The sequence below is a fragment of the Rutidosis leptorrhynchoides genome, chromosome 1 (genome assembly GCF_046630445.1).
Source record: "Rutidosis leptorrhynchoides isolate AG116_Rl617_1_P2 chromosome 1, CSIRO_AGI_Rlap_v1, whole genome shotgun sequence".
NCBI lineage: Eukaryota > Viridiplantae > Streptophyta > Magnoliopsida > Asterales > Asteraceae > Rutidosis > Rutidosis leptorrhynchoides.
The window spans coordinates 123311482-123383570 of NC_092333.1; the positions used below are offsets into that span (position 1 = coordinate 123311482).

The 72089-nt window shown below is 34.6% G+C and overlaps 3 protein-coding genes and 1 non-coding gene across 4 annotated transcripts; 1 reads left to right on the plus strand and 3 right to left on the minus strand.

The window, feature by feature from the left end:
• The first annotated feature begins 17828 nt into the window (after nucleotides 1-17828).
• On the plus strand, nucleotides 17829-17935 carry LOC139887186 (small nucleolar RNA R71). Its single transcript, XR_011773026.1, has one exon. It is a non-coding gene; the product is annotated as a small nucleolar RNA R71 (small nucleolar RNA).
• Nucleotides 17936-23667: 5732 nt separating this feature from the next.
• LOC139888773 (protein ALP1-like) lies at nucleotides 23668-24951 on the minus strand. Its single transcript, XM_071871762.1, has one exon. The coding sequence runs from the start codon at nucleotides 24949-24951 to the stop codon at nucleotides 23668-23670; it is 1284 nt and encodes a 427-aa protein (XP_071727863.1).
• Nucleotides 24952-26865: 1914 nt separating this feature from the next.
• LOC139888781 (protein RRP6-like 1) lies at nucleotides 26866-35700 on the minus strand. The gene is made up of 14 exons (XM_071871770.1): nucleotides 35491-35700; nucleotides 30650-30871; nucleotides 30373-30549; nucleotides 29642-29797; nucleotides 29192-29350; nucleotides 29020-29103; nucleotides 28845-28924; nucleotides 28699-28749; nucleotides 28509-28617; nucleotides 28320-28402; nucleotides 28171-28216; nucleotides 27978-28065; nucleotides 27720-27889; nucleotides 26866-27565 (listed from the first exon to the last, which is right to left on the minus strand). The coding sequence occupies exons 1-14, from the start codon at nucleotides 35698-35700 to the stop codon at nucleotides 27113-27115; spliced, it is 2088 nt and encodes a 695-aa protein (XP_071727871.1). The 3' UTR covers nucleotides 26866-27112.
• A 4172-nt stretch (nucleotides 35701-39872) lies between these two features.
• On the minus strand, nucleotides 39873-43045 carry LOC139864630 (uncharacterized). Its single transcript, XM_071853210.1, has 4 exons — nucleotides 42908-43045; nucleotides 42472-42685; nucleotides 41825-42043; nucleotides 39873-41292 (listed from the first exon to the last, which is right to left on the minus strand). Exons 1-4 carry the CDS (start codon nucleotides 42925-42927, stop codon nucleotides 40027-40029), a joined length of 1719 nt encoding a protein of 572 aa, XP_071709311.1. The 5' UTR covers nucleotides 42928-43045; the 3' UTR covers nucleotides 39873-40026.
• Nucleotides 43046-72089: the final 29044 nt, after the last annotated feature.

A 72089-nucleotide genomic window follows, 5' to 3' on the forward strand; every position in this document is an offset into this window, starting at 1 on the left:
GTGACATGAGTGTAACATTGGCAGTCTGTGCAAGAATGTGTAAGAATGGAACATTTTGGATGGGTAGTGACAGACTTAAGTCTGGAGTAACAGTTGGCTTGGTCATTACAGCTGGTTTTTGGATTTGGTTATTTGAGTCCAGGATTGGGACTTCTTCAAATAAGTCAACTGAGTGGGTTTCTTCAGTGACTGTAATGAGGGTATCCAAGTTTACTATCCTATCAGGTTTAGGTTAGGTCAAAGCACTGCCTTCACCAACCTCTAGCAGAGGTGATGAAGTAGTACTAGAAGCACCTTGCCTAGTGAATTTTTGAGGTGAATTCACAAGTGCTGTAACATCTAGGGTTTTAAGTATGGTGGTATTCTCAATATGAACTGGTGAGTTCATAAGGTTGGTTAAATGGAGATTTTGTTCAGTAGCAGCGGGAGAAGATGGGTTAGAATGAGGTGGGATTTCCTCATTCATGTCCTCAGCCTGCTCTGTATGTGTAACATCATGGGGTGGAGTATACCGTTAATTCCAATGATACCAAAAAGGCTCTCGTTATTGGTTTTAGCCCCAATAAGGCTCTAGTGTGCGGTTCATTCGCGGGTTACAAGCTTGTGTATTCAAAGTTGTTCCCTGTTTCGAAACAACCACACGTCGAGTAAAATTACCGAGCCAACTAAATCCGGTGTCGGTGTAGGGCGGAAAAGATACTCGAGAATGGTAATTTGTACAATCAATTCAATTCAATTCTGGGGTAACAACTCAGACTTCGATTGCTCAGAATCTGCAGGTTGGTCTGCACGGCCAAGATTGATCCAATGCATTATAGCAAAAAGTTATCAAAAAGATTGACACAATCATTATCAAATTAATACTCCTGACAAAAATTTTCAAAAAGTTACCATTAACTCCCTTCATTAATACCAAATTTGACCCTTTTATTTTAGGAAATAGAATAAAGAAAAAAAAATTTAACCTAAAAACGAAATTTAAAAAAAAAAACTTTATTTGACGAAAGAAGGAAACAAATTTATACACAAAAATACACTTGAGTAAACTTTCCCAGACTCTGAACAATATTACGTCACCCAGACTCTAAGAAAATAATTCAGACTCAAGAAATATCATCACTGGACAACATTTCAGTTGATGGATTTAACATTCCAAGTTGTCCAAGAAGATAAAAATGCCTTTCTTCAGGAAGTGCTTTAGTGAAAATATCTGCCAATTGATCTTTAGTACCAATATGCTTTAAAAAAACTTTGCCCTTCTCAACACAATCCCTTATAAAATGATGCCTGATTTCAATATGCTTGGTTCGGGAGTGAAACACTAGATTCTCAGTAATAGCAATTGCACTTTCATTATCACACATTATTGGAGTTTTGGTTAATGTTAACCCAAAATCCAAAAGTTGATGTTGCATCCAAAGTAATTGAGCACAACAACTTCCTGCAGCAACATATTCAGCTTCTGCTGTGGACGTGGCCACAGAATTCTGCTTTTTACTAGTCCAGCTGACCAATTTTCCACCTAGCAATTGACATCTACCAGAAGTGCTCTTTCTGTCTAATTTGCAACCTGCATAATCTGCATCTGTGTAACCAATTAGATCAAACCCTGAGTCTTTGGAGTACCAAAGACCCAGGTTAGGGGTACCTTTTAAGTACCTAAAAATTCTTTTCACAGCTTTATAATGAGACTCCCTAGGATCTGATTGGTAACGTGCACAAAGACATGTAGCAAACATTATATCAGGTCTACTAGCAGTTAAGTATAGCAAAGATCCAATCATACCTCTATAGGTTGATTGACAAGTGAGTTTTCCAGATTCATCTTTATCAAGCTTTTCAGAAACACTCATTGGAGTTCTCAAAGTAGAACAATTTTTAAAACTAAATTTAGTTAACATGTCAGAAATGTAGTTACTTTGGTTAATAAAAATGCCTTCAGAACTCTGTTTAATTTGCAACCCAAGAAAATAGTTTAAAGTACATAAATTGCTCATTCTATACTCTTCAGACATAATGTCAGAAAACCATTTTCTTAAGTGTGGATTAGTAGACCCAAAAATAATGTCATCAACATAAATTTGAACAAGTAACACATCACCTTTGTCATTTTTAATAAATAAAGTCTTGTCAATGGCTCCTCTGGAAACATTCTTTTCTAGAAAAAATGTTGACAAGGTATCATACCAGGCTCTGGGAGCTTGCTTCAGACCATACAATGCTTTCTTCAATCTGTAAACATGCTTAGGAAATTTCTTACTTACAAAACCAGGAGGTTGTTTCACATACACCTCTTCTTGCAATTTACCATTCAGAAAAGCACTCTTCACATCCATTTGAAACACCTTAAAATCTTTGTGTGCAGCATATGCCAGAAACAGTCTAATAGCTTCAATTCTAGCAACAGGAGCAAAAGTCTCATCATAATCTATTCCTTCTTCTTGTCTATACCCTTAAGCCACTAACCTTGCTTTATTTCTAATCACAATACCATCTTTATCAACCTTGTTTCTGTAAACCCATTTAGTGCCAATTGCAGTTTTACTATCAGGTTTTGGAACCAACTCCCATACATCATTCCTTTCAAATTCTGTCAACTCTTCAGTCATAGCCTCAACTCAATCATTGTCAGCCAATGCTTCATATACATCTTTAGGCTCAATTAGTGAAAGAAAACAAGAAAAGAAGCAGTAGTTTGCAATAGCAAAGTCAGACACAGGTGTCTGAGAAGAAGAGCTAGGTTCAGGCAAACTAGTAGGATCCACAACATAATCCTCAAGATGCTTTGGAGGAACTATATTTCTAGATGATTTTCTAGTAGGAACAGCAGGATCCAAGGTGGTATTTGATGACTGATCACCCTCTTGAATAACAACAGACTCATCTTCTTGTGAAACTTCTTCTGTATGAGAATTATCTGCAGAATCATTTTTCAACCCAAACAAATTAGGTTCATCTAACTCAGACTCTGAATCCAGAGTCTGAACACTGTTTCCAGAAATTAAATTTGACAATTCACCAAGTGTAGATTGCTCAGTACTGGATGACTGATCCATTTCTATAGAACTTTCATCAAAAGAAACATTAATGGATTCTTCAATCTTCATTCTCCTCTGATTATATACTCTATAAGCTTTAGATACAGAAGAATATCCCATGAACATACCTTCATCAGATTTTGGCCTCATCTTTTCAAGCTGATCTCTTTGATTTAAAATATAGCACTTACACCCAAATACATGGAAGTAATGAATAGTAGGCACCTTTTTATGGTATAACTCATAGGGAGTTTTGCCATGTTTCTTCACAATCAAGGACCTATTTTGAGTATAACATGCTGTATTAACTGCCTCTGCCCAGAACCTTAGAGCAACATTTGATTGACATAACATGGTTCTGGCTGCTTCAATAAGGGTTCTATTTCTTCTTTCAGCAACTCCATTTTGTTGTGGAGTTCTAACAGCAGAGAAATTTTGACAAATTCCAGACTCTTCACAAAAGTCAATTAATGTAACATTTTTTAACTCAGTACCATGATCACTTCTCAACTGTTTAACAAGAACACCTTTTTGAACCTGCTCTCTCTTGATCAAATTAATAATTTCTTCAGGAGCATCACTTTTTGCAGCTAAGAAAATAACCCATGTAAATCTAGAATACTCATCAACAATTACCAGAGTATATCTTTTCCCACCCAGACTACTAGTGTTCATTGGACCAAACAGATCCATGTGTAGCATGTGAAGTGGATCACTAATAGTAGCTAGGGTTTTTGAGGGAAACTTTGTTTTGGTCTGTTTACCCATAATATAAGCAGGACAAGGTTTATCTTTCTTGAAAGGCTGTTGAGGCAGACCTCTAACAAGCTTCTTTTTGGAAAGCTCATTAATGTTTTTGAAATTGAGATGAGAAAGCCTTTTGTGCCACAGCCAATTAAGTTCAGGGACAGTCTGAGAGTACAAACATGTTTCTATTTCAGCATCAACAGAATCTAAATCCAGCATATACACATTTTGAAATCTCCAGGCTACAAGTGTTGGTCTTCCTTTAGGATCATAAATAATACCAGCTTTCTTTCTTAATCTGATCTCACAATCTTCATTAGCAATTTGACTCACACTTAGCAGATTATGCTTCAACCCTTCAACTAAAGCAACTTTCTTAAATGAAACACTTCCAGCTTTAACAGTACCATAACCAATAGTCTTTGCAACTGAGTTATCACCATATCTTACAGAAGGACCTTTTTCTTCAACAAACCCTACAAGATGCTCTTTGCATCCAGTCATGTGTCTTGAGCAACCACTATCCAAATACCACATGTTACCCTGTTACACAAGACACAAACAAAAGAAAATGGTTAGTTTTTAAGGGGAACCCACTTTTCAGTGGGTTCAATTGGAGTGCTCTTCACTCTCCAAACAAAATCTTTGTTTTCAATCCAAATCAACTTGTCCTTAACAGATTTTAAGATACTTTTATTTTCACAAACTTTGGGTTTCCATATCTTTTTAATTTCCTTAGGGAAACAAGATGTTCTTTTAACCACTGTTGCAAAACACCCCGTCTCGGGCCGTCTCGACGCCCGTCTCGACAGTTTGGTGACTAGTCCGTCCCGTCTTGAAGAAAACCGTCTAATATGACAGTCAACTGTCAAAATTCGGGTCAAAGTTGAAAAAATCGGGTCAAAGTCGGTCAAAAATTAGAAAAAAAAGAAAATCGGTAAAATATATCGTATTTTAGTTTGAATTTTTTGTATTAAATTAACGATGATAGCAATTATGGGCACAAATTAAATAATTAAAGTTTTTAGCTTTCATTTTTATACTTATATATTTAAAAGTCAACTTTGGTCAACGTCCATCTCGACCCCCGTCTCGACCCCGTCTCGAACGTCTCGACCTTTTTCGGACCCGACCGTCTCGACCCCGTCTCACGTTTTTTGCAACCTTGCTTTTAACTGAAGGTTTGATGTTATGCGAGGTGTATATAAAATAGCTTTATATTTTACAAGGAAATACTATTAAATACGATACAATTTTACACAAGATATTTATTTATTTATTGAATGGATATACTTAAACCTTGCTACAACACTTATAGGCAGTGTACCTAATCGTACAGTAGTGTAGTTTTTAGTAAGTCCGGTTCGTTTCATAGGGAAAATCTTTAAACAAAGCTTAACGCTATATTAGTTTACTTTTATAAAAATACAAATATATATATAAGTAATATTATTATTATAAAGGGGGATTTTTACCGTTTAATGACCGGTTTGTCGATTTGAAAACTTTAGTCGCAGTTAAAACCAAATGTAAAATAATAAATAAATACAAGACTTAATTTAAAGCGTAAAGTAAATAACGATAATGAAATTGCTATAATTAAAAAGTACGATAATTAAAAGTGCAATTAAATACAATAACAATAAATAAAAATGTGATAATTAGAAGTGCAATTAAATATAAAATAAATGAAATTAAATATGAAATAAAAGAATTATGCTTATTTAAACTTCCGTAATCATGATGTTTGACGTGTTGATTTTAGTTTTATGCCCATGGGTTAATTGTCCTTTGTCCTGGATTATTTAATATGTCCGTCTGGTTTTTGTCCATAACAGTCCATCAGTCATAAATATAAAGTGCGAGTGTCCTCGTCAAATTATCCTTATACCCGAAGTTAAATATTCCAACTAATTGGGGACTTAAACTGTAACAAGGTTTTATTACTTTGTTTAATAATTACACCAGGATGTCGACTGAGTGTAACCCAAGGTTTTAATACTTTGTTAACAATTATGCCAAGTGTCCTTGTACATAATTTCACCCCTGTTTTAATAATTCTAGTGGCTATTAATCCATTCCCGTGTCCGGTTAAATGAACGATTATTCGTACATATAAATATCCCGCCCATCGTGTCCGATCGAGCGTAAATGGTTATTTATAGGGACGCCCAATTGTAAATCTTTATATTAACATTAACAAATATCATTTAGTTAAACAAATATAAAGCCCATTAATAGCCCATAGTCTAATTTCCACAAGTGTCGTTCTTTTGTCCAAACCCCAATTATAGTACAAAACCCAATTACCCAATTTTAATATTTTTAGCCCAACATCATGATTACTACGGATTAAATAAGCATAATAATAACTTAGCTACGAGACATTAATGTAAAAAGGTTGAACATAACTTACAATGATTAAAAATAGCGTAGCGTTACACGGACAGAATTGGGACTTACACTCTTACAACATTCGCTAACATACCCTTATTATTAGAATTATAATTAAAATTAAAATTAAAATATAAATTATAAATATAAATATTACGTATGAATAGAGAAGAGAAAAGATATCTTTATTTTGCGTTCACCAAACTGCGAATTTATAGGGGAAGTGGCCTGACTTTTCATGCCATGCGATCGCATGGACTTTCTTCTTCCTGGCCATGCGATCGCATGGCTAGCTGGGAGAGCTCACATGTTGCTTGTTTCCTTGTGCCGACGTTTTATAAATATAATATAATATATATATTAATTTTAAGAATTAATTATATATTATATTATATTCATATGCATAGTTGACTTGTAATTTTTAGTCCGTTGCGTCGAGCGTTGAGAGTTGACTCTGGTCCCGGTTCCGGATTTTTGAACGTCCTTGCGTACAATTTAATATCTTGTACTTTGCGTTTTAAATCTTGTACTCTTGTGATTTCGAGACGTTTCTTATCAATAATTGGAACCTCTTTGATTGTATTTTGTACTTTTGAGCTTTTTGGACCTTTGCGTCTTCAATTTGTAAAATCTGTCTTTTGTCTTTACCTTTTATTATTTAAACGAATATCACTTGTAAATAGAACAATTGCAACTAAAAGCTTGTCTTTCTTGAGGAATAATGCTATGAAATATATGTTCGCTTTTAGCATTATCAAATATTCCCACACTTGAGCGTTGCTTGTCCTCAAGCAATATAGTCTTGAAATACTAGAATCACTTCTTTATTCTTCACACTTTGTACATCAGTGATTTCTATACGGCGGTATAAACAATGGTAGTAACGATGTGGTTTACAGTCCCACATGACTATATAAAAATTTAGATCCATTAAGGAAATTGAATCTTTATGAAAACATTTGATCTTTGAAAATTCAATCTAGCTTTTACCCTAGATAAGTTTTCCGGAATAACCCTTCACCGGTGTTTGCAAAATATTTTTGTGGGCTTGGTGGGTTTCAGATTTGAAAATTTTAGCTCAAAACTTATGGTTTTGTGTCACCCACTTGCTAACCTTGTATTTAGGAAAGCAACACGTCCAGTTTACTTGTCCCGTATATTACCTTTCGGTAAACTATCGTCCGGTTGTAAAGGAAAGCGTTGAACAAGCAACTGTTAAGGCAATGTCTCCTGACATGCTTTTAATTATGGTCTATAACGTGTCGGACGCAATTACTATCCTTTGTAGGAGCAATAGTAAAGCTCACCCTTATAATTTGTTGGTCTGGCACAAGGTCCTGTCTTTAACCATGCTATGCAACCACCGTTCTTACGGTTGACACCCGATTTGGTTCAGATGACCTAATGAATTCTAGGTGAATTCCTAGGATTTTACGTTCAATGGTAATGAACGCATTGAAAATGGGTTTTCAGAAAACAAATCGGTTTATAATTTGATCAAAATATTTTCTCGTTCAAGCTCGAGTTTAGATATCATTGAATTCCATGAGTTTGAATTCTCAATCTTTAAGGTCAATTCTCTAGGATTGAGTAATATCAGGCTTAAAAGCTGATTTTTAATCTTTAAGGAGATTATCCTTTCTGGGGATCTGATTCATTAGTCTTATCCAGCTAATTTGCACGGTGCCCCCCCCCCCATTTTACGAGATAAATCCTTCTCATGGTTAGGATAAATCTGACCACTTGGCAACCCTGTTTAATGCTGAGGTCCGTGGATTTCCTGCTGATTTTAGTGATGACTTTTCTAGGTTTTTCGTCAACCTACAGCTGGTCTGGACGACAACTTCATGACCTAAATCAAGAAGCGCGTGTCTTTTTCGGAAGACTTTACTTCCTTTTAGTGATGGAATTGATTCATCGTGTAGATCCATCTTTCTTACAGTAAATCAGGTAAAACTTTTTAGTTTAGTCCAAAGCAAAAGTATTTTCAGTTATTTGTACAAAAATATGTGATATATGTTTTGAAAAACTTGATAAATTTTCCCACACTTGGCTTTTATTTTCCTTTTTATTGTCCTCTATTCCATTTTAAATGAATTTTTACATTTTGGTTTGTATCTCAATTTATGTCCTTTCTGAGGTAACAATAATTTCGGTGTTAACACCTAGTTTTATCGTTCATAAATATGTATAAACGTGATTTTGAGTTCATTTAATTGAAAATTTTGAAAAATTTTACTAGAATTGGGTAGTCAGTATATAAGACTAGGGCTGTTCTTTATTATCAGAGAGCACTAGATTCTAATACAACTACTACTTTACTAGTATTTCTAATGGTAACCAAGTGTATAAAGTAAAAATTTTAAAATCCGAAAGAATTTAACCCCTTTCCACACTTAAGATCTTGCAATGCCCTCATTTGCAAGAAATCAGTAACAATTTAAATTATTGAGGGTGATTAGCGTAGAAATGATTAAATTTTACCAAAGTTTCCAAACATATTGGCGTTTGTTTGCTGAATGATAAATGGTGCATATCATTTGTTCATTTCGTCTGTTGTTACATCACATTTATTTGTCATCTTGTCGTCAAAATTAGTAGCTTTTGCTGAACTTAATGCCAGTCTTTGAAAATGCGCTGTTTTACCCTGTTTTGTACAATTTACAATATACATACATACAAATATAAACATGCATGGCAATTTGAAATGGGACTTAATATCCCACTTTCAAATCCTAAATGTGAAATATTAGTACACAATAATAATAAAAATGATAAAGATTACATAAGTATATTCAATAACATAAGTTTAAACATGAATAAGTAAAAAGATAAAAACATAAAAATCATATAAATAACCAAATGGAACTAAATCAGTCTGGATATGGGTTCCAGTTCATCTCGTCAGGTGAGTTCCATTGTTGGTTATAGGTGTTTTGATAGGCTTGGTTATAGTCATACCGGTTAAAGGGTGGTCGCATATCAGGGCTGTGTGGCGGAAAATAAGCAGGTCGAGTAGGTACATAGTTATTTGGTACCTGATATGATAGCTGGCTCATGATTTGGTGCTGATGAACTAACCAGCTATCGTGTTGGCGTCCCCTATAATCCTCGTATACTCGCTCGGAGTTCCACTGCTCATACATACTATGTCTGGCCGAGTTCGTCATTGCTTCCTCATCTATACGAACGTGGACGTCAAGAATAGCATCTCGAAAGACATCCCTAATGTCTTCCGCCTCCTCCATTTCCTCGTCTGAGCCTCTCTATACCTGAGGATGAGATCCCTCATAGGGTACTGCCTGGTTACGTCTACTTCTCAATACCTTAGCACCCACATAAACTTTCAATCCTAAGGGCTCAACCTGTTCTCTACAAAGCTGTAATGGACCCCCTTGGTTCCTATCAACACCTAAATACTCTCCAATGAGAGTAACAAAAATACCTCCTCCTATTATACTCCCGTCCTGCATTCCCTCTACCATTTTAGATAAATAAAAAGCAACACATTAAGGGATATTGACAAAGCTTTTAGGATCCCGAATACACTTTAGGTAGAATAAATCATGTAAGGTAATTTTTTCTTTATTATGACCTCTCTGTGTAATCGAGTTAGCCAAAAATCTATGAATAATACGAAGTTCGGCTCTGTCAATATGTGTATAGGAGTGTCCTCCTGCTCGTGTAAAAACATCAAAATGTGACATACGCCTCCAAATGGCGTCAGCGTCAAAGTTACTATCTACCCTTTCACCATAATGAATCAAATTTGTACAATCGGGTAATAACAACTCACCAGGAGTATATATCTGTAAGGCCCTGGCCATGTCTAACATGGACATTCTGTACATCCTACCGCCAAGGATAAACCTAAGAAATCTTCTATCATCTATTCTAACTATATTTGTATCAAGTGATACAGTACTCAACAACTCAACACACCATTCCTTATATACAGGTCTACGAATGGTGAAAAGACGTTCCCAATCTGTAAAAGAAGAACTGCCATACCTTTGAACTAAAAGCTGTCTAACACGGTCAGCTAGATGGACCGTTTCCAAAGGGGCCCAATCGATTACCCTTGGCACCTCTACATTTTTTGTTACCAATTTGAATTTGTTCCTTTGATATGTCTCGTAATCTCTCCATCTTCTATCAAATCTCAGATTAGAATGTAGAGTGTGCTCAGGAATCGTTGGGAATTCTACTGGCGGCCTCATTGGGAATACTATGAATTCATCAACAAACTGTACCGGATCATAATAAGGTATGTGCTGATCAGGCTGTTGTTGTGGTTCTTGTTGTGGTTGTTGTTCGTGTTGCATTTCTGGTTCTGGTTCTGGTTCTGGTTCTGGTTCTGGTGCTGGTGCTGGTCGTCTAGATGATGATGCTCCTGAACCTCCAGTATCGGCTTTCTGCAAAACACATTAAATACAAAATTTGTGCATCCAAATATGCATTAGTGTTAGCAAAATAACAACTTAAAACAATCACTATAACATGTTAAATCAAAATTAAACTTATACACATTTTCACAATTTTTCACAATTCTACACTTTTCAAATAAGCACATATGAAAATGTATACAAAGTTCATAAGCTTTTAACTCAAATAACATGTCAAAATATTCATTACTAATAATTAAACAAGTCTCAAATGGCAATTACATCAAATTAATCAAGTTCATGAATTTTGGACTTAAAAAGTCCACTTTAATCTCCAAAAATCATGTTTAGGATCATTGTTTGGATCATTTAACTATCTAAACATGTTAAACTACTCAATTTAGCAATAATTCATGACAAAAATCGGCCATAACCTGTTTATATCAAAAAGCCCCAAATTGCTCAAGAACACAAACCCTAGATTTCTAAAAATTTTGAAGTTTTTTGCTTCAAATCATGTTAAATAGCATCAATCTAGGTTATACATGCATAAAATACTAACAATTTAACACTAATTACACTAGAAATTAACAAAAATGCATTAGGTAAAAAATTGGTAATTATCACAAAAACTAGGAATTTATAGAGTTTAGGGGTGTAATTTTTACCAATTTGCTGAAGAATGAGAATCTAGGCATGATTAGAACAAGAAATTTGATGAATTACGGTGGAAAAATGGCGAAAATTGGTGAATTTTTGGGTGAGTTTCGTGAATGTGTGTATTTTGTGGAGAAGAAACAGACCCGCTGGTCTGTATGTACCAGGCCTGTAATTGGCCTCCATGCGATCGCATGGATGGATAGGGTGATTCCCATGCGATCGCATGGGTACCCGGCTACAGTGTTTTTGGCTTTTTTTTTTTTTTTTTTTTTAAACTTTAACTTATAAAACAATTAAGTGATTAATTTTAAAATTTTGTTTCCCTTTGTTTTAGGACGAGGTCGTTTCGGATCGATGTCCTAGTCCGTCCTTCGACAAAAATTTTAAAATTTGTCTTTTTCAAGCGATTGTTTTAAAAGCTTAGATTTTTGGATTTTTTTAATTTTTTTGGCATACCTTAATTCAATAAGATTAAAAATAATGATAATAAAAGTTCTCGTCCCTCCCTCGGGTAAAGCAATTTCGGTTCAAAGACCTAGTCTTCAACTTACGACGAATTTTAAAAATCATATTTTTAACTTAGCGAAATAAAGTAAATTTTTGTTTTTAATTTCACACAACTTAAATTTAAAAATGCATAAAATTCAAAATTAATATTAAAAATTCACACCAAACTTAAATTTAAAATGCATAAAAATAAAATTCATATTTTAAAAATTAAAAATTCACACCAAACTTAATTTAAAAATTCATATTATAAATTCACACCAAACTTATATTAATTTTTCGAATATTTACAATTTTAAATATATTGATTTTACAAAGTTTACAATATTAATTTAAGATTTATATATTAATTTTAAAAACATGGTAAAAATAAAATTAAAAATCTTTTTGGCTTTTTATCCCACTTTAATCAATCAAATATTATCAAAAATATGCGCCCCTCTTTTCGGTAAAGTAATTTCGGTTCCATGACCTAATTTAACTCATGACGAATTTTTGAAATATTTTGGGTTGATTGATTAAAGATATTTATACCTTAAGAATAAACGTTAAATTTCGCAGTGATGTAATAAATTTTTGTATGATATCAACAATTTCGGTCGCCAAACCTAATTTTATTTAATACCAATTTAATACTTTATAGCGAACAAATTAGCGTTTATTATCAAAAGGTTAAAAAAAATAAAAACTGTACAGACTTACCTGTGAGATAGTATTCTTAGTTATATGATCTATCCCATTCATAAGATAGTCGGTTTAATTGGTTTTCCATAGCTACATAGGCGTAACCTCGAGCATTCAGTGTTTTTTCTTCTAAACATATGAACGGTCCGTCTCTGCATAAAGTAACAAATTCGGTATTTGAATAGGTTTGATTATTTGAACATTTACCTCCATGTGACCATTTTCCGCATTTGTGACATCTTTCAAGGTGTCGTGCTCTTCTTTTCGCTGCGGATTTTGATTTTCCTTTACCAAATTGTAACTTATTATCTTCGCATCTGGATTCTTTTCTTACTCTGTCCAATCTTTCTCTGATTACTGATACTATTTCACTCGGAAGTGTGTCATTATTACGTTTAGTGATCAAAGCGTGTAGCATTAGACCATGGTTTAGTTCACAGGCAGTCTTCATTTCGTAAAAACCTAAAAAAATAAAAATTCAGAATGGGGGGAGAAGACTAGTTCTTTAGGGTCTGCTAGGGAAAGACCATTCGGGTTCCATTTTCGAGAACTACACGAAAACAGACAATCTAACTCTAACAGAAATACATATTATCCTTTAAAGACTTGATTCTCCCCACACTTAGTTAGCTGTGGTATCGAAATTGTGATTAACTTCATTATCGAATTCCATCGGACTATCTATGTAGTGTTTAACTCTGTGACCATTAACTTTAAATTCAATCCCATTTGAATTTATCAATTCTACTGTCCCGTATGGAAAAACTCTTTTAACTATGAATGGTCCAGACCATCTTGATTTCAATTTTCCAGGAAATAGCTTGAATCGTGAATTGAAAAGAAGAACTCTGTCTCCTTCTTTAAATTCTTTTAAACTTCTAATTCTTTTATCATGCCATTTCTTCATTTTTTCTTTATAGATTAATGAATTTTCGTATGCTTCATGTCTTAACTCTTCTAATTTGTTTAGTTGACTTAATCGTAGACGTCCAGCTTCATGTATATCAAGATTACATGTCTTCAAAGCCCAAAATTCTTTGTGTTCAATTTCTACTGGAAGATGACATGCTTTTCCATAAACAAGTCTAAAAGATGTGGTTCCAATTGGAGTTTTGTAGGCTGTTCTAAATGCCCAGAGTGCATCCTCCAATTTAATGGACCATTTCTTCGGATTTGATCCTACGGTTTTCTCTAGAATACGTTTAAAGCTCGGTTGGTATTTTCAACTTGTCCACTTGTTTGTGGATGATATGCGGTGGAGATTTTATGAGTTACTCCATATCTTTTGAGAACTTTCTCAAGTTGATTATTACAGAAATGAGTTCCCCGATCACTTATTAAAGCTTTTGGTGTTCCAAACCTTGCAAAAAGACGTTTTAAAAAGTTGACTACAACTCGTGCATCGTTAGTTGGGAGAGCTTGTGCTTCCGCCCATTTAGATACATAATCAATGGCTACGAGAATATAGAGATTATTATGAGATTTTGGAAATGGACCCATAAAGTCAATACCCCAAATGTCAAATACTTCACATACTTGGATAACATTTTGTGGCATTTCATCACGTTGACTTATTTTTTCGGCCCTTTGACAAGCATCACAGGATTTGCAAAGAAGGTGTGCGTCTTTGTAAATTGTAGGCCAATAGAATCCAGCTTCATAAACTTTTCTTGCTGTTAATTGAGGCCCATAATGCCCTCCTGTTGGTCCTGTGTGACAATGGTTTAATATTTTACTGGATTCATCTCCGAATATACATCGGCGTATTATTCCATCTGGACAACTTTTAAAAAGATGTGGATCTTCCCAAAAATAGTGTTTTATATCACTGAAGAATTTCATTCGTTTTTGGTACGATAATCCTTTTTCAAGGAATCCACATACTAAATAATTTGCATAGTCTGCAAACCATGGAATTTCATTATAATCTATCTTCAATAGATATTCATCAGGAAAGTTGTCTTGTATGGCCGATTCATTTAGAACTTCTAATTCGGGATTTTCAAGACGAGAAAGATGATCAGCGGCGAGATTTTCTGCTCCTTTTTTATCTCGGATTTCAATATCGAACTCTTGTAAGAGTAAGATCCAACGGATTAATCGTGGTTTAGCATCTTGTTTCAAAAATAGGTATCTAAGAGCAGAATGGTCGGTATAGACCACCGCTTTTGCTAGAACGAGATATGATCGAAATTTGTCAAAAGCAAAGACAATAGCAAGGAGTTCTTTTTCAGTAGTTGTATAGTTCGTTTGTGCTCCTTGTAACGTCTTACTAGCATAATATATAGGTTGAAATCGTTTTTCAATCCTTTGTCCTAAAACGGCTCCCATTGCAAAATCACTTGCATCGCAAATTAATTCAAACGGTAGATTCCAATTTGGTGTTATCATGATCGGCGCATTAGTTAGTTTCTCTTTAAGAATATTAAAAGATTTGATGCATTCATCTGAAAAGATGAATGGAGCATCTTTTTCTAGGAGTTTATTCATAGGAGTGGCAATTTTAGAAAAATCTTTTATGAAACGTCGATAAAAACCGGCATGCCCTAGAAAACTCCTAACTCCTCTAACATTGGTTGGATGTGGAAGTTTAGCAATTACATCTACTTTAGCTCTATCCACTTCAATTCCTTCCTTTGAAATTTTATGTCCAAGAACAATGCCTTCTTTAACCATGAAATGGCATTTCTCCCAATTAAGTACTAGATTTGACTGTTCGCATCTAGTCAGCATTCGTTCAAGATTAACTAGACATGATTCAAATGTATCACCGAAGACTGAAAAGTCATCCATGAAAACTTCCATGCATTCTTCTATCATGTCGTGAAAAATCGCCATCATGCACCTTTGAAAGGTTGCAGGGGCGTTGCAAAGTCTAAATGGCATGCGTTTGTAAGCAAAAGTACCATAAGGGCACGTGAATGTGGTTTTCTCTTGATCTTCGGGTGCTATTGGAATTTGAAAATATCCGGAAAATCCATCTAGAAAACAATAGTAACTATTTCCGGCTAATCTTTCCAACATTTGATCAATGAAAGGTAAGGGAAAGTGATCTTTTCTGGTGGCGTCATTTAATTTTCGATAATCAATACATACACGCCATCCTGTTACAGTCCTTGTAGGAATAAGCTCATTTTTTTCATTTGTAATGACAGTCATGCCACCCTTCTTAGGTACGCATTGAACTGGGCTTACCCATGGACTATCAGAAATTGGATATATTAAACCTGTATCTAGCAGTTTAATAATCTCTTTCTTAACTACATCTTGCATATTAGGATTTAGTCTTCGTTGGCGTTGCACATACGTTTTATGACCTTCTTCCATAAGGATTTTATGTGTGCAATACGAAGGACTTATTCCTTTAATATCATGAATCTTCCATGCAATGGCTGGTTTATAAGCTTTCAACACAGAAATGAGTTGTGATTTCTCATTTTTAGTAAGAGAAGACGATATTATTACAGGTAATTCAGATTCACCATGTAAATAAGCGTATTCCAAATGGTTTGGAAGTGGCTTTAACTCTAATTTCGGAGGTTCTTCTATCGATGATTTATATCGATATCTGTCTTTTTCTTTTAGCATTTGAATTTCTTCTATTGTTGGTTCATATCCATTAGCTATTAGTGTAGCTAACATTTCAGCTTCATTAATTGGTTCATTACCTTCCTAAAGAGCATTCTCCTGTTCCTTGTAATTCTGGAAATTCTTCTAATAATTCTGCATGTGAATCTATAGTTTGAATATAATAACATGTATCATCTGCAGATTGTGGTTGTTGCATTGCTCTATCAACTGAAAAGGTAACACTCTCGTCCTCTATACTTAGGGTCAATTTCTTACCGAACACGTCTATCATTGCTTTAGCCGTGTTTAAGAATGGTCTTCCTAATATGAGAGGAACTTGAGAATCTTCTTCCATGTCCCGAACAACAAAATCTACTGGAAATACTAAAGTACCAACTTTAACTAGCATGTTCTCCATTATCCCTCTAGGATATTTTATTGATCGATCGGCTAGTTGTATGCTTATTCTTGTTGGTTTCAATTCTCCAAGGTCTAGTTTAGCGTATAGTGAATACGGCATTAGATTTATACTAGCACCTAAGTCTACTAATGCTTCTATTGAACTAAGACTACCCAGAAAACATGGAATTGTGAAACTTCCTGGATCAGATAGTTTTTCTGGTATCTTATTCAACAGCACTGCTGAACAATTAGCATTCATAGTAACAGCCGAGAGTTCTTCCATTTTCTTTCTATTGTGATCAGATCTTTCAGAAATTTAGCATATCTAGGTATTCCTGAAATCACATCAATGAAAGTAAGATTTACATTTATCTGTTTAAACATATCCAAGAATTTGGATTGCTCGGCTTCAAGTTTCTTTTTTTTCATTTTACTCAGGTAAGGAAGTGGTGGTTGGTATGGTTTAACATAAGGTTTAGCCTTAACTGTGTTATCTTCATTAACCTTCTCAACTACCGGTTCTTTTTCCTTATCTTGATCAGGTTGTGGTTCTTGTGGAGTAGGAATAGCTTCATCAGAAGTTACAGGTATTTCAGGTGGTTTAAGTGTTGTACCACTTCTTGTGGTAATGGCTTTAGCTGTTTCATTCCGGGGGTTAGCGTTTGTATCACTAGGTAAACTTCCCGGTTTTCTTTCACCTATTAACCTTGCTAGGTTACTTACTTCTTGATCCAGATTTTGAATAGAAGCTTGTTGATTTCTAAATGCTTGAGCATTTTGTTCATTAGTTTGTTTTTGAGATGTGAAAAACTGCGTTTGAGTTTCAACTAGCTTCGTCATCATATCTTCTAAATTCGGCTTTTTATCATCGGTTTGTTGTGGTGGTTTATTTTGAAAATTAGGTCTTTGCTGATTGTAAGTATTATTGGATACTTGTTGATTGCTAGGACCTTGTTGGTTGTTGTATGGAATATTTCGGTTATAATTCTGGTTTTGATTGTAAATCGGTCTTGGCGGTTGATAATTATTCTGATAATTATTTCCAGGCCTTTGGTTTAGATATGAAACATTCTCTCTTTGTTCCATTGTTAATTCAATACTGAGACAATCTTTTGTCAAATGTGGTCCTCCACACTGCTCACAACTAATTCATATTGAGTGAATATCTTTAGTCATCTTTTCCATTCGTCTCTCGACAGCATCTATCTTTGCGGAAATGGAATCTAAGTCATGGCTAGAATCGGCTCTAGCTGCTTTAGATGATCTAACGATATCTTTTTCTTGGTGCCACTCATGTGAGTGGGAAGCAGTGTTATCAATAATTTTGTAAGCATCAGTTTCTGTTTTCTTCATAATGGAACCACCAGCTGCTATATCGATGTCTTTTCTTGTAGTGATGTCGCATCCTTGGTAGAATATTTGTACTATTTGGCAGGTATCTAAACCATGTTGCGGACATCCTCTTAATAACTTTTCAAATCTTGTCCACGCCTCATATAGAGTTTCATTCGGTTTCTGTGTAAACGTAACAATTTCTCCTTGAAGTCTTACGGCTTTAGATGCAGGAAAGAATTGTTTAAGAAATTTTTCAACTAAAACGTCCCATGTATCAATCGCCCCTTCAGGTAACGATTCCAACCAATCTTTGGCTTCTCCCTTTAAAGTCCAGGGAAATAACATGAGATATATCTGTTCATCCTCAACTTCTCGGATTTTAAATAGTGTGCAGATCCTATTAAAGGTACGTAGATGTTCATTTGGATCTTCCTTCGGCGCACCACTAAATTGGCATTGATTAGTCACCATGTGTAGAATTTGTCCTTTGATTTCATAATCTGGCGCATTAATGTCTGGATGAGTAATTGCGTGACCTTGGCCAGTGCGTTTAGCTCTCATTCGGTCTTCCATACTTAAAGGTTCCAGATTCTCCATAATTGAATTTGTTGAATCGGAATCACTGGAGGATTCTGATTTAATGGTTCGTTCCTCAACAATCTCTGTTTGAATGATTGGTGGTTCTGTAGGAAAGTTTAGTGGTTCAGGATCTATGAATCGTCCCTGAATATTCTCCGGATTCTCAATTGTGAGGTCGGGTTCAAAAAATGGATTATCGGAAATTTGAACTGGAGTACTTGGTCGACTGGATGAAGATTCTAAAGAAAAATCAACGGCGGTAATATTTGCTAAATGTCTTGATCTAGTTACAGGTGGTGAACGTACAAAAGGTGGTGAACGTCTTGCTCGGTGCATTCACTAAATATCCTATTAGTTTTTAAAAGGAAAGAAAAATTATATAAGTTATCCAATTAATAGACTTTTCTGATTTTGCCCACGTTTAGAATAGCCAAAAGATGCAGCAGAGGGGCAGGATTCGTTTGGTCTCAATATAATTGAGGACTGTTTGGCTCCAATAACCCGGTCCACGTACAAATCCAACTATTACTACGAACCAGAAAATTTTGATGTCTATCAATTTAACCACTTAAAATAAATTTTCGTAATTTTAAGAAATTTAGATAAGAAGTAGAATAAAAATCTATGTCCTAAAAACTAGAATAGCGAGAAATAAGAAAGAAAAAGAGTGCGTCGGAAAAAGGTCGAAAAAGAAAAGAAAAGATGTTGAAAAATAAGAAATAAAAAGAGTGACTTATAAAACTTTAAAACATTCGCCTAACCCAACCTTATTACTACCACTAACTTAAAATTATAATCGCAAATTGAGATTACTAATTGGAATGATAATTGATACATAGGTAAAAGGCGTCGAGAAATAAGAAAATAGCGCGTCTAAACTTAAAAAGGAACTAAAAATTTAAAACTAAAAGTTGCGTCTTAAAGCTTACAAGTAAAACTATATCCCAAATGGAAATAACTTAAAAAGGTACTAAAACTTAAAAAGGCGTCGCAAAATTCTAAAGCACCTAAATCTTAATCTAAAGAAAAAGTACTTAAGGGATTTTACGGCAATGCCTAAAAATCTAGAAATAAAAATAACTATGGCAAAACTATGAATTAAAAATAAATACGAGCGAAAAATACAAATATTACGCTAAAACTATTAAAAAGGGACAAAATATAAAAATATATAAAAAGTTGTAAAAATTACAATTTTTATAAAAATATTATTTTTATATTATTTATTTAATAAAACTATTAATTTTAAATTTTAAATAAACTAATTAAACATAAAAATACAAATTAAATATAAAAACTAAATTAAATTATAAAATATATAACCCTAAATAGGGTTTTAGATTAATAATAAATAATAATACCCGTAATAAATGCTGGTTCAGTCAACTGTGGCGTGTCAGATGGGCTCATGCGATCGCATGAGTCCTAAGTTGCCCAGCCATGCGATCGCATGAGCTAGGGTTTCGGGCCACAGAATGGGCTGCTACAGTACATGCCGAATTAAATTTTTTTTTTTTTACTGAATAATATATTTATAAAATATATTTATAAATTAAATAAAAATTATATTTTTACAAAATAAAGATAAAGAAACTTTTATAGAACTTAAATATTTAACAAACTCTAAAAAAAATATTTATATTTTTGTTTTTTTTAATATATTTTTGAATATATTAAAACGTATTTTTACAAAAGTGTATTTTTTTTTTATAAAAGTAAACTAAAAATAAAAATCTTTTTTTTATATTAGCGTTGCGCTTCCGGCTTTTAAGCGTTTCCCCGGCAGCGGCGCCAAAAATATACTTGATGTTATGCGAGGTGTATATAAAATAGCTTTATATTTTACAAGGAAATACTATTAAATACGATACAATTTTACACAAGATATTTATTTATTTATTGAATGGATATACTTAAACCTTGCTACAACACTTATAGGCAGTGTACCTAATCGTACAGTAGTGTAGTTTTTAGTAAGTCCGGTTCGTTCCACAGGGAAAATCTTTAAACAAAGCTTAACGCTATATTAGTTTACTTTTATAAAAATACAAATATATATATAAGTAATATTATTATTATAAAGGGGGATTTTTACCGTTTAATGACCGGTTTGTCGATTTTAAAACTTTAGTCGCAGTTAAAACCAAATGTAAAATAATAAATAAATACAAGACTTAATTTAAAGCGTAAAGTAAATAACGATAATGAAATTGCGATAATTAAAAAGTACGATAATTAAAAGTGCAATTAAATACAATAACAATAAATAAAAATGTGATAATTAGAAGTGCAATTAAATATAAAATAAAGGAAATTAAATATGAAATAAAAGAATTATGCTTATTTAAACTTCCGTAATCATGATGTTTGACGTGTTGATTTTAGTTTTATGCCCATGGGTTAATTGTCCTTTGTCCTGGATTATTTAATATGTCCGTCTGGTTTTTGTCCATAACAGTCCATCAGTCATAAATATAAAGTGCGAGTGTCATCGTCAAATTATCCTTATACCCGAAGTTAAATATTCCAACTAATTGGGGACTTAAACTGTAACAAGGTTTTATTACTTTGTTTAATAATTACACCAGGATGTCGACTGAGTGTAACCCAAGGTTTTAATACTTTGTTAACAATTATGCCAAGTGTCCTTGTACATAATTTCACCCATGTTTTAATAATTCTAGTTGCTATTAATCCATTCCCGTGTCCGGTTAAATGAACGATTATTCGTACATATAAATATCCCGCCCATCGTGTCCGATCGAGCGTAAATGGTTATTTATAGGGACGCCCAATTGTAAATCTTTATATTAACATTAACAAACTATCATTTAGTTAAACAAATATAAAGCCCATTAATAGCCAATAGTCTAAGTTCCACAAGTGTCGTTCTTTTGTCCAAACCCCAATTATGGTACAAAACCCAATTACCCAATTTTAATATTTTTAGCCCAACATCATGATTACTTCGGATTAAATAAGCATAATAATAACTTAGCTACGAGACATTAATGTAAAAAGGTTGAACATAACTTACAATGAGCGTAGCGTTACACGGACAGAATTGGGACTTACACCCTTACAACATTCGCTAACATACCCTTATTATTAGAATTATAATTAAAATTAAAATTAAAATATAAATTATAAATATAAATATTACGTATGAATGGAGAAGAGAAAAGATATCTTTATTTTGCGTTCACCAAACTGCGAATTTATAGGGGATGTGGCCTGACTTTTCATGCCATGCGATCGCATGGACTTTCTTCTTCCTGGCCATGCGATCGCATGGCCAGCTGGGAGAGCTCACATGTTGCTTATTTCCTTGTGCCGACGTTTTATAAATATAATATATATATTAATTTTAAGAATTAATTATATATTATATTATATTCATATGCATAGTTGACTTGTAATTTTTAGTCCGTTGCGTCGAGCGTTAAGAGTTGACTCTGGTCCCGGTTCCGGATTTTCGAACGTCCTTGCGTACAATTTAATATCTTGTACTTTGCGTTTTGAATCTTGTACTCTTGTGATTTCGAGACGTTTCTTATCAATAATTGGAACCACTTTGATTGTATTTTGTACTTTTGAGCTTTTTGGACCTTTGCGTCTTCAATTCGTTGAATCTGTCTTTTGTCTTTACCTTTTATTATTTAAACGAATATCACTTGTAAATAGAGCAATTGAAACTAAAAATCTTGTCTTTCTTGAGGAATAATGCTATGAAATATATGTTCGCTTTTAGCATTATCAAGGTTTTTCTTGACTCTTGATTTTTTCATTGAGCTTAGAAATTTCCTTTTTGAGTTTTTGAATTGTCTTTGCTTGTTTTGACTTTGACCTTCTTTTAGTTAACACTTTTGGATCTAGACAAGTGTCAGTTTCAGAGGATGATTCAGAGTTGTTATTGCAACTTGACTCTTGGGTGTCAGACTCTAGGTCAGAACATACACTATTATTTTGAGAGACTAAAATGCTAGAGTCTGAAAGTTTCAAAAGTTCAGACTCTAATGGATTTTTACTTTCAAGTATTATAGTCTCTGAAGGTTCAACACGATCTAATGACCTTACAAAAGCATTGGTTAAAATCTTTTTGTCACCAACAAATTTTACAAATGTGTTTGGTAGAATGTCAGGTTTGAATACACTTTGATCAACTTCCACATTATTATCTAATATGTAGTTTTCACCTAGTATAGCTTTGACATCATTTGGAATTTGTTTGGCAATAGCATCAGAATTCTTTTTGGAAGATACACACCAAGATTTACAAATTGATTCATAGTGTTTTGACCTTTTCATTGATCTTCCTAATTCAGTATTTAATCTTTTAGTTTTTTCTGTGTATGCCATTTTATAGGTGTCAAGTTCAACCTCACATTTTTTTAAGTCTTTAATTCCAGTTTCTTTGTCTTTGATAGTGTTTTTAAGATCAAAAATTTGTGTTCTTAACTTATCAGTATCATCTAAACACCATTGAAAGCCAAGCAGCAAGTACTGAAACATTCTCACTTTTTCATTATCAAGATAGTTCACAAAGTTTTGTACCTTATAAGTAGAAACTTTATTACAAGTAGAGTCTTTATCCATCTTCTCAACAGCTTTCAGATCTTCCTGAAACTTGCTAGAACCACCAGCCTTTTCAATTTTAGCCATATCTGGGGTAGTAATTGTACTGATAGACATTTTGATAAAAATATGGATCGTTTTAAAGATCACCGAGATAGGATTTACACCTTTCTCGCTCTGATACCAGTTATAAGTTCACAGTATTTGATCTATGAACACCAGACTCTCAATTGAACAATAAATAAGAATTATAAGTACAAGAATTGAGAGAACACGATATGAAATATATGTTTGATAATATTGATCGTGCCAAAAGATACAATCAGAAAGCAAACCGTACATCCCTATTTATACAGATTAACACCAAATCTAGAGATTTGGTTTCCAAAACAACTTGGCTAAAAATAAGGAAAAGATAAACTTAATATTTAACAAATATGCAAATCACTTCTAAATTTAATCTTCTGGAGATAACACCGAATCAAAACATATCTTCTTAATATTTAAACATATCTCCAGAATCTTCCTTAGCTTAGCCATCAAGAAATCTTCAAATCGTTGACTTAAGAAACACCAGAGTCTGCAACCTCAGACTCTAAAACTCCAGACTCTAAAACTGCAAAATACTTTGACTCATCAGATTATAATTCCCAACATTATTTTTTATTTTGTTTAATAAAAAATATAAAATAAATTAGACAAAAGTACATTAATTATTTAAAAAAAAAACATTACAATTAAAAAAAATACACGCAAAAAAAAAACATTACAATACATTATTAAAAAAAACACTAGTTATGCATCGAGCGAAAGTTTGGCGGGAGGTTCCAAATATGAGCCGTTAAATCTTCACGAAGTTGATCGTGCATGTCTCGATCGCGAATCTCTTTCTCTCGTGATCGACGATCTTTGACCCTTCTCCGAATATTGCGACGAGGCCAGTTTTCGGGTTTATCTAACCATTCTTGTTCCCAAGTACTTAACGCAAACCCGTTATCTTCTTGTATCATGTTGTGCATAACAATACAACTATACATTATCCTTCTCATCTTATTAACAGTCATAACTCGTGCCGGTGTTTTTAAAATCGCAAACCGACCTTGTAAAACACCAAATGTACGCTCAACATCCTTTCTAGCACTCGCTTGAAATTTAGTAAATTTTTTTCTAGGCTCTTCAATAGGAGTCGTATACCCCTTTATTAGTGTTGTCCAATCGGGATATATCCCGTCCGCCAAGTAGTAACCAAAGGGATACTGGTTTCCGTTTACTTCAAACGGTGAAGGTGCGGCTCTATCCTTACGAAGGGAATCAAACAACGGAGAATGATTTAATACATTAATGTCATTGTTTGAACCCGCCATCCCAAAAAACGCATGCCATATCCACATATCGTATGAAGCAACCGCTTCAAGCATGTTCGTCGGGTGACCGTGATCACCTCTCGTATATTGACCTTTCCATGCAACGAGACAATTTTTCCATGCCCAATGCATACAGTCAATACTACCCAACATTCCCTTGAAACCATGTTTCTCCTCGTACGCCGAATACAACCGAGCAATGTCAGTTGCATTAGGCTTCCTCAAATATTCCCGCCCATATAAGTCAATTATACACTTGCAAAAATTATTTAAAGTAACATAACCCGTTTTTTCCACCATTTTAATATATTCATCAAATATATCTGCGGTCATCCCATACGACAATTGCCGTAACGCGCAAGTTATTTTTTGAATAGTTGAGAAACCAAGACGTTCAAGTGCATCCGGACGTTGTTGGAGAAAAGTAAAATGATCGGGGGCATTAGGAGTATAAGAGTGTTGAAGAATACCGTCTCGTATACGGAGAAATAAAACTTTGCGCATCCGAAATCGTCTCTTGAAAATGTCGTCCGGAAACGTCGGATTTTCACAAAAGTAATCGTTCCACAATAATTGACCCGCTGCTTCACGATCTCTATTTAAAAAACGTCGTGGTTGTCTTTGAAAACGAGTTCTTGGTTGGATTTCTTCCTCTTCTTCGGACGACGTTGAATCGAATAACAAATCGATACTTAAGGCAAAAAAATCCATATTTTTTTGTTTCTAAAACAAAAAGAAGATATAAACTTTTATATATATGTGAGTGTGTAGTGAATAAAAGTGTGTGAAAAATGAAAATAAAGAGTGTGTATTTATAGGAGAAAAAAAAAAAACCAACAACGGCTAGCTCTCTAACGGCTATGAAATTTACACCAATCAAAACGTGCCACGTCCCCTAAACTTGCGTTTGTACCAGCGTTTTTTGGTGACAAACGCCCCTCCACAAACGCCCATTCCGGGCGTTTGTGGGGCGTTTGTGGGGCGTTTGTGGGCGGAAAATGGCAACAAACGCCTGCGTTATCTGTGGTCTTATTTTATTGTTTTTTATACTCCCTTGTCCATTTATTTGTCTCATCTATTTACATTATTTAATTTATACTGAAATTAATTAGTATTAATTATAATAAGTTCAACTTTTTCATTTTGAGTTACTAAAATTAATAGCTCATTTTCGTAAATAAATAAGAATAACAAGGTAAATTATTTTTAGACTTAAATTTATGAATGATAATCATTAATGTAGGTAAAAGATCATGTTTAACCGTGTATAGTAAAAAAAAAAATGTGTGTTTTTTTTTTCTTTGAAGTGAATGAGATATGAATATAGATGTCGTAAGAGATGTTCATGGTACAAACTGGGCTGCCCCAGACTAGTATGCCCCAACCATTTTTTGACCCAAACAATTGCTCAATGAATTTTTAGTGTTATAACAGTCACTATAAAATCAACATAAAACTATAATATTTTTACACGCTTTTTTTTTTTTTTTTTTTTTTTTTTTTTTTGAACGGCTTGAAATTTTATAAAAGAGCTAGCAAGTAACTAGAAATACAAAGACATTAACGAATACTGTAACCAAGTATTCCAATTTTTTTTTTCTTAAAGGCAAGCATTTTATTAAAAAAAAAAAACTAGCGAGAAGCTAGACAAAACACGAAGACAACACACAAAAAACGACCAACAAAACAACACACAACCGACACGACATAAAACCAACACCAACATCACACGCGACAAAATCCCGAAACAAAAACACATGAGACTACAAAGACAACATCAACAAAACAACACATCGAGCTACGAAACAAAACGAAACTGAAACGTCTACAATCGAGCCTTAAGACAAAACCTATGAGCCACGAAACCTAACTACGCTATTGTCAGCATCTTCCAAACCCGCGATCACTCTTTTAATTATAGCCTGCTCGAACCACTTACATTGATCATAATCTTTTTTTCTTCTCTTCCGTTTTTTATCCATAATATAATTAAATCGGTGATGTTTAAATATTACTATACGTTTTGGTTAACTTTCTTATAACAAGAAGAAAGCTAATCAAAAGAGGAAAAAACAATAGAATCTAGAATATGACATTTCCGAAACTTAGAAGGATTAAAAATGACACGTTCCAATATCTCCATATCGTCCATAAAGTCACGTAACGAACCACTTCAATAACGATCACCTTATTGAGTCATGAGAAGCCGAAGTACACCATTGCCACAAGTCTTCAAATCGTTGCCATTGTGGAAGGGTAGTATCAAGCCACGAAGCTATGAACGTCAGCCAAGAAGCTAAAACGTACACCATATACGTTCTTTTAAAAATAAAAGATTGCAAACATAACTGTCACAACCATTTTTCACAAAGAGAACATAACTAATGCAACAAGCTTGTTAATTAAAACATTAAGACATCACAACCTTTTTTTGTACCTTAAAGAATTACATGGATGGATTCATACATTTCAAAGTAACATATACACTACTGCATCTTGATCATCAATTTCTTAAGTGGCTTCTTCCTGACAGAATTGGTGATAGAGGGATTTTCCCTTTGACTTATATGCATGCATTTGTTTTTGTCCATGACCGATGTGGGATAACTTCCCAACACGCGAGGCGTGGAACGGTTGTAGAGATGGCGGCAAGAGAAGAAGAAGAAGAAGAAAGCCTGACTCAATCTCTTTGTAGCGACGGCGGCACACTCATGGCAGCCTGATTCGGACTCGCTTTGTAAAACCGTTTACCTGAGCTCTGATACCATGACAGAATTGATAAATCGTATAGCCAACAACATGTATAACATATAAGTCCAAGAGTCCATCATTTTCTAAAACCAATTGGTGATAGAGGGACTTCCCCTTTGACTTATATGCATGCATTTGTTTTTGTCCATGACCGATGTGGGATAACTTCCCAACACTTCCACAACACTCTAAATCTTTTAAGCACACTACCATTTTTTCTCTTCGAGCACTCATCATCAATCTGCGTACCAACCAACCGATCGTTTTTATTTTCAGCAACGTCATAAAGCATCGCGGTTGCTACTTCTGCTGCTTTTCTCCATTGTCCCATTTGAATTTTTAACTTCTTTAACTCTTCCTCTATTTCAGACTTACTTTTCTTCATTTCTGCTAATTCATTGTTACTCTTCTTGATTTCATGTTTCAGCTTCTCATTTTCATTGTAACTCTTCTTGATTTCCTGTTTCAGCTCTTCAACATCATCTTTTGACTTTTTCAACTCCACCATAATCTTCGATGTTTGACTACATTCGTCTTCACCATTAGCAAAATTAGCATCATTTCGTGCAGCCATCTGCACAATTTACAATCACAATATTCATTAATGAATATCGATTTTCCATCTCTTTCGTTTTATGATATTTATTTATAAGAATATATAATAAAGGGTGCGATAATAGATTCATAATTGGGAAAAAAAAAATTATAAAAAAATAAAGAAACTTCACCAATTCGATGTGTTTTTCCTTGAGTTTCAAGGCAACAGGATCAAATGCAGAAGCATTCTGCATGGAATGCCTAATGATGCTGACAACAGAACCCAAGTTACGTTCAATATACGGGTGCCTTGACTTCAATACGTCACACAATTTTGCAGGTGTCAATGGAATCTGTTTTGCTGTAAAATGAGAATACAAGAGTTAAACTTAAAATAAACCATGAAAAAGGGCATTTAAAAATAATAATAAATAACATAAAAGATTTACCAATTTCAATCAGAGATTTGTTTGGCAATATAAAACCGGTACTTTCATCTTTTGAACGAGCAATACGATCTCTCCACTCACAAAGTCCCTGAAATAATTAAAAAGTTAAAAATAGTACTTAATGTATCACTCCAAGCAAATTATCAAGGCGCACGCACGCACACACACAGAAAATATAAAAAGAATGACTTACTGCAACAATGGCAAGTTGCTGACCGTTAAGATCAGCGGCATGCAGCCTGAATTTTATAGAAGAAAAAAAAAAATGAGTGTCCTTCACAGTCACGAATTAAATGTGAATAAAAAAAGATTAATATAATTTAATAATAAATATGACTTTACCCATATATGCTTAGATATGAGTTTTCGGTCAATAGCTCTTTCTGATAGAGATGCATACATACATCATAACTGCGTTGATATACCTGAAGCCAGTAATTTGAAAAGAAAAAAAAAAAGATGAATACGAATGAACAAAGAGCCAATATGTATAAATTATCAAATAATTTCATTATTTAAATCATAGTATACCTCTATAAGTGCTGTTTCAGGGCATTCGGGATCTATAGATGATGAAAGCAACAATCTTTTCATGAGATCGTATATGTACAGAAGATAATGTGTGTCTTCTCTTGCATATCTATAAAAAACAATAAAAAACATATTAAAAAAAAAAGAAAAGGAAAACACAGGTAAGTTTGTACTAATAAACTACTACCACCTGAGCATTTCATCTGTCAGTGGTCGTAAACGCCAGTCCGCATTTTGGTATCTGCATAACATTTTAGAAACAAAAAAAAAAAAACATATAATTTCTGAATATAAACCAAACTGAAAATGTGCGGTTAATGGTCAAAAGATACGTACTCTTTATTTGCAGAAACATTACAAAAGTAGTGCAGCAGATACTCTAAAGAATTTCGTTCTAGTTTTAACACCCTTGAGGCGTATATTATGTAACACACTCAAATCAAGCCAATATTTTAGATAAAATAAACATAGATAAAATAAAATACTATCAAAGTGGAGATGAAAAAATAACCTGTCCAGTATCAAACATATTGCAAACGTATATAGCAAAATCACGTTGCAGCCATATGATATCCCGATCGGCTCCATGCATAACCTGATAGATTTGTGGAGTTATCAAAATGTTCAAAAAAGAATTAGCTTGCAGTAATTTTTTTATTGCATTAATTAAGCAAAAAGATTACCTTTCTTTTGGTAGGATCTTTAAACACATCTCGCAGATATGGACCAATTTGAACCCGTAGTTTCAGTGTATCGACAATAAAATATTCTGTTCGAGTTGATATTTGCATCAAGCAAGTCAAACCTTGAAAAGATCGATACTGATTGTGTTCCAAATCAACCTAAATAACACCAAAATATTCAATAATTTATTTCAAAACATTAAAATGATACAACAAAGTCCATTTTGCAAAGGTCTCAGTATTATATTATATTGGAGTATAATCAGTAACAAACCATTCAAATAAAGATTGAAAATTGATTACTTTACTTTGTCATTTTTGAGGAGTGTTTTATATACTTAAATACTTTTTGATAATTAAACAGTTTAAAACCATATGTGCATTTCAAATATCAAGTACTATAATACAAAGACCAGATCAATCTACAAAGATTTAATATAAAAAAATTACCGCAAATTCATCAGCATCGCGCAATTTAGCAGCTAAATCCTTCAAACCTTTTACATCTTGTACTAGCTTGAACGATATACTTTCAACTGGAAGCGGTTTTACAGGCTCTACGTTGCTTACCGTCTTATCAACGAAATCCATTACTGAATATTTCTCCTACAGATACATACAGGAGAGAGAAATTTAACATATGCATAAGCAATCCTTAAATGTTACAGTATATTATTTTGTGGGATCCATCTTGAAAAGTTTAACACGAGAACGATGATTTCAACATCAATTCATTTACAACGGAATCGATTACATCTTATATACTGGAACTAAGCTAATGGAGCTAATTAACTTCTAAACAGTGACTAACAACCTTTTAACAGAATTAATTAAGAAAGTTACATAAATGACCCTCAATCTATGACATATGTACAAACAGGCCCTCTAACTTCAGTTTGACTTTTATTGACTTCATTACATCTATATCAGTTTAATCAGTTTATGTAATTTCTAGAGTTCTCTCTTCCATAGACTCACTTAAAACCCTACAACAAACAAGTATAATTATAGACTTATCAATACAAACACAATACAATTATAAGATTCACAACACATTTTTCACAATAATTAAATATCCAAACTCATATGATCATACATAAAAACAATCTTCTCTATTATTGGGACAACAAAAATCGAAACAGAACAATATCTAACACATTATTAGTCAATTAACAATTTACCAGTGGGTGTATGAACCTGGACCCATCTTCACTTTTATCCAACCACACATGTTCAAATGGCGAATTAGAATTATTAACCAGTATCTTATACTCATCTTGTGGCCTCCGAATCCATGGATTATGAAACGAAACTTTCGCCTTTTGTGTCCCCATTGCATTATTATCCCTACAAACAACCTTCACAGCAGACGAATTACCAGAGCTATTATCATTATCAGATTATAATTAAAAAGCCCCAATATCTATGAAAAGTGATCAAACCCTAATTTTAACTTACCTTTTTATTGGAATTGGAATTGGAATTGGAATGGAGTGAACTAAGAGGTGGTGACGTGTCGTTAACCTTCACAGAGTCGTCGTTAAATCGATATACGGATACAGGAAATTGAATTATGAGTCTATAATTACGTAATGCATCGGACCTGCAAAAGTGATCAAATAGTCCGATAATGGAATAATTAAATGAAATAATTGTGATGAAGCTTAGGCTTCTAGAGTTTATTAGAGTTTATTAATAAGAGAAATGAAATGAAGCTAAAGGGAATGAGAGGGAGGGGATTGGGATCTTTTTAATTTGGAACGGAGTTTTCAAGGGAAAATTAGGCATAATAATTACTTTTCTTTCTTTCCTTTCATTCCAACACAAAATTCTGTAATATCAATTCATTTTATTTTCCTTCCATCTCATTTCTTTTCTCTCCAAAATAAGACTCTGGAACAGAGCCTTAGGGTTCGTTCCAGAGTTTGACTGTGAAAGAAAAGAAATGAAGTGAAGGCGAGTGAAAGGGAAGGAAGCTTGATCTTTTCAATTTGGAAGGAAAGTTTGAAGGGAAAATTGGGTTAAATGTATCAATTCCCTTCCTTCCACTTCTTTTATGCTAAAACTCTGGAACACCAATTTCATTTAGCTTCTTTCCCAATCTTTTCTCTTCTCTCCGAACTTGGATTCTGGAACAGAGCCTTAGAAAAATTAGAGAACATTACACTCGTGATAGAAAATGGAGAATATGATGAAAATCTAATAGCGAGAAAAACAAATTTGAATTTCAAAAGCTAGTTTAAATTTCAAAATACGCGTGCAATTTAAATTTTAAGAGCTGGTGTACAGTGTGGTGAAGGAGCATGCTGGCTTCTATGAATAAATTATTTAATTTATTTTTGTTATTATTATTAATATTAATATTAATATTAATTAACATAATGTAAAAACTGGGGAGAAATGTGACAAAATTGCAAAAAAATTTCAAATTAATAGTGTCATTTTTTTGTCATGTTGTGTTTTCTAATTGAATCTATAGATAATTATTAATTTAATTACTAGTATTAATTATTATCATTTAATAATTTAATATAAAATAAAATTAATTATCGTGTTTGTTATTTTTAAGGGGGACATTATCGACTTAAAGAAAGTGTGATTTCATCAAAATTATACAGTCTCATTGTACATGTTGTCACGGACTTATCTCGATAAGCTCACGTGCGGCACTTAGTCTCTACTAAGTCAGCCTTTCTCGGACCTTATAACGATTCAAGTAACCAAAAGAGAAAATATTATAGAACAAGTGGAATTGAAGAAAATACTTATATTGCTTGAGAATGCTTTACAAGAAAGAATGTTTGAGATTTGAGGTGTAGTGTGCCAAATGAGGCCACCCCTATTTATACTACTCATATCACAAAATGGATGGCTAGGATTAAATACAATGGATGGCTAAGATCTAAGAACTAGAAGCTTCATGTATCTAGATATTTCCATGGACATTCTATACCATTCCATGGAAGAACTCATGGGAAAGTTCTAGTGAACTTCCATGAGGTTCTTGGGCCTTCTTTGATTTTCAAATATTGGGCCATAAACTTAGTGGGTTGGGCCATAAAATTGTTGGATTGTGACATTCTCCCCCACCTAAGCTCACGACGTCCTCGTCGTGTGATCCTCGTGATACTTCTTGATTTTGTCTGTGAACTGCCACAATAGGTCTTCGGCCTCCCAGCTTGCTTCACTATCGGGTAAGTTACGCCACTTAACTAGGTATTCTCTATAGCTCGGCACACCTCGTCTTCGTACCGTTCGATGTAACAAGATATCTTCCACCTCACGATCAAACGAAGTCGCAACTGCCATTGGTGCTCGTTTGGAAACTCCTCGTTCTGGTTCTTCCTTGTCCCCATGATAAGGTTTTAGAAAACTTACGTGGAAGACTGGATGAATCTTTAACTTGGGCGGTAGTTGGACTCGATAAGATACGTTCCCAACACGTCCAATTACTGAGAATGGGCCTTCATATCTCCGGATCAATCCTTTGTGCACCTTCCTAAATGTTTTGAATTGTTGAGGTAAAAGCTTCATCATCACTTGGTCCCCAACTTTGAACTCAACATGTCGCCTTTTCTCATCCGCCCATTTCTTCATTTTCTTGGCCGCCTTATCTAGTGATGCTCGGGCCAAGTCGGCTTGTTCTTGCCACTCCTTCATCGTTCTATAAGCGGCTGGGCTGCTTCCATCATATGAAGCGGCCAAAGCATTTGGGGTCAAAGGTTGGCGTCCTGTCACCAACTCAAAAGGACTCTTCCCCGTGGACTCACTCCTTTGCATGTTATAAGAGAACTGAGCAATATCAAGGAGCTTAGCCCAATCATGTTGATTTGCACTTACATAGTGTCGAAGATAGAGCTCCAATAGTGCATTCACCCTTTCTGTTTGTCCGTCCGTTTGGGGATGAAAACTCGTGGAGAAATTCAAGTCCGTCCCCATGATCTTGAACAATTCTGTCCAAAAACGCCCTGTGAACCTCGGATCTCGATCACTTACTATCACATGTGGTATCCCCCAATACTTCACCACATTCTTGAAAAATAGTTTTGCGGTTTCATCCGCGGTAACTTCGGATGATGCGGCTATGAAGGTACCATACTTAGAAAACCGGTCTACCACGACTATAATACTCCCACACCCTTCCGACTTGGGTAAGCAAGTAATGAAGTCCATGGAAACACTCTCCCATGGTCCTTTCGGTGTAGGTAGCGGCTGTAATAGTCCTCCTGGTTGGCGTTGCTCTATCTTGTCTTGTTGGCATATTAGGCATGTCCGCACGTACGTCTCTACGTCGTCTTCCATCCTTGGCCAATAATAAGTGCCTTCTACTAATGCCAGTGTCCTCTTGATACCTGGATGACCAGCCCACTTTGAATCATGACACTCCTTCAAGATTGTCCGTCTAAGATCACCCCACCTAGGCACATATAACCGGTCTCCTTTGGTGAATAATAGATCACCCTTGAGCCAAAACCTTCGCGTTTTCTCATCTCGAGCCAATCCAACAAGGTTTTTGGCTATAGAATCATGCTCTAATCCCTCCTTTATACGATCTTGAAGGAAGAATTGTGGTTTTGTGATCGCTGCAAACTCCGCCTTACGACTTAGGGCATCAGCTACCACATTGGCTTTCCCAGGCTTATACTCCAACACATAGTCAAATTCGGCTAAGAAGTCTTGCCAACGAGCTTGTTTGGGACTCAACTTCTTTTGGGTTTGAAAATAACTCGTTGCCACATTATCCGTCTTGATCACGAACCTTGATCCCAAAAGATAATGCCTCCATGTCCTTAAACAATGAATAATCGCTGTCATCTCTTTCTCTTGCACAGTGTACTTCCTTTCCGCCTCGTTAAGTTTTCGACTTTCGAACGCGATTGGGTGACCTTCTTGCATTAGAACTCCTCCAATAGCAAAGTCTGATGCGTCTGTGTGTAACTCGAACGGAATGGTCACATCCGGAAGTCTCAGCACCGGTTCTTCCATGACAGCTCCTTTTAACTCCTCGAATGCTGCTTGACATTTCTCATCCCACAACCAAGCTTTATTCTTCTTTAACAATTCTGTCAATGGAGCCGCTTTCGCCGAGTATCCCTTGATAAAACGACGATAGTAGTTTACTAAACCAAGGAAAGATCGTAAATCAGTCACCTTCGTTGGTGCCTCCCACTCTTGAATTGCCTTGACCTTAGCCCCATCCATGAGTAACTTCCCATTTTTAATTCTATGTCCAAGAAAATCCACCTCCTCTAATCCGAATGAACATTTCTCTAGCTTCACATACAACTCGTTGTCCCTTAGTACTTGAAATACTTGCTTCAAGTGCCTCACATGATCTTCCATGGTGTCGCTATACACGACTATGTCATCCAAGTACACCACGACAAACTTGTCGAGGAACGGGTGGAATAATTTGTTCATCAAAGTACAAAATGTGGCAGGGGCATTGGTTAAACCAAAGGGCATGACTAGAAATTCATAAGCGCCATACCTCGTCACGCATGTGGTCTTAGCCTCATTCCTTCGGCAATTCAGACTTGATAATATCCCGATCTCAAGTCTAACTTGGAGAAGTATCTCGCCTTCCCAAGTTGATCGAACAAATCAGCAATAAGTGGAATTGGGTATTTGTTCTTGATAGTTACCTTGTTGAGTGCCCGGTAATCTATACACATCCGCAAGGACCCATCCTTCTTTCTTTGAAATAGCACCGGAGCACCATACGGGGATTTTGACGGTCGGATGTATCCCGCATCCAGCAACTCCTTAAGTTGTCTTCGCAACTCCTCCAACTCGGGTGGTGGCATTCGGTATGGGGCTTTGGAAGGTGGTTTTGATCCAGGCTCCAACTCGATCACATGGTCAACCTCCCTCCTAGGTGGTAACTTCTTTGGTAACTCCTTGGGCATGACATCCTTGAACTCATCAAGGACTTTCTCAATTTCCTTGGGTACCTCTAGTTTTCCCTTATCTTCGACCGTCTCTTGGTTTGCCACCGCTAAATAGCATGTCTCATTCTTGTTGTACCCCTTCTTGAATTGCGTGGCCGAAAGTGACTTGGATGCACTCTTGCTTCCACGTTCGGTTGACACCATACAAGTCTTCTCACCATTCAAGATACACAGTGAGTTAGCGAACGGTATAGGGAAACCGCGTACCTTATCTAGGAACTCCATCCCAAGTACTAACTTGAAGTCGTCTATAGGCACGACCGATAGATCAATCGTTCCTTCCCATTCTCCAATCTTCACTTGCACATCTTTAGCCACTCCACTAATCGGTTTAGCATTCGCGTTCACCGTCTTCATCATTCCGCCCTCCTTTATCTCTTTAATCCCCAATCTCTTAGCTTCCTCGGTGGAGACAAAGTTATGAGTAGCTCCCGTATCTACCAAAGCTAGTACCCGGTTTCCTCGAACATAAACTTCCACGAATTGGAGTCCTTTAGCCATTACTTTGGGTACCTCCACCTTGGCCTTGATAGCGTTGAGTATTTGCATCGATCCCATGCACACATCCTCATCCTGACAACCCGCCTTTTGAGTTTCCATAGCATGAAGGCTAGCTTTCTTCGGACAATCTCGGGCTCTATGCGGTCCATCGCATATGAAACATCCATCATTCTTGTAAGAAGTTTTTATGCTCTTGTTATTCCCGGTTGGTGGCTTACGTGTATTATCATTCCTTGATTGGGCGGGCTTATCTCCCCCACCTTTCTCATGGCTCACCTTCTTATCTTTTGACTTGAACGAATCTTTCCTATTAGCATGGTCGACTAGTGCCTCCGCTTGAGCAATTGCGGTGGCAAGGTCTTGGACTCCTCGTCTCTCCAACTCCGTTTTAGCCCAAGGTTGCAAACCATCGAGAAAATAGAAGAGAAGAATATCATCGGGAATATCTGGGACCTCCAGGCTAAGGTTCGTGAATTCTTTAATATACTCCCGAATCGTCCCGGAATGATGTAATTTACGTAGACGACTCATCGCATCCTTTTGAGCATTCTTGGGGTAGAATTGATTCTTAAGTTCAGTAAGGAAATCATCCCAAGTATCAATAGTAACCGTACCTTTCTCGATATCTCCATATCGACGACGCCACCATAATGCTGCGGTATCCTTCAGGTAACGAGTTGCCGTCTTGATCTTCATTGCATCATCCACTATGTTGACTCCCTCCAAGTATTGTTCCATCTCCCATATAAAATCATCAACCGCTCGGGCTTCCCGCTTCCCCACGAACGGTGACGGCTTGGGAACGTCCACCTTCAGAGCATTGCATCCAGCGTTGCCACCCCCACTAGCCATGAATCTCAAACAAGAGTTCATGTTGGTTTGTAAATCCACGAGGCGTTGGTGAATAGTGGAGACCCCCCCCTCCATTTCGCCTCGCAACTTCGTAATCTCACCCATGAGCATACCCCTTAAGTCATGGATCTCACGTCGCATGTCAACGTCTAGCACGTTGATTGCACTCTTGCAATCATCTTTCAATTCGTCAAAGTCCCCGTCCAAACCATCCAAACGTTGGTGGACGTCTTCGACCTTTGCTTTCACGTCGTCCATGGATGTCTCTACATCCATGATCCTCTTGTCCAAGTTTGCGACAAAGTCTTTGGACGTACCTCGGTTCTTCTTGGCTCCTTGGCGAGTCTCTACCCGACCACGAGTCTCATCACCCATCACACCACTTGTTGCGCTCACATTCTTCTCGGTCTCGGTTGCCATCTCCTTGAATCGACCTTGCTCTGATACCAAATGTCACGGACTTATCTCGATAAGCTCACGTGCGGCACTTAGTCTCTACTAAGTCAGCCTTTCTCGGACCTTATAACGATTCAAGTAACCAAAAGAGAAAATATTATAGAACAAGTGGAATTGAAGAAAATACTTATATTGCTTGAGAATGCTTTACAAGAAAGAATGTTTGAGATTTGAGGTGTAGTGTGCCAAATGAGGCCACCCCTATTTATACTACTCATATCACAAAATGGATGGCTAGGATTAAATACAATGGATGGCTAAGATCTAAGAACTAGAAGCTTCATGTATCTAGATATTTCCATGGACATTCTATACCATTTCATGGAAGAACTCATGGGAAAGTTCTAGTGAACTTCCATGAGGTTCTTGGGCCTTCTTTGATTTTCAAATATTGGGCCATAAACTTAGTGGGTTGGGCCATAAAATTGTTGGATTGTGACAATGTTCTTTCTTCTAAATATCCTAAATTAATAGTCCGTTTTCTAAAATTCATCAAAATAATTAAAATAATGAGATAAAAAATTTTATAACTCTACTTTTTGTATGGTATGTAAAACAAAAATGTAGGTAAAAAAAAAAAGAGTATAGCTATAAAGTAGAAGTTGTGATTTGGTCTAGCGGTTGGTGGTCTGACTCCTTAAGACGAGGTCAAGAGTTCAACACTTCTTCGCTATATATTAACCCACAATTTCATCCGGTTAAGTTCCTCTGAGTGATCTCAACTAATTGCTTTCCAAAAAAACTATAAAGGGAATAAAAACTGCATTGTGATAATAAGATAGTTAAACTGTATTACCAAGTAAACTTTTTTAATGTCATTCACATTGACAAATTATATGGAGTATAGAAGTATAGATATAGATAGCTTATATATATTCCCGTGGCTCTGTCCATTTATTTGTCTCATTGATTTACATTATTTAATTCATACTGATATTTATATTATCTAATATGCTAGTTAATAATCTATCCGCAATTAAGTATACATCACGTATGCGTAAGAATTAAGATGATACGAAGTTAGCTTTTTTCAATATATATATGTGATTTTGAGGCATATGTTATTATCTATGTAAAATGGATACTTAGAGGTATTTATTTGATGAAAAGTATAGCACTAATTTTCAATAAAGAGTGTACAATATTCGCTATTAACAGTAGATGTAGAATGTTACAGTAATTTTTAACGTATTTGTAGGTACGTATATTTGTAAGTGTTCGAGTAAAAGTTAGTTTGAGCGCATAAATTGAATATTATGTACTATTGATTGTTTAACTCTCCGACAATCATGTGAAATTGTGAACCCCATCGAGATTCAAGATCAATCAATGGTGGTTAAAAAGATCGATCAACGATTACAAGTTAGGTTTTGCAATCGGTAGTAGGATGTATATGTTGTGCGTATGTGAGTTGTGAATTGAATGTTGAGTGAATTGTGAGGCAGATACTTGAGTTGTATTTATATGGAGAAAACTAGTTGGAAATGTATTAGGATTGGGATTCCTATTAGGGTTAAGATTTCAAATAGGGTTTTCTACTCTAGAGACTTGATTCGCAACGTGGTTCCTTATGGTGGGCCAACTGATGTTGCATCTTGGGCCAACGGTACTAGTGCTATCTTGTAGGGCTTACGTGTTATTCGGAGTGGTCTCGTACAACATGCTAAAGATAATGTGTGCATTTGGGATTACAAAGGATGGCTCGCTACACGACACTTTAGGCTAGGCCGGTTCGTTTTATGGCCTTTTGAACTAAGAATGCCGCTTCAGTAAACGATCATATTGACTCTCATGTGAGAATGAGTTTAAGTACGCGATACGTGTATTTTTAAGTCGCTCAGTTCGGTAATAATAGCCGAACGAGTATATCACAATATTGTTAAACTCAAATTTAGCTTCACAGCCTGAAAGATCCATTCCACGAATTGGTAATTTTAACAACGCAACAAAGCCTTATACATGAGCTTGGAGCGTAGGGCCCAGTTCATGGCTTTATTTGGCCCGACCCATTTTCTAATGCTTCAAGTCCTCTTTATATTGATAATACTGCTGCTATTGCTGTCACTAAGAATCCTATTCAACATTCTAAGACTAAGCACATAGGAGTTGAGTATCATCCTAAAATTTTGGTAGTCCTTGACTTAAGTGCATGACTTGTGAAGAAGTGAGAATATTTCCGTTTCATATGATCCTCTCGTTCCCATGTGAAGATCAAGTGTGTCTCCAGCATTCGGTGAAAATATGCTTGATCACTATTGTATACTTCCGTATACTTAATTTGTTTTATTGAGGGGTTGCAAATGAACATTAAGGTCAATGTTTGTCTAAGTAAGTGTAGGATATTCCCTGAGGCCAGAATCCTACTCATTTCATTTCATAATTATTACCTGTTTATCACGAGTCACTACGCGTATCATTAGATTGAAAATATTTCATAATTTATTAAATTTAATTTAATTTTAATGTATTATAGAAGTGGTAGGAATTGCGCTTGGATTGAAAATGGGTGATGGGTCCTATTTCATGGGCCTTCAGCCTTGTGAATTTTGGGCCAATAAATTAACCAAATTACCATGTTGGGCCTATAGTAATTGTGTGTACAATTCTTATGAAGAATATTTGTATGGCTATGTAGTATTCGTAAAGGATTTTGTTACGGTATATTATATTTTAATGTTGAGTTAAAGTGAATGAGATGAATGCCAAAGGAGATGTTCATGGAACAAACTGGGTTGACCCAGACTAGTCTGGCCCAACCATTTTTAGACCCATTACCAAACGTGCACCGAATTTTAGTATTGTACGTTTCAATAATCGTCATTTCAAAATCAACATATAACTATAATATTTATATACGTGTTTAAAGACATCCTAAAAACTGTCGTTAGAAAAAAAAGATTATAAACATAACTTCCACCACCACATTTTATTACAAAGGAAACATAACTACTAATGCAACAAGCTTGTTGATTAAAACATCAATAAATAACAAACTTTTTTTTTTTTTTTTGTACCTTAAAGAATTACATGGATTATACATTCCAAAGTAACAAATATACTACCAAATCTTGATCATCATTTATTTTGTGGCTTCTTCCACAACACTCCAATTCTTTTAAGCACATTACCATTTTTTCTCTTCAACTCATCATCATCTTCATCATTATCATTATCAATCTTCGTACTACATGGCGTTTTCATGGGACTAAAATGTCCCATTGACCATGTTCGATCAACAAACTGATCGTTATTATTTTCAGCGTTTTCGTCACAAAGCATCGCAGTAGCCGCTTCTGCTGCTTTTCTCCATTGGCCCATTTGCACTTTTAGTTTCTTTAATTCTTCCTCTGTTTCAGACTTACTTATCTTCATTTGTGCTACTTCATTGTTACTCTTTTTGATTTCTTGTTTAAGCTTCTCATTTTCATTTGACTTTTCACATAATTCTGACTCCAACTTTGTTAACTTTGACTTTAAATCGGCAAAGTCTTGTTTTGATGCTTCAATGACAACCTTCATTTTCTTGATTTCTTGTTCGAGCTTCTCGTTTTCATTTGACTTTTCACATAATTCCGACTCCAAATTCGTTGACTTTGACTTTAAATTGTCAAAGTCTCGTTTTAATTCCTCCATGAAACCATTCAATTTCTTGATTTCCAATTTGAGCTTCTCATTTTCGTCTGAGTTTTCGCACAATTCTAATTCTGACTCATTTTCTGTATGAATCGAGATCATATTCGCCAATTTTGTGTTCAGATTATCATTCTCCTCAAGAACACATTGTAATTCTGTTTCTTTATCCATTAAACTAGACTTCAATTCTTCAATATCTTCTTTTGACCTTTTCAACTCATCCATAATCTTCGATGTTTGACTACATTCTTCTTCAATGGGTTGACTTTTTGTTTTCATTTTCTTGATAATCGCTTCTAACGAACTTACACGTGCCCTTGATTGATCTAACTCCAAAACTACAGCATTGTATTCATCACTATTCAACTTAAAAGACTCCATATTTTTTTTAGCTGTTTCGAGTTGTGATAACGTTTCACGTGCTAAGGCTCGCGCACGTGATTCTGAACTTTTGCAATCTTCAAGTTGGTTTCTCATCGTCTCCATGCGTGAAAGCGTTTGCGACATGTTCTCTTTCAAGATCTGTATCTCGACGTATGCTGATTCGGCTTTCTTGGTTTGTGCAGCTTCAGATTCGGTTGTTGTGTTGACTTTGACTTTTAGTTGGTCAATCTCCAGTAAAGCAGCAGTCAATGCAGGCGAATCGGCTGATTTAGGTACCTGGTTACTATCTAGATTAAGTTTACGAGCTTCTTCTTCAAGTTCATCCTGTAGAAAAGTTGTTAAGCAGTGGAGGAATTAGGAGGGTATATAGTAATAACCGTCTCATTTGACTTTTGAAAGTCTTTATTTCACAACTTTGACTTTTAATATTTTTGTTTGTTTTGTATAATATTTGATGAAACTTACTCCGTATATGAATGGACTAGGTTTCAACAGTCTTTTCAATAGTATAAACATATTTAAAGTCAAAGTTGTAAAAGAAAGACTTATAAAGTCAAACTTGACAGTTATTTTGGGACGGACGGAGTATTAGATAAAATGTATTACTACAACAGTGATCTTAACTTGTAATAAATTAGCTTAACGTTTATCAATTTAAGTTCACTTCAGATTACTTTTGATCTATTTGACCAATTTGTTAATTAGTAAATAAAACATTCCCAAATCAACTTGTTTAATGGGTCATATTACCACCTCAATTATCAACTATCTAAAATCTTATACTACGTATTAAGAAAAAAGTAGCACATAAATATCAGACACAATTTAGGAACAAGTTTCCAAAAAAGGACCTTACATGTGCAATACTGGGACGCGACTGAGCTAAGATCTTTTGAGACTCTTCAAGCCTCAAAGTTACGGCTAAAAGCTCCTTTCTCGACTCTTCTGCATCTAACTTCGCTTGTTTTTTCCAAGATTCGGACACAATTAGTTGATCTTTAATTGTTCTCAAAGCATCCTCAAGTTGAGTAACTTGTGTTTCAAGTTCAGCAACTCGTCCTAAACGCTTCTGTAGCTTACAACGTAGACACGCGTTAACAAATCTATGGTTACCACAAATGTCAATATCTCATCAAACTTACTACATCTCATCTCATAAGTATACGTAAATGAGGTCACGTGATCCACTTGGGTCGGTTGAATAGTGGGTCAAAACGGGCCGGGCTAGGATGGTGACATGAAAATCTTTATTTCTTAGTTCTTATTCATTTAATAAATGATAAATGATTTTTCTAATAACAGCTCTAAGGATTATCGTTAAGTTGCGTAAAATGTTTTTTAGAAAATAAATGTCAATCAAAAGTCAATTATAACCTCCATGCCCATTTATGTACGTTGTTAGAAAAATCATTTAATAAATAATAATTAATGTATATAACTATATGCCAGTTATGATTACACACTATAAGTAATTATAGTTAGATGTTTTAACATCAAATGTACCTCAGGAGCAGGGCCTTTTGGTGATGCACGATCACTAATTCTAGGACTCGAAATTTTCGGTGATCGAATACTTGTACAAGAATTCACTTCAAGATTTGTTGTCTTGAGTTGACGAACAACACGGCCCGAACTCTTATTGCCCGTGTCCGAATTAACCGATCTTGAACTGATCCTTCTAACACCTTCTGATCCAGAAGAGCTCCTAATGCTACCACTATAAGTCGAAAATTATTTGCAATAAATCAAGAACACATATATGATATATCAAAGTGTTGGTAATATATAAAGCCAACAATAATGTAACATCTTTTTAACAAAAGTATGATAAAGTTTGACATGTGTATAGATCACAACAAATGTATTATACCTATAAAAGGTAAGAAAAGAGATGGAAAACAATTGATAAAGAACATTGAAGGTGGTGAATGTATAGTACCTTGCTTTTGGAGTCTGCATTTGATATGTTTAATTGATTATATCTAAATAAAAAACCAAACAAAAATGGTACACTTGAATGCTATATGACCCACAAAACCTGCAACTATTTCAAGAAAATCAGAATGGAGGAAGTTATGGGTGGCTTAATGCTATTGCAGGGCTCCTTAAATTCCTTTAGGAGATGGAGGATATTATATATAGTTATGAAGTGATGGAGAAAATGAAAAAGTACAATTGGTTAGTATAACATAGGCAACAGGGTATGTATGATTATTAATGATGGAAAAAACAATATAGATTTAAGTTTAAATATTGTACTACTAGTGTTGGTATGAGAAAAGTGACAAGTGACAACAAACAACAATAATACACTTTAGTCAACCAGTACAAAGATAGGACTTTGGTATCTTATACTAAAACATACTAGCAAACTTGTACAAGAATTAAAGTAACTGGCCTGTATATGAAACTGTACGGTTGAAACATTTCAACAGATTATAATTTTACTTAGTTTTACTACATATTTACGGAGTAAAATTTAAGATTTACTCCGTAGGATTTAAGATTAAAGATGTTGTCAACTGTAAACGATGGCCACCAGCACTTTCAGTGAAGAGGAGGTCTCGGGTTCAATCCTAAGGGGTGCCCGCATTTAATGACCAAACTGGAGAATGCCTTACTTGATAGCGGTGGAGGGCTGTCTTTCCGTTTACCCGGGGTTTACCTGCGGTGGGGGGGCCAATGTGCTCTGGCCCATAGTGGGGTTCCTCGTAAAAAAATAAAAAAAATAATATAATATAATACTCCGTATAAATGATCATAATAATATAATACCCCATTTTAATGGTCAATTAGCATAAATACACCTCTGCAAACAGCAATTATTAGAGTAGGAACCAGTGGTGATGAAAATAATTGAGTATCTGAGTAGCAGTTGAAGCATGTTCGTTGCCCTTCATTATTATTTTCACGAGTGTCATGCCGTTACAAATTACCCATACTACCCCTCATTTCAAATCAAACAATCCTTACATCCCATGGGCATTTTAGTCATTCCAAATTGCTTAGTCTTTTTCTTCCCGTAATCAATGGTAGTATAGGACATATATCTAATACATACTTTGACAAAAATGTAATAACAAATGGAAAAACATGTCACATGATTAAAAAAACTAAAAGGTTTACATGTGAAATGAAGGATATTAGATCTAAATCTATAAATTTGGGAAAAATCAATAGATCTTTTTATATTAAAAAGACATTTGAACTAAGAAAAAGGGTATGTATGAAAGGGAGATGGGGATGGGTACCTACCAATTATAATGAGCCATCAAACAAATAAATTATAATAGTGACTTTACATTGCGTAACAATATGTGGATGAGTATGTAACGTTTATTTTGTACCGTTTTAGTAAATAGACTTTCAAATAATTTAAAGATTTGTATATTTGCTTTCACGGTTTAATGGACACTTTCGTTAACATTCTTACTCAAGGAAAATTTTGATAAAGTACACTATCATGTACTATTAGGTTTGTTTAAGCAAAACGTGGCTGTTGTAGGATGATTAAATGAGCCGTGGCTAAAATCTGAATTTGAGTAGTTGTCTATCGTCCATGCACGAAAATGATCACCGAAAGTTTAGTTCTTAGCACTCAATATATATAAAGATAAATAGTGTAATAAAAAGGTTACAAATTTATCATTTTAGAATATTGTAAATTATATCAGTTCTTTTCACAAAAACGTGAAATTGAATCACTTTGTTTATCATAAAAGAGGAAATTGTATCAACTTATTATGGTTGACATGTTTTGTGAATCAAAAGTGTATGGATCCATAATTATATATATTTTTTAGTTTTATACAATAACTGTCTTTTCTAACATAATCCAATATATATATTTGTGTGTATAAGATATTGATTCTTGAGTTTTTAGTATTGTTGATATCACCTAACGACCTTGAAAAATTAGTTCAGTCATCATAATCAACTACGCAACATGTATATACAAACAAAATATAGTTGAGTTTCCATCAAATAATTGTAGTTTCAACAATTTATTGAAGAAAACTGTAACCCAAAACATATTAAATATTTTTTTTTTTCCCAAGTAATATGTTTTATTCGGTAAGTTTGTTTTGGTTACTGTTTGGGTCATTGCCCATTGGGTTGTTATGTTTTCCCTAAATTTACAAATCCAAGACAAACAAATTAATTCAGATGAAAGAATAAGTAATGGATAACGAGGAATGGAGTTCAATCGATATCCACTACGGCTTTTTTTTTTTTTTTTTTTAACGGCATAATAGTATATATATTATATATTATATATATGAAAACAAAACATTTACAAGGAATTCCAATTACATAAAAGCACATACATCTATAGAACCAAAAACGAGAAAAATTATAGAGACCTAGATGAAAAGACTCCACAGATGGCATGAAAACGCCTTAGTCCGTTCATTATCATTAAGGGCGAGATTGGACTTGAAAATAATTAACTTAACAAGCTGGAATGGTAACAGGGCACAGTGTTGGCAATTCAACGACAAAGCACCCCTAACCATCCCAAATTCTCTCGACCAAAACGATTACTCCAGGATTGGGGCAAAAAACCTGCGTGGAGTACAACATATTAACCAATCCCGAATCTCTTTGATGAAAGAGCCAGCGAATCGTAAGCACGTGGATTTGCTAACCATACATCCCATTCGATTTTGATGCCTTTTATCCTATTAGAGAACCATTCAAAACTTTTAAGTTGGATGTCTTTAAAGACCAAAGTGCTAGTCGGTTTAGCTTTAGTGAATGTGAAAACGTTTCTATTCTTCCAAATCGAATATCCTGTAACCCAATCGGTAGCTTGCCACAATTGTTTACCAACATCGGTAGTAAACGTGTGACCGTTCCCGAGAAAAGCTTCATTTATACTCATGTTTGAAAAAGGACCAAGATTCCACCAATCGAAAACCTTGCTCCAAACGTCGAAAGCAAAACTACATAAAATGATGGAGTGATCCACCGATTCAAGCCCGTTGTCACAAACCGGGCATCGAACCGTACCCAAATCCATCCCACGCTTATCAAGTTCGACTCTCGTAGGTAACCGTTTGTGACGAGTACGCCAAATAAACAATTCGACTTTAAGCGGGACAAGGTAGTTGCGAAGCGTCTTAATACACGAGGAAGTGTTGGGTAGATTGGCACGAACTAAGAGATCCGTGAGCTTCTTAACCGAAAACGACCCATCCTTGCTCCAAGACCATGACCATTCTTCACGACCTGAGCTACATGGAACAAAACTCGATAAAAGGTTAGTAAGGTTGGTGAGGTCCCCGACCAATATCCCCGAGATATCGCGGGACCAACACCAAGAGGTATGAATATTGGAGCCCTCCCAACGGACGCGGTCAAGGACGGTGGCATCTTTATTGGAATCAAGTCGAAAAAGTCTATTAAATTTAACTTTTAGTAAACAATCCCCAACCCAATAATCGCCCCAAAACCGAGTGCTACAACCATCAGAAATCCTTTTTTTAAACGAATGTGCGAAAGCAGAGTTATCAATAAAAATATTTTTACCCACTTTAAGAATACCCGCCCAAGTGGAAGAGGCTCGAGAAGAAGGGGGAGAAAATGATGAACTTAGACCCCCATCTTCACCATAAATAGTTTTTATAATCGACACCCAAAGCGAGTCATTTTCATTATAAAAACGCCCCCACCATTTAGAAAGCAAAGCCCGATTTTTAAATGCAAGAGGGACAATATCCAACCCACCGAACTCACGAGGCAATAGACATGAATCCCATTTAATCCATGCCATTTTTGAGACCTCGGAGGACCCACCCCAAAAACAGCGTCGTCTCAGACCCTCCAGTTTTTCAATGACACACGATGGGGATAAATATAATGAAAAAAAATAGAGAGGTAGACTAGATAATACCGCTTTAATTAGGGTGAGCCTCCCGCCATATGATAATGATCTAGCTTTCCAATCCGCGAGTTGCTTACCAAACTTATCAAAAACCGGGTCCCAAGCTTTAGATTGCTTCATAGACGAACCAAGCGAAAGACCCAGATAGGTGATCGGGAATGTACCTGCTACACAACCAAGCCAGGCTGCCATATTTTCAGTTTCAGATTTGGATACCCCGAGACCATAAACACAACTCTTATGGAAATTGATTTTTAATCCCGATGTCGATTCAAAGCATTTAAGAATTTTAGTAAGGTTTTGCACGTTTCGTCTATTCCATTCGCCAAAAAACAAGGTGTCATCCGCGTATTGCAAGTGCGTGACACGAATAACCCCCCGCCCTATAGGAATCCCCGAGAACCGGTCGTGAGAGGTGGCCAATTTAGTGAGGTGGTTTAAACCTTCGGCAACCATGATGAAGAGATAAGGGGATAGGGGATCCCCTTGTCTCACGCCTTTCTGAAGAGCAAATTCTTTTGTTGGGGACCCGTTTATTAAAATTGAGATAGACGCGGATGAGAGGCAAGCGTGAATCCATTTTCGCCAACGATGACCAAATCCCATTAGTTCCATGATTTCCATAAGAAAGTCCCAACTAATACTATCAAAGGCTTTCTCAAAATCGACTTTAAATAAGAAGCCTTTCCTTTTAGTAACCTTGACATCATGAAGAACTTCGTTTGCGATTAGGACGCCATCTAGAATATACCAGTTTTTGATGTATGCACTTTGCTCGAAACCAATGACTGAAGATATCACCCTTTGAAGCCTTTTAGTTAAAACTTTTGATAGTATTTTGTATAAACAACAGATTAAACTAATTTGTCGATAATACCCGAAGCCTAGTGGGTCGTTCTTTTTCGGTATTAAGGTGACAAAAGAAGAGTTACAACCTTTAGAAATTTTGCCGACATCCCAAAAACGAGTAAACACCGCAAGAAGATCCTCTTTTACAACGTCCCAATGTGTTGTAAAAAATTTCATATTAAAACCGTCGGGCCCCGGGGCCTTTTCGCCCCCACAATCTTTAATGGCATCGTGAATTTCGGAAAGTGTAAATGGTACTTCCAGGCTCGATGCCTCATCAATTTTGAGCATTTTTTCTAATGGACCCCGAATTTTGAAAGTACGCTCGTTTGTGTTGCTAAAACGATTTTTGAAATATGAAAAGGCGGCCAACTTGATTTCGTCCGGGTTCTCCGTCCATAAACTGTTTAAATTAATACCCCTAATGTTGTTTTTGTTTTGCCTTCTTTTAATGCACGAGTGAAAATACTTGTTGTTCTCATCCCCATCGATTACCCATTTAATTCTAGCCTTTTGCTTCAATATGGCCGCTTTTTCCTTATCTTTAAGAACCCACTTTTTTTTCGAATCCAACCACGAAGCGATCTCCGTATCCGAGAGATCACGAGACTCAAGGAGGTTTTCCCATTCAGAAATTTCTTTGTGAAGGGTGTCGATCTCAACATTTAAACTGTTAAATTTTGGGTTGCACTTTTCTTTCAACTCCACTTTGACATTCTTTAGTTTATCACAAAAAACACACTCCGCCCTTGGGTTTCGAATGACGGTACCCCACGTATCTTTTATCAAGTCGACACATTTCTCATCCTCAAACCAATTATTAAAGATCCTAGTTGGTTTTGGCCCAAAATCATTATTCAAATCTTGCAGGATGATGGGGCAATGATCGGAGTAATCTCTATCAAGAGTACACGCGGAAATACCAGCCCAGGATGCATAACATGATTCCGAGACCAAGAACCTATCAAGTTTACTATATTTTAACCCGTCATCGCTGATTCTCGTAAACTTCATGCCTCCCAATGGGATTTCAATAAGGTTCGCCTTGTCGATGAAATCGTTGAACATCTTTGCTCTATTTTCAATAAATTCACAATTTTTCCTTTCTGATCTTCGCCTTACTTCATTAAAGTGCCCGCAAATAATCCAATCATCAACATCTACCTGCATAATATTATCAAGACTTTCCCATAGCATTTGTTTCAAAGTATCATTATATGGCCCATAAACATTTAATATAATAGAATCAACACGTTTGCCCGCCCAACGACCACGAATCCCCAAGAAAAATTCTTGTTCAACCTCCCCGGATACACAAAATCTAGAAGGGTCCCATATCGTTATTGACCCACCCGACAGCCCCACCGATGGTTTAAAAATATATTTGAAGTTTTTATTGCCCCATAACGATTCAATCATAAAATCAGTGACACGTTTTCTTTTTGATTCTTGGATGGCGAAGATGTCCGGGTTATGAAAACGAATTACATTTTTTATCCAATTAAACTTTTCTTTTTCAAGTTTCCCGAGCCCAAGTACATTTAAAGAAATTATCTTCATTTTAAGTAAATTAATTAGAAGAAAACGAAGTGGGAGATAGAGTTACTTCCCTGACGGTGGCCCGACCCATTCAAGCCCGATCTCTGTCCCGAATTCTTTTAGCCCCGAGCTACCATTTGAGAGTGCATGTTCGTTGCTTGAAGTTGGTTTGTAGGGAGCCTTCGAGATTGAGTGTTCACTGATTGATCCCATATTTCCTGACCCAGCAGCCACCACTTTAGCACTACTTTTTTTGCTGTTAACCTTGCTGTTCACCTCATTCTCAAACGCCGAATCATGGACCAGATTAATATTACTTGCACTTTTGTTCGGAGATACATTTTTTCCACACACCTGCACAGCTTTAAAGGTGGGTAGAAACGAACATATATCATCCTTATATAACGGAGGAGGTTGGTAACCTGGAGGAACATCACTGGAATTACACGATTTTTGATTTTCAATGTTGATCGGCGATAAGTTTGGTTTCGAACTAGTCATGTCATTCTGATCGGTATTTGACTTATATGGCACATATTCAACACCAGGTGAATATACAGGAATTGGTGAAGGCCCATCGTCTACATGGACCTGACATGAATTAGTTGCCGGATTTAGCCCAACAGTAGACCCAGGCCCGCTTACCATCTCGATGTTGTCGTTAACTTCCTCCAAGACATGGTTTTGGCCCAAATTGTTCTCATTAGTAGGCGTGAGATTAATTGGCTCGTTAACAATAGAGGGCTCCGAGATATTATTATCCGGATTGCGCAACACACCTTACGAACCATGCATCGACACATTATTAGCTTTCGATTTATTTTCATGGAAACTGCTTTCCGATACCCGACATTTAGAGTGTGTATCCTCTACTTGTTCTTTTTGATAATTAGACATCATTTCTTCAAAGAAATCCGTGGCCATTTCATTATCCTCATTCTTAATTTCTATCGATTTATGATCATCCGACTCTGAAACGCCATCACTCCCATCACCATCATCACAGTCATATTTAGTGTCAATTTTGAAAATCCTATTAACTTCTTCAGAAACATAAGCGAAGAAAATCGAGCTATCTAAAATTACCCGAACTATATCATGTACTAAATGAGCATCTGTAAGTTTAACCAACACTTTAGCAACAACCAAGTTTTGATTTGCAACACCCCAGCTTAACATGACCACAATATTGTCCGCTTTGCCCGCAGGCGCACTGCTTTTTCTTGGCGACCACACACGAGAAGCACTTTCCCAGGAGGTCACCCATCCTGGTAGTGCTCTCGACCGAGCACGCTTAACCACAACGTACTCGCACTTCTACTCAGCCTGTGATCCCAAAACGCGTTGTGTCATTTAAGCGTGAGTATTACCTTATAATCCCATGATCACTCATGTTCGTGGGCGATGTGGGATTTGCCTAGGGTGTTACATTCACCCCCCTTAGGGACTCATCGTCCTCGATGAGGTTTGCCCCACCACCCCCAACGGCACATGAGTGGCTCTGATACCATTCTGTAACACCCCAGCTTAACATGACCACAATATTGTTCGCTTTGCCCGCAGGCGCACGGCTTTTTCTTGGCGACCACACACGAGAAGCACTTTCCCAGGAGGTCACCCATCCTGGTAGTGCTCTCGCCCGAGCACGCTTAACCACAACGTACTCGCACTTCTACTCAGCCTATGATCCCAAAACGCGTTGTGTCATTTAAGCGTGAGTATTACCTTATAATCCCATGATCACTCATGTTCGTGGGCGATGTGGGATTTTCCTAGGGTGTTACATGATTACCATTAAGCGAGCAGTTTACAAATTCAAGAGGTTGTCCCCACCATCCGGCAATAGATTTAAATGTATTTTCATTCCAAAACTGTACCGGGATACCCGTAATATTAAGCCACGTGATTCGACCTTGACACTTATGATTCTTATCCCATTTACGGATATTAGTCATCCACTTATGAATACAATGATTTTTTGCATTTAAGATTTGATTAGCTTGCTCAACCGATTCAAATATAATCGTAACCTCCATTCCGCCAAGGTATTTAACCTCAACATTATGTAAGTTTTCCATGTCACATAAAAACAGAATATGCTCGAGGTATTCAAATTTGAATATGGTACCAATTACAGCCTTGTTTAAAAGGCCAACATTAGTATCTTTTTCATCAACAGAGATAACCCTAAACTTCCCATTACAGTCCCACCTGTTAAACCAACCAATATCACATAGATCTTGTTGCACGGACGATAATTTATCTTTGTTGCACACCACATCATTAAACGACCTTCCATCTGTTTTGTTAAATAAATTACCTGCGGCCTTACAGTGATTCTTAGGTGCAGCAGTTGCACCACCACATCTCTCAACAGGGACAGAGGAATTTTTGGGACTGTTATTGTTCTTATCATGAGCTTTGTAAGCCCTAAACCACCCATTACCAAGATTGACTGAACATAGTCGTTTTAGTAACAAATCAACATCTTCTACATCATTAAATCTAGCAAAGCCAAACCTGTTTCCATTCCTCAAATGTTTGAAATTAGGGATAAATGAAATGCCCCGTCCTAATCCATCTGGACGAAGTCTTCAACAGTTGGTCCCATTGCGAGGTTCTGACCTCTATATACCATAAACGACTCCATGTAATATGAGCAAATGCACAGCGGAAAATTTCTTTCATACCTGAGAATAAACATGCTTTAAAGTTTCAACCAAAAGGTTGGTGAGTTCATTAGTTTAACATAAATAAACATTTCATAATTTAAATAGACCACAAGATTTCATATTTCCATTGCTCATAAACATACGTCCCATGCATAGAGACAAAAATATCATTCATATGGATTGAACACCTGGTAACCGACATTCACAATATGTATATTAGAATATCCCCATCATTCCGGGATCCTCCTTCGGACATGATATAATTTTCGAAGTACTAAAGCATCCGATACTTTAGATGGGGCTTGTTGGGCCCGATAGATCTATCTTTAGAGTTCGCGTCAATTAGGGTGTCTGTTCCCTAATTCTTAGATTACCAGACTAAATAAAAAAGGGCATATTCGATTTCGATAATTCAACCGTATAATGTAGTTTCGATTACTTGTGTCTATTTCGTAAAACATTTATAAAAATTGCGCATGTATTCTCAGCCCAAAAATATAAAGGGTAAAAAGGCAAATGAAACTCACGCATATAAATATTGTAAAATAGTTAATAAAGCATTTACATGTATTCTCAGCCCAAAAACGTAAAGAGTAAAAAGGGCAAATGAAACTCACGCATATAAATATTGTAAAACAGTTAATAAAGCATTTACATGTATTCTCAGCCCAAAAACATAAAGAGTAAAAGGGATTAAATGAAACTCACATAACGTATTTTGTAGTAAAAATACATATGACGTCATTGAACAAATATAGGGTTGGCCTCAGATTCACGAACCTATATCATTTATGTATATATTAACACACATAATAATATTTAAACAAGTTTATATATTAATATTTATTAATATATAACTCAATTATATCAATTTATGTATTTTAAATAATTATTTAATATTTATATAATAGATTCATGTTATAGTGTTTTAATTAAAATATACATAATGTATTAAAATTTATATATATGATTATATTAAAATTTATTTGTATAGTATATGTAACTTAAATAATAATAACATTTTTAGTCTTATAAATTTTAGTATGTAATATGATATATATAATAAGTATATTTTAAAATATCATTTGTTTAATAATTATAATAATACTAACTTTAATAATAATTGATAATTTTAACAAAAATGATTCTTTTAATAAAAACGATAATTTTTTTTTATAATGATAATAATAATAATAACAATAATAATAATAATAATAATAATAATAATAATAATAATAATAATAATAATAATAATAATAATAATAATAATAATAATAATAATAATAATAATAATAATAATAATAATAATAATCATAGATAATTAAGTAAATAACTACCTCAATGAAGTAGCTCTTAAAAATACCCAAGTCCGGGTTTGAACCAGCGACGTCCCGCTAACCCGATAACATCATACATAACCATATTCAAATCATCATCATCATCTTCATAACCATCATTTATCATCTTCTAAATATTATCAATATCATACGTTAATAATGATCAGAGATTCATCATCATTATCACTTACCATCTATATCGTACATCCTACATCATACACCATCATCCTCATCATCATCATCATAAACAATCATATCACGTTCATCCTCATAATCCTATATTATTGTTATCTACTCGTCACCATCATGATCATGATCATGATCATAATCATAATCATAATCATAATCATTACATAATCATAACATAATCATAATCATTTTCAACCTTATTACTTCATCGTACCCTAACATCAACCTCTTCATTATCGCTTATATTATCATCATAACATCACCAATCAAGTTAATCATATAATGATTTGTTATTAGTCTATTATCATAGCCCAAGTTATCATAGCCCAAGTTGCTAACCCATATATTTTAAAGAAGCCCAATACAAATTAGTCCATGTATGTGTTTAGTTGGATTCATAAGCCCCATATCAAAGACAAATGGAATACGGCCCAATTGTTGATTCAAAGGCCTGTTACTGTGATTTCATCTAAACCTATCGATGGATTGGTGGGGTTAATAGCGTAATGAGTGTCGGCTGTTTAAACAGAATAAACGAGTAGCTCATATAACTCATCATCAACCTTTCTTCTCCACCTTTATTCGGGTGATAAATCCAACCGAACAGTGAGTAGCACCTGGGGTCTTCGTACAACAACAGAAGATGGTCGATTGGAAAAACAAGGCATAGTAGTTGCAGTTGCAGGTACAAGAGGGTTTTTAGTGGTGTTCGATGGGTGAAGCAGAACTCAAAACAAACTCAGTAGCAATTGAATCACAAAACGAAGAGGCTGTAGCTGAAACAGTCTGAATAACAGAAAAATATTGTTGTAGGTGGCTGTTGTTTTCTGATAAAAAAATGCTTGTCACGATCGGGTTGTAGCAGCCGTAAGTGACCACTTGGGTCTTGCTTTCTGACGACTTGCAAAACAAGGAGAAAAGTGTGCTTGTTGGTAAGGGTCCATGACAAAGGTAAAAGGAAAAAGTAGTGTTAGTGGAAACGTGATTTAGTAAGGAGAAGGATAAAGTGTATGTTGTGGTGTATTATTCAAAAAGAAAAAGGAAAAAGTGTTTGGGTAATCGAACAATATCATTATTATACTATCATCATCATTTATCGCCTCATTGTATCAACATCAATACCACAATCATCATCCTTCAATGTTTTATCACGTTCATAGTTTAAACAGGAGTAAGGAAGGTTAGTGATATTTTATCAGAAACCGAAGGGAAAAAGGAAGGTTTTACGGTTATGGTGGTTTGCTTGTGAAAGTTAACCATGGTGGTGGTTCGAGTGGTATAACTTGTAGCATCATAACGGGTTTGTTAACAACTCAAACTGTTTCAATGGTGGTGATGCTCTTGGTTGTAGAATTAGAAAAAAGATAGAGAGAGAATTGATGGAGGCGGTTAAAGTTACAATGAGTGTGTTTTGATTTCTTGCACATAAATAGAAACAAACGGAAGTGGAAATGAGTTGTAGGTTATGGTGATGGTTGTTATTGATGTATTGGTGATTCTAGGTGCAGTTATGATGATTTGATAAAGGTGGAGATTGGATGTTGGTGATCCTCAACTGTGCACCAAGAGATACTATCGTATAATACAGAGAGTGATAGAGAGATGGTTAAGAATGATGTGGTTGATATGGGTGTTGTTTTTTTTTTTTTTTTTTATGCAGAAACCATACATGTGTAAATATAGAGACACAATATTCTTTTCAAATTGTAAAGTAAATAATAAATAGTAACCTAATAATACTAATATCATGTGAATTGCAAAGAAACAATATTTGTAACAGAAGGATTAGGACATCACTTTTGTAAAGTTTATATGTCGACAATCATGCAAGGAAAAAAAATCAGGAGAAAACTAAGTTGGTCTCACTTGGGTTGTGAACTCACGAGAAAGAAAGAACAAAGGAGAAAGGAGGATTTTGATTCGTCTAGAACAAGAGACAAAAGTGGAACTATTTTGTGCAATTGTTGGTAGTCACGAGATTCAGACAAGCAAATATTAAATGAAGATGGTGGGAAGTGGGGTTTCATATATAATGGATATATGTATCTGTAGAGAATAGATAGATGCCTTAATATATATAACTTAAATTGACAAGTCGTCAATCATAGATAATAAAATATAATAACTAAGTGAACGTGTGAAAATAAGAGAAGTTAGTAGTCTTCTTAAATGGATTAGTATGCCGACAGTTTTCACAGAGTGCTATATCGTTTACTAAATAAATTCAAAACCATATATGTATATTTTACATATATATAGATTTAATAATAATATCATATCATATATTATTTTATTTACATAATTAATTAACTCATTTAATATTTTAATTTATAATAATTAATATATATATATATATATATATATATATATATATATATATATATATATATATATATATGTATGTATATGTATATGTATATGTATTTATTTACAAATAGTGGTTTGTGAATCGTCGAGAACACTAGAAGGGTAATTGAATATGTGAAACAGTTCAAAAAATTTGAGACTCACATTTACAGACTTTGCTTATCGTGTCGAAATCATATAAAGATTAAGTTTAAATTTGGTCGAAAATTTCCGGGTCGTCACAGTACCTACCCGTTAAAGAAATTTCGTCCCGAAATTTGATTGTGGTCGTCATGACTAACAATAAGAATGTTTTCATGACGCATATGACTTGATAAATAGAGTGTTATCATTATGGATTAATATAGATAAAACGATTCGATTATATGAAGCGTACGAGTGAAGCTGTCACAAAAGAGCGAACTGAGAAATTAAAGGTTCATCTTAACTTTTGACGTAGTCACATTTGAATTCCGGAATTCAAGGGATTAAAGAAAATCTTCAAAATCAATAAGATATGATTCTTCGGTAAATGAGAAAATTAGGATATCTTTAATTAAATGCGATGATCTGCCTCGATTGCTCTGTCCAATATTTTCACTATAAATTAACCAATACCGTTTCATTATTATCATCATTCCTATACTATCTTCCTTAATCCATACTTCTAAATATTGTAACAATGCTTAACCCAGTTCTGATCCTTGATATTTTCCTAACTATTGTATCTGTCATTCTTCTTTTCCATTTACCCCCGGAGGAATCTATTCACTTCTACTATTACCTTGGGGTTATAGTATTTTTCATTCTTCCGTGTCTTTATCTTGCTATACGCATTGATATACACGGTTTGTAATTCCCGTGTTATTGTTGGGCTTTATATTTTCCCTTATATTTAGTAGTTCCATGCTCTTGTTTTCTCTTCCCGACTTTAAATCAAGTGAATAATGGTCCAGAATTTGTAGGTATGAAGTTTCGATTGATCATAATATATTCAGCAGAAATGAAAGGTAATAGCACGATTTGATTTGTTAAATTACCAGAATCACGAAAAGATAGAAATATCAAGGAAATATTCTCCTGATATGTTTAGAGGTTAAATTGAATGAAAGAGTTATGTAACATGGAACATGATGAGGGTATGATCTGTGAACCATCATTACGTTCCATTAGAAATTCAACATAACTTACTGTAATATAATCACGTTGGCCGGGCGTCATTATATTATACTAACTCATGCTTCAATTCCCAACACTTCTCCAGAATTCATTCATAATTTATACTTAGGTTTTACAGAAGTTTCCAATATAATGTAATACAGATAGCACGAAGAGGTATATAATTTCGGACGAGAATATTTATGAAAATATCTTCAGAAGTATCGAAGATATTTATGATGATATTTTGGAATTTCTAAGTTCGAAAGTTGATAAGAAAAAATTTTTCGCAAAATTTTAACATGACTTCGGAGCAGGATATTCTCTAAAGATTTCATCGGATCCAGAATTACCTGGATTCTTTGAATATAGGGTTTGGTCCTTGTATTTGTCCTTGGTCTCCTTCATGGTTAGCTCAATCTGTTTTTCAGTATCAAATTTTCTATCGAGCGTTCCCAACATTCCATTCTTTATTATCAAACTTTTGGCCATTTAGACCATCTACGATTTTCTTGTTTCCTTTGCATTTAATGCTACCATATCTGAATCATCGGTTATCAATCCAAGGTGGTTTCAAGAGAATTGTGTTTTTAGATGATTAAACGCTGATGGTAATATGGTAGAATATAAAAGGTTCCCCGGTACAATAAAAGAGCACGCATATATATCAAAGTTATAATAAGGTTGTTTCGAACGAAAAGTCGAAGTTGATTTGCTGGAGCTATGACAAAATTGACTAATTTGGAGAGGGATTGTAAAATTATTTTCGGTAATAACAATGCCAAATGAGCTATCATAGATACTTGTTAACGTTTACTCAGTTTCCGAGAGTTTTTCAGGTGCATAACTGTATGCATCAATTTTTTTTTTCTTTCGTAGATGAAGTGCGGTTAGTTCATCCTCTCGATTGAGGTATTTTCAAGAATAAAGAAAGGTTTGAATGCAGAATGTAATCGTCAAGATACAAATGAGGTTTAAGATGAAATCAAGTTACAAAGGATGTTTTAAGATGAAATCAAGTTACAAAGGATGTTTTAAGATGAAATCAAGTTACAAAGGATGTTTTAAGATGAAATCAAGTGGCAAACTTGAAGAATTGTTTAGTTTCATATTTTATAATCAATATTTTAATTCATTTTAATTGTCCAATGTTGGTAGTCCACAGTCGATAGTCCACAGTTAGCAATTCAATAATTCATATATGGTTTAATATATTATACTCGAATTAATTAATATGTGTCGTGACCCGTCATATACATGTCTCAGACTCGATCACAACTCAAAGTATATATTATTATAGAATCAACCTCAACCCTGTATAGAGAACTCGATCATTACTGCATATAGAGTGTCTATGGTGATTCCAAATAATATATATAGATGCGTCGATATGATATGTCAAAACCTTGTATACGTGTCCCGATATTTAAAGTGCGTAAAATAAATAACAGAAATTAAATGACGATAAATTAAATGCGTAAAGTAAATAACAGAAATTAAATGACAATAAATAAAATTGCGATAAATAAACTGTAATCAGTTAGCTAGGAGCAGTTAGCTAGGAACAGTTAGCGTGGATTCTTAACAAAATTCCTCATAGTTAATTTGTTTGTTTCTAACAAATTTTATTTTGTCAAATGTTTTCTTCATTATGCCACTTGTTGGATTCTGATAAATCAAAACCCAAATATGAAATTGAATGTATATGGTTATTCTGTGGTGAACAGATTCGTATATCGGTGAATGTAAGTGAGGTAGTAAATGACTGTTGAATCAGATTCGAAGAATGTACACTGTAACTTTTTAATGTGGGATTTAAATATTCCTCGGGTATTACCTACCCGTTAAAATATTGCCACCATTAATAGTTTGTTCAAAAGAATTTCTAATTACAATCTTTATGAACATATATACATATATATTTTCTTCAGATGCAATCATGAATTTAATGAGTTAATATGTTATTAAACTCATTTGATTTACCATTAGAACTAGAATACATAATCTCTAAAACATTAGAGATTACATAATTGTCAGGTAGAACAAAGATAAATGATACAGAACGATATGTATAAAAAAGATAATCGATGTAGAACGATACGTAGAACGAAAATTATGCTCGAGGTACAGAATGAGATGTTGACGCTTGTGTTATTGATGGTACAGCTGTTGATACTGGTGGTACTGTTGGTGCCGGTGATGCTGATGAAGCTGGTAAGTTTTGTATCATATTCTCCAAAGCTACTACTCGGGCATGAAGTTCGTTGACTTCTTCTACTAACCCTGGTTGGTTATCAGTGTGAGGTAGAGATCGGATATCCTCTCTAGTTCCGTTAATGGTAGTCTCAAGACGAAAAATTCTCGCAAAAAGGGCATAAACAGTGTTGCGAACAGGTTCGCCGGTGAGCGGGTCGAGTACTCCAAGGTTAGGTGGTAGATTCGGTTCATGATATGGAGTACCTTCTTCCCTTCTCCATAGGGTGAGTATGTCACGAACCCACCCCCATTTTCTCCAGTAATCACGGTAGTTGATTTGTTGTTGTGTCCCCGTCACACTGTCTTCGGAGTCAGGGGAACTTGGTCGATTTGTAGAGGCCATCTTATGCGATCACTGAAAATATTTTTGGTATGAAAAGTTTAGTGACAGCAAATGATAGTTGGATGGTATTCTCAATGCATAATATGCATAGATATATATAGTTCCAGAATTCCTTAAATTACGGAGAAATTTACGGAAAATATCAGGCAAAGTTTACAGTAATAGATACGATTCGATATGATTTAGCAGATACGCTAAGATATGAATTTTGTCTATACACTATTCATGCAGTCAATGCAGTAAAACGTGTCTAGACTAAGAATAATGAACAGGTAATTTCCTAAGGATGATAAGCAGATGATTTCCGACAAAAATGATAAGCAAAAATTTTGACATGCAGACACGGTCGAAGTCCAGACTCACTAATGCATCTAAACAACTATCAGTTAGACACACTAATGCAAGACCTAGTTCGCTAAGACCATCACTCTGATACTAACTGAAATGCCCCGTCCTAATCCATCTGGACGAAGTCTTCAACAGTTGGTCCCATTGCGAGGTTCTGACCTCTATATGCCATAAACGACTCCATGTAATATGAGCAAATGCACAGCGGAAAATTTCTTTCATACCTGAGAATAAACATGCTTTAAAGTGTCAACCAAAAGGTTGGTGAGTTCATTAGTTTAACATAAATAAACATTTCATAATTTAAATAGACCACAAGATTTCATATTTCCATTGCTCATAAACATACGTCTCATGCATAGAGACAAAAATATCATTCATATGGATTGAACACCTGGTAACCGACATTCACAATATGTATATTAAAATATCCCCATCATTCCGGGATCCTCCTTCGGACATGATATAATTTTCGAAGTACTAAAGCATCCGATACTTTGGATGGGGCTTGTTGGGCCCGATAGATCTATCTTTAGAGTTCGCGTCAATTAGGGTGTCTGTTCCCTAATTCTTAGATTACCAGACTAAATAAAAAAGGGCATATTCGATTTCGATAATTCAACCGTATAATGTAGTTTCGATTACTTGTGTCTATTTCGTAAAACATTTATAAAAATTGCGCATGTATTCTCAGCCCAAAAATATAAAGGGTAAAAAGGCAAATGAAACTCACGCATATAAATATTGTAAAATAGTTAATAAAGCATTTACATGTATTCTCAGCCCAAAAACGTAAAGAGTAAAAAGGGCAAATGAAACTCACGCATATAAATATTGTAAAACAGTTAATAAAGCATTTACATGTATTCTCAGCCCAAAAACGTAAAGAGTAAAAGGGATTAAATGAAACTCACATAACGTATTTTGTAGTAAAAATACATATGAAGTCATTGAACAAATATAGGGTTGGCCTCAGATTCATGAACCTATATCATTTATGTATATATTAACACACATAATAATATTTAAACAAGTTTATATATTAATATTTATTAATATATAACTCAATTATATCAATTTATGTATTTTAAATAATTATTTAATATTTATATAATAGATTCATGTTATAGTGTTTTAATTAAAATATACATAATGTATTAAAATTTATATATATGATTATATTAAAATTTATTTGTATAGTATATGTAACTTAAATAATAATAACATTTTTAGTCTTATAAATTTTAGTATGTAATATGATATATATAATAAGTATATTTTAAAATATCATTTGTTTAATAATTATAATAATACTAACTTTAATAATAATTGATAATTTTAACAAAAATGATTCTTTTAATAAAAACGATAATTTTTTTTATAATGATAATAATAATAATAATAATAATAATAATAATAATAATAATAATAATAATAATAATAATAATAATAATAATAATAATAATCATAGATAATTAAGTAAATAACTACCTCAATGAAGTAGCTCTTAAAAATACTCAAGTCCGGGTTTGAACCAGCGACGTCCCGCTAACCCGATAACATCATACATAACCATATTCAAATCATCATCATCATCTTCATAACCATCATTTATCATCTTCTAAATATTATCAATATCATACGTTAATCATTATCAGAGATTCATCATCATTATCACTTACCATCTATATCGTACATCCTACATCATACACCATCATCCTCATCATCATCATCATAAACAATCATATCACGTTCATCCTCATAATCCTATATTATTGTTATCTACTCGTCACCATCATGATCATGATCATGATCATAATCATAATCATAATCATAATCATTACATAATCATAACATAATCATAATCATTTTCAACCTTATTACTTCATCGTACCCTAACATCAACCTCTTCATTATTCTCGCTTATATTATCATCATAACATCACCAATCAAGTTAATCATATAATGATTTGTTATTAGTCTATTATCATAGCCCAAGTTATCATAGCCCAAGTTGCTAACCCATATATTTTAAAGAAGCCCAATACAAATCAGTCCATGTATGTGTTTAGTTGGATTCATAAGCCCCATATCAAAGACAAATGGAATACGGCCCAATTGTTGATTCAAAGGCCTGTTACTGTGATTCCATCTAAACCTATCGATGGATTGGTAGGGTTAATAGCGTAATGAGTGTCGGCTGTTAAAACAGAATAAACGAGTAGCTCATATAACTCATCATCAACCTTTCTTCTCCACCTTTATTCGGGTGATAAATCTAACCGAACAGTGAGTAGCACCTGGGGTCTTCGTACAACAACAGAAGATGGTCGATTAGAAAAACAAGGCATAGTAGTTGCAGTTGCAGGTACAAGAGGGTTTTTAGTGGTGTTCGATGGGTGAAGCAGAACTCAAAACAAACTCAGTAGCAATTGAATCACAAAACGAAGAGGCTGTAGCTGAAGCAGTCTGAATAACAGAAAAATATTGTTGTAGGTGGCTGTTGTTTTCTGATAAAAAATGCTTGTCACGATCGGGTTGTAGCAGCCGTAAGTGACCACTTGGGTCTTGCTTTCTGATGACTTGCAAAACAAGGAGAAAAGTGTGCTTGTTGGTAAGGGTCCATGACAAAGGTAAAAGGAAAAAGTAGTGTTAGTGGAAACGTGATTTAGTAAGGAGAAGGATAAAGTGTATGTTATGGTGTATTATTCAAAAAGAAAAAGGAAAAAGTGTTTGGGTAATCGAACAATATCATTATTATACTATCATCATCATTTATCACCTCATTGTATCAACATCAATACCACAATCATCATCCTTCAATGTTTTATCATGTTCATAGTTTAAACAGGAGTAAGGAAGGTTAGTGATATTTTATCAGAAACCGAAGGGAAAAAGGAAGGTTTTACGGTTATGGTGGTTTGCTTGTGAAAGTTAAACATGGTGGTGGTTCGAGTGGTATAACTTGTAGCATCATAACGGGTTTGTTAACAACTCAAACTGTTTCAATGGTGGTGATGCTCTTGGTTGTAGAATTAGAAAAAAGATAGAGAGAGAATTGATGGAGGCGGTTAAAGTTACAATGAGTGTGTTTTGATTTCTTGCACATAAATAGAAACAAACGGAAGTGGAAATGAGTTGTAGGTTATGGTGATGGTTGTTATTGATGTATTGGTGATTCTAGGTGCTGTTATGATGATTTGATAAAGGTGGAGATTGGATGTTGGTGATCCTCAACTGTGCACCAAGAGATACTATCGTATAATACAGAGAGTGATAGAGAGATGGTTAAGAATGATGTGGTTGATATGGGTGTTGTTTTTTTTGTTTTTTATGCAGAAACCATACATGTGTAAATATAGAGACACAATATTCTTTTCAAATTGTAAAGTAAATAATAAATAGTAACCTAATAATACTAATATCATGTGAATTGCAAAGAAACAATATTTGTAACAGAAGGATTAGGACATCACTTTTGTAAAGTTTATATGTCGACAATCATGCAAGGAAAAAAAAAATCAGGAGAAAACTAAGTTGGTCTCACTTGGGTTGTGAACTCACGAGAAAGAAAGAACAAAGGAGAAAGGAGGATTTTGATTCGTCTAGAACAAGAGACAAAAGTGGAACTATTTTGTGCAATTGTTGGTAGTCACGAGATTCAGACAAGCAAATATTAAATGAAGATGGTGGGAAGTGGGGTTTCATATATAATGGATATATGTATCTGTAGAGAATAGATAGATGCCTTAATATATATAACTTAAATTGACAAGTCGTCAATCATAGATAATAAAATATAATAACTAAGTGAACGTGTGAAAATAAGAGAAGTTAGTAGTCTTCTTAAATGGATTAGTATGCCGACAGTTTTCACGGAGTGCTATATCGTTTACTAAATAAATTCAAAACCATATATGTATATTTTACATATATATAGATTTAATAATAATATCATATCATATATTATTTTATTTACATAATTAATTAACTCATTTAATATTTTAATTTATAATAATTAATATATATATATATATATATATATATATATATATATATATATATATATATATATATATATATATATATATATATATGTATATGTATATGTATTTATTTACAAATAGTGGTTTGTGAATCGTCGAGAACACTAGAAGGGTAATTGAATATGTGAAACAGTTCAAAAAATTTGAGACTCACATTTACAGACTTTGCTTATCGTGTCGAAATCATATAAAGATTAAGTTTAAATTTGGTCGAAAATTTCCGGGTCGTCACAATAAAGATGTCAGATAACTTACCATAACGACTTAGGAAGTGGCGGAGGTCCAGTTTTCCCCAGTGGTCAGGAAAGCCGAAAAACATTATCGAAGTGACTGTATTTTTGGATTTAAGGGATGAGTCATCACAATCAGGGGTCGATTTGGGATAGTACTTTGTAGGGTTAATAGGTATATTATTAGGATAAGTAGCATGGGGTTTAGGTTTGGGTGCTAGTCCATGATCTGATATAGGATTTGGTTGTGGGGTATTGTTAAGATATGTATTGTGACAATCACTTTTCTGCTTCTCATCATCTAACGAATTAGGTTTTAACACAGGAGCCCATTGTTGACGGTACCTGTGTTGAGTCTGATTTGTCCCACCGTACCTTCGGATTAGTTCTCTCAGTTTGGGGTTTGCTTGATTCAAAGATTGCTTACCTTTTCGTCTTCTTTCCACCACTTTCCACACACCATCGTTATCTGATGAGACGTTACTCGGGATATGAACGTTGGATGGGTTTTGGTAGTTTTTATTACCCAATTTATGAAAACAATTCCCAACAGCAGTCGGAGTAAAGGGAGATGTTGGGATCTGGTAGTTGATCGGAAATTGAGCATTTTTTGTGATCGGTTGATTGTTGTATGGTGGTCGCCAGTAACGGTAAGTAGCAGGTGTGAAGGGAGATGAAGCGATGGGGGGCATTTTCGATTTTTGCAATTATGTATATTTGACTGAATAATTGAAAGAAGAAGAACTGAATTTACCAGATTAGAGATTGGAGCTTTGGAGAAGATGACCGTTCATCTTGATGTTGGTTTTTTTTTTTTTTTTTAAATCTAAGAAATGCTAAAATAGAACATGACGATGAAGATTAATAGCAACTGGAGATACCCACAAATAATTTTGGTGTTTAAACTGATTATCCACTACGGCTTTTATAATTGGCATAAAAAGAATTTTGAACGGTAACTTTATTAAAAGGTTTCTACCAAGAAACGAAAAGTAAAACACAAATACACAGTTACAACGGCTTAATTAGTCAATTGTTCCAAGAAATATTATCTTTACATCGACTTGTTAACCAACTATATGAAACATTACGAATGGAGTCGAACAATTCTGCCTTCTTCACCCGGTTATTCATAAAAATAACATCATTACGAAATCGCCAAAGACTCCAAAATAAAGCCGCCACAATTAAGTTCACTCGGTTCCTGTTAATGCATCTCTCGACGATAGTCACAAACACAATGAGTAGTGCAAGAGGCGCTGAATTTTTTAAAGCCACCTAAAATTTGACACGTGTATAATTATATTTATATTATTAATTCATTTATTTTACAACTAACTTTCAATTATATTTTAACACATTACTAAAGATATTTTTATAAAAATTTGATCAATTTGACATTGTCACATCAAAAGAAAATTCTCCTCTTTCCTCCTAAAAACGTGAAATTTGTTTTCATAAAAAGGTCCCTTTAAACAAGTTTACAAAGAATTAGAGGTAACAAGTGTTTACAAACACAAATTAATTAGTTATTTTAGGTATGTTTATTTTTTTCTTATCAAGTTCAATTGTAATAATGAATATAAGATGATGATGATGATATTAAAGAATAAATGATTGATAAATAATTATTGTCAAATTATGTGTAGCAACAAACAGTAAATACCAATAGAGCTTCAATATGATTAGTCAAAATATCACCAGAAACAATACAATCGAACCAAAGGTTTTATCTCATAAATTGGAGATAAAACAACAGCTGCCAAAATTACATAGTAATCAAATGTCAAGATTGATAACAATCTTAATGGAAATCGACTACCAACACAGAGCCAAAATTAGGGTTTATAAAAGAGTAGCAGAGAACAAGAAGGGAGCGTGTGTGTGTCTGTAACCCTAGTCATTACCATAATTTATATATTAGACAGTAAATACACCAGTACCCTTGAAGAAGCACAGAATGGCAGAACTAGTCCCTCGACTTTATTATCTTTAGCAGCACAGGTTCTAATATGTTTGCACAGGAGGTCCTTTAACAGAAAAGAGATACCTGCACAAGAAAGCTAGAACAAACCACAAATGAGATAAAGATAGACAAAAATGAGTTTTACAATGTATTAATATTAACATCCCCCTACAAACTCTTTTGGTATAAGTCATAAAGCCCAAGTTTGCTAGCCAAAAACCATGTTTGGTCACACTAAGACCTTTGGTTAAAATATTTGCCAGTTGACTTTCATATTTGACTTTGACAGTTTTGATTAACCCACTTGAAACCTTTTGTCTAATAAAGTGTACATCAATTTCAAAATTTGGTTCTATCATGAAAGACATGATTAACAGCCAATTGAATGGCTGAATTGTTATCACAAAATAAGTCAACTGACAAATCAACATTAACACTAAGTTCTTGTAATAAATTTTTGACCCATACAATTTCACAAGTTGTACTTGACATGGCCCTATATTCAGCATCAGTTGAGGACCTGGCACTGGTAACTTGTTTTTTACTTTTGCAAGAAATTAAAGACCCAAAAAAGTAGACCAAGTACCAAGTAATAGATTTCCTATCAACCTTACATTTACCATAATCAGCATCACAATAAGCATTTAGAGTAAAAGCATCACTTTTAGCAAACTTTACACCCCAACCAGGAGATCTTTTCAGATATCTGAGAACTCTCAAAGCAAGATTAAAATGAGACTGTAGGGGTGCATGCATGAATTGACTAAGAACTTGCACATAAAAGGATATATCAGGTTTGGTAAGAGATAGGTAAATAAGTTTCCAACCAATTTTTAGTACTCAGTTATGTTAGATAATAAGGGGTCTTTTCACTTGGTTCAAATGAGACATTTAGGTTTGGTTCAATGGGAGTGTTAGAAGGTTTACAACCTAACAGTCCATATTTATCAAGAAGTTCAAGACATTATTTTCTTTGAGAAATACAAATCCCTTTTTCATTATTTAAAACTTCAATTCTAAAAAAAAATATCTAAGTTTTCCCAAATCCTTAATTAGAAATTTGGTTTTCAAAAACAGTTTTACCTTTTCAATTTCAAGATTTTTATTACCAGTGATGACAATGTCATCCACATATACAAGCACAACAATAAACACATCAACACTGTTTTTGACATACAAGGAATTATCATAGACACTTTGAACATAACCATTTTTAATAAGGGTTGCATTAAGTTTAAAGTTCCACTGTCTAGGTGCTTGTTTTAGCCCATATAAATACTTTGTAAGTTTGCACACTCTAGTATCATTTGTATCAAACTATCCCTCAGGTAATGTCATATACACATCTTCACATAGGTCACCATATAAAAAGGCATTATTAATATCAAGTGGAACATAGACAAATTATTTTGAATAGCAAGAGTAATCACACATCTAACAATTACATGTTTAACAATAGATGAGAAGGTTTCCTCATAGTCAATTCCCTTCCTTTAGCTATAACCCTTAGCAACAAGTCTAGCCTTATATCTTTCTATTTCCCCATTAGACTTGTACTTTATATTATACACCCATTTAAAACCTATAGGTTTTCTACCAGTTGGTAAGTTAGTGATAATCCAAGTATTATTTCTGTTTAGGGCTTTCATTTCAAGGTTCATTACCTCAATCCAATTGGGATCATTTGCAACCTGCTTATAACATTTAGGTTCAACAGATTTATTTAGGATAGACACAAAAGCATATTTTTCACAACTTAAGAATGAGTAATTGACATATTTTTTAACCACATGTTTCACCTTCCCTTCAACAACAAAGTCACTATATTTGTTGGGTAGATTGATCTCTCTCATTGATCTCCTTAGGTTTTGATTAGGTGGAACATTGCCCTCAGGAGAAGTGGAATTATCCACTGGTGTTGCTGTAGGATCCACATCACTATCACCATTAGTATCACTACCAGAAATCCAGAATCATCAGTATGATTCATTTAATGACCCGTCCTAATCCATCTGGACGAATACATTACATTTGGTTACATCGCGAGGTACTTGACCTCTATATGATACATTTTACAAACATTGCATTCGTTTTTAAAAGACAAACTTTCATTACATCGAAAGTTGACGGCATGCATATCATTTCATAATATATCCATCTATAATTGACTTAATAATAATCTTGATGAACTCAACTGTTAGTCCCTAATGAAGCCTAGATCGACGGTTTGTGAGTTGATTAGTGGGTTGGAAGTATTAGTTATCAAGAACACATGAGAGAAAGGATAAGATAATTTAGTGCAAAATGAATAACTAGTTACAATAGTTGTGGGGAGGTTGTTTATATATGACAACCTCCCTAGTTTCAAAAGATACAAAATTACCATGGTAAAACAGTAAATACAATACATAACAAAGATAAAACTGTGCGCCACTAATCTATTACATAGATATATGTCAACAATCTCCTCCTTGGCGTGCGGTTTTCAAAAATATCATCACCTAATCATCAGCTTTGGCTCGCACCTTCTGAGGCCTTTTTCTTTGCTTCTTCCTCAGCTTTCATCGCCTTGATCACGTCACTTCCCGGTGTGTAATTCCTTTCATAGTGTTTGGGAATGATGAACTATTTGAGGCTGGTGATTTTGTATTCGAACCTTGGCACATATTGTGAGCCTGTGAAGTAGTTTTTCTTTCTGTTGATTCCCAGTGAAGTGTCAAACTGCCTCATGTACAACCTGAATTCAAGAAGTTCATTGATGTGATTTGCCATCTCGTTTGTCATCAGCTTTTGGTAGTTCCCAATGTTTTCTGTTCGTTTGCATATGTCGAAGAACTTTAGTGCACGCTTGAGAGTCCCGTCAGAGTATTTTGGAAGCTCGAATTTGCGGATGAAAATTGGCTTTTTGATCTTGTTGCGAAATATGAAACCTTCTTTAGGGGCGTCTAAGCAATAGCAAATCCTAAATGAAGACAAATCCAGATCGCCGATGGTTTGATTTGGTGCGGAGAGTAGAATCTTCTTTCGAATAGATTCGACACCTAGCTGTAGTTCATATTGAGAAGCCAGTTTAATTCTGTCTTTCATGAACCTTCTCACCCTTTCGATTGCCGTTTCGATAACCCAAGTCTTTCTTATTTTGTTTCTCAACCAATTGTATAGAAACAATACGTCAACCAGATTGAGTTCAATCAGATCATACTCCGAGAACGTATATTCATGGTCGTTTGAACGAATTACTCTAAAAAATGGAGTATACACTCTTTTAGATAATGATCTGCAGAACACACTGTTTATGACGATAATCGGATTCTCTTTCTGGTCTTCCATTTCAAACTCATCCCAGTTCTTATAAACCCTCCTTTGGTAACGGTACATTATCAACTTTTCCTTGTCATTGAGAAAATCATAACACCCGATTGGTTTGAAACTTTCAGCTACTGGTACGTTTTGAGTTTATCTTCACTTACGAAGATCCTATAAGCTTGTTCCTCCAGCCAACAGCCCTGTAATACTTCTTCAGATTGAGGTTCACCAATTTTGATCGGAAGTGATATGTGTTTGTTGAATTCTCCATGTTGAGGATCGGATGACTTGGATTGATCAGGAGGTGGTGGAGCGGTTGGTTTGGGAAACCTTGGTGCAGGTTCACCGGTGTATTCCCGAGTGACAAATCGGTCAAATTCATTCAGCTCTTCCTCGTTCGGAGCTTCTAAGTGTACGTAATTTTCTTTAGTGAATGCTCCTTCAATGACCGTAGTAGGTTGGGGTTTCAAAATTGTGAAGAATTCTTCCTCTTCTTCTTCTTCTTCTTCTTCAGATTTTGGGATGATAAGCTGTGGTATGGATGAGATGATTGTTTCAGACTGAGAGGTGATGGGTTCGACGTCAGGATTTGTGTACACCACCATAGCAAGGGTGGATTCGGCTGAGGTAACTGCGATGACCCGGGAATTTTCGATCAAATTTAAACTTAATCTTTATATGTCTCCGACACGATAAGCAAAGTATATAATGTTGAGTCTAGAACATTTTGAAACAATGTTCATATATTCAGTTACCCTTTGACAATCCCGACGATTCACGAACATTTATGTGTAAATAAATATGTAAATATGTATGTATAAATAAATTCTATACATAAGTAGTATTATATATATATATTGTAAATGATAAATATTAAAGAGTCAATAAGTTGTATAATTGATAGTAACATATTTGTAATATTAATATTGTTACCATTAATCTCACTATTATTATCAATCTATATACCATTAATATTATTATATAATATATATATGAAATTTGATATGTACAAGTATTATTATTAATATTAGTATTATTAACATTATTAATTTTATTGTTATTATCATTATCTGTTTCATTAATATTAGTTATTAAAATTTTATAATTAAAGATATTATGATTAATATTATTTATATACATATTAATAATATTAATATTATTAATAATTAATGTATACATTTATTTATATAAATTATAATCAGATACACATGTATACATATACAAGATATTGTATATATATATATATTTAAAAATACATACAAAGATATATCTATATAAAAACCGTATATACATACTAAATACAGTCCAATACGTATTCTGTTTCACCTCACCATCATACTTTTTGCTAATTTGTTTCTTGTCTTCAATTATGTAATGAGATTCGAAATCAAACTCATAAGAATACAAATTCTGTTACAGATGGATACAAGTTTTTTTTATTTTTTCCTTTGATCTTGTCTACCTGATTGATTCTATATGTCGATTCTTCCAATTATATACTAGCCAACTAATTCCAGTTGTTAAATATATCTATCGAGCACCACCTTATATCTCCAACAACCATCGGTCAACAAACATCAAACCACCATTGAAGCTAACTACGGTTTAGTTATATCATTTCTATGTTGAAGTCCCACCATCACCGAAGTCTTCCAACATCATACATCACCCCACAACCTGCTCATCAAACACCCTCAACCTCTTCCACCAAGAACCGGCCACTACAATCAACAATTCTCGCGTTCTCTGTTTGAAGTCACCTCAAATCCTCCATCGTTACAGCTACCGCTGCAGGTTCTCTTTTTGTTTCTGTTTTGGCCGTAAAATATCACCATCATGCCACCTTTCCACCACCACATGCACCTACAACTCATAGTAATCAAGCATAATTAGTTGTTTGCTTTCTTTGAACGAAACCCATAACCACTTGTATTTATAACCTTCGACCTTCACAATATTTTGTTTCAAACAACCAAGAAAAACCCATAAACCTACTACTATTGTGTTTACTGATTCATCCGACCACCATCACCAATATTTAACCGTCAACCCTACTCTCTCTTTTCCCTTATTGATCATGAACAACCACCACCGAACCCCTTAAACCGCTGTCTTACTCAAGCTCATAACTGTTTCTGTTCCCACTTCAATCGCAACCAAAACCCACTTAAATATTTCGGTGGTATTACAATTATTTGGTTTCTTTTTCTTAATTGGCATTAAATAGGAAGGGAACCGAAATTTTCTTTTGGTAGTGGAGAGTATAAAGAATTTATGTGGGACAACTATGAAATTTATGGCCAACAATGGATTAGCTTTTAGGACGTGCAAGGAAATTCTTTTTATTAAGAAAGCTTACAAAGTTATGAACCCCACTTGAAATTTTTTTAAATATACCGATATATTGCATGTTGATATTTCAGTTGGAACAACTCAACTACTACGATTTCTTTTGATTTTTTTTTTGATGATGACTTATAATCATGATGAAGTGGGGCTGTTTGATGATGATGATAAAGTGATCGAATGGAGAAAGTATTTGATGATTATGTGATGCGTTTATAGATTTAAACCCACTAACAAATTACTGGATCGATTTAAAATAAAACATGGTTGGGCTTCTGATTCCTCCAAGGCCTGCTCCAATTT

What these genes read in the sequence shown, in the direction of transcription:
- LOC139888773 (XM_071871762.1), bottom strand. Translation starts at nt 24,951, where the DNA reads ATGGATTTTTTTGCCTTAAGTATCGATTTGTTATTCGATTCAACGTCG.
- LOC139888781 (XM_071871770.1), bottom strand. Translation starts at nt 35,700, where the DNA reads ATGGGATCGATGCAAATACTCAACGCTATCAAGGCCAAGGTGGAGGTA. An exon ending in AGCAACTTGCCATTGTTGCA is followed by an intron (nt 28,066 to 28,170) that starts GTAAGTCATTCT and finishes TAATTATTTCAG; the next exon opens with GGACTTTGTGAGTGGAGAGA. An exon ending in CAAATCTCTGATTGAAATTG is followed by an intron (nt 27,890 to 27,977) that starts GTAAATCTTTTA and finishes CTCATTTTACAG; the next exon opens with CAAAACAGATTCCATTGACA.
- LOC139864630 (XM_071853210.1), bottom strand. Translation starts at nt 42,927, where the DNA reads ATGCAGACTCCAAAAGCAAG. An exon ending in CAAAAGGCCCTGCTCCTGAG is followed by an intron (nt 42,044 to 42,471) that starts GTACATTTGATG and finishes CTACGTTGTAAG; the next exon opens with CTACAGAAGCGTTTAGGACG. An exon ending in CGCGTCCCAGTATTGCACAT is followed by an intron (nt 41,293 to 41,824) that starts GTAAGGTCCTTT and finishes ACTTTTCTACAG; the next exon opens with GATGAACTTGAAGAAGAAGC.